At 37.6% G+C, this 60948-nt stretch overlaps 3 protein-coding genes, 2 long non-coding RNA genes and 1 pseudogene across 6 annotated transcripts; 4 read left to right on the forward strand and 2 right to left on the reverse strand.

Annotated features, from left to right (window-relative positions):
- Positions 1-9655: 9655 nt before the first annotated feature.
- Positions 9656-10796, reverse strand: LOC121050331. Of its 2 annotated transcripts, XR_005802688.1 has the most exons (3): positions 10620-10796; positions 9947-10108; positions 9656-9779 (listed from the first exon to the last, which is right to left on the reverse strand). It is a non-coding gene; the product is annotated as an uncharacterized LOC121050331 (long non-coding RNA). The 2 variants fall into 2 exon arrangements; XR_005802687.1 differs by lacking the exon at positions 9656-9779 and having other exon boundaries at positions 9880-10108.
- A 10547-nt stretch (positions 10797-21343) lies between these two features.
- LOC112180863 (transcription factor MYB41) lies at positions 21344-23276 on the forward strand. The gene is made up of 3 exons (XM_024319427.2): positions 21344-21548; positions 21641-21770; positions 22595-23276. The coding sequence occupies exons 1-3, from the start codon at positions 21401-21403 to the stop codon at positions 23274-23276; spliced, it is 960 nt and encodes a 319-aa protein (XP_024175195.2). The 5' UTR covers positions 21344-21400.
- A 7821-nt stretch (positions 23277-31097) lies between these two features.
- LOC112177254 lies at positions 31098-32579 on the forward strand. The gene is made up of 5 exons (XR_002927326.2): positions 31098-31140; positions 31279-31361; positions 31724-31781; positions 32005-32115; positions 32519-32579. It is a non-coding gene; the product is annotated as an uncharacterized LOC112177254 (long non-coding RNA).
- A 384-nt stretch (positions 32580-32963) lies between these two features.
- LOC112176389 lies at positions 32964-34203 on the forward strand (annotated as a pseudogene).
- An 8394-nt stretch (positions 34204-42597) lies between these two features.
- LOC112177250 (transcription factor MYB106) lies at positions 42598-44580 on the forward strand. The gene is made up of 3 exons (XM_024315543.2): positions 42598-42806; positions 42907-43036; positions 43749-44580. Exons 1-3 carry the CDS (start codon positions 42659-42661, stop codon positions 44416-44418), a joined length of 948 nt encoding a protein of 315 aa, XP_024171311.1. The 5' UTR covers positions 42598-42658; the 3' UTR covers positions 44419-44580.
- Positions 44581-58953: 14373 nt separating this feature from the next.
- On the reverse strand, positions 58954-60601 carry LOC112176392. Its single transcript, XM_024314299.2, has 4 exons — positions 60205-60601; positions 59859-59983; positions 59386-59760; positions 58954-59244 (listed from the first exon to the last, which is right to left on the reverse strand). Exons 1-4 carry the CDS (start codon positions 60599-60601, stop codon positions 58954-58956), a joined length of 1188 nt encoding a protein of 395 aa, XP_024170067.2.
- Positions 60602-60948: the final 347 nt, after the last annotated feature.

A 60948-nucleotide genomic window follows, 5' to 3' on the forward strand; every position in this document is an offset into this window, starting at 1 on the left:
AATTGGATTTTGCTGCAGATTAATTGACCCTTAAGGGTGGGATGGGGAAGGGTGACGGTGGTAGGCACGACGCTGGTTTCAATCTGCAAACTAGAGTTAGGCTCTTGAGTTTTGGGGTTATGGTGGTGGGAGTTGATATCTGCTGGTAGTCTGTCGATGGTGGTGGGGGTTTGAGGGCGAAGGAGGAGCGACAATCTGAGTGAGCCGATAATGGTGGCTGTGCTCAAATATTGTACCTTCTTGCCTTTGTTAAGTTGTGGCCTATGCTAGGGTATTGGCCCTTGTCCAGGCTGATTCTCTTTTTGTTTTCAGTTTTATTGCTTTCTTCGTTTTAGTTTGGTGATTGCTTTGAATAAGTCCTTACCAGTCTATGGTAGGAGTATTACCAGTCTATGGTAGGAGTATGTGGGTTTTGTCCAGATCTGTGCACTCAGTGTGCCTCGTCTACTCTAGGTAGGCGGTGGCTTTCGTGCATTAAATGGTCGCAACCTCCTAGTGACAGTAATGTGTCTACTTTAAGTAGGCGGCGAGTTCCTTACTATGTTAAATAGTTGCAGATTTCTAGTGGCATGGTGAAACTAAGTGTCACAGGATTTGTATTTCGCTGGCAACATCTATAGTCGGAAAACTGATCATATTAGATTATTATGGCATTGAGTAGGCGTTTACTTTATGGTATGTCACTATAATTATGAAGGTAATGGAGTAGCCCCTGGCCCACCATTGTACAGATACTAACTCTTAATCAAATTTTAATTACTATAAGTTTCTCACGTATATGTTCTAACCCATATTAGAAAAGTGACAAAAGATAACATAACTTATAAGTGGGTGGCTCACACCCAATTATATCGAGGCCTTTTGAGTTAAAACCCAACAACTACTGGGGGATTAAGTTGGGACAGTATCGGTACAATTGTGGAAAATGGGTCGCGCTTGTCATTGTTTAACAAAAATAACGCGCATACTTTTTATGACCAAAACAAAACAAAAAAGACGTAATAGAATTAATCATTTCAAATTTATTCATCACGTACTAATTTAAATAGTACTTTTTCAATGTGCTAAAATCCAGTCGATCATGTTGACCGATAGTTATAAGACACGTTGAATAATTTTATTAGCAAGTTGTATTATATATGGAGAAAATTCTATTGTATGAAGCACATAAGTGCATTAATGCATACCGAGTTCATGTTTTAGTAGACCAATTACATGTAATGGTAGTCATTGTATTATCGCCTTTCTTTGATTTACCATTATGGTGTTAGGAAGTATTGCTCACTATTTTCAAATTGAAATGAACTCTGAGGTACTAATATATATATATATATATATATATATATAGACACACACACACATATATATAGACTAAATACTTGTTACTCCTCAAACTTTGCCCTGAAAAACAGTTTAGTTCCTCGCATTTTAAATTAAACTGGATAGTCCTTATTCTTTGCAAATCTCACACAATAGGTCTAAAATAACATTATACCCCTCACTTCCTTTTTCTATATTATTTTTCTCTCTTTTTTTTTTCTCTTTTTTTTTTACTCTTTTTCTCGCTCACCAACGGTGACCCGCCTCTTCTTCCTCTGCTCTTTCACAGCGAAGGCCCCGCCCCATTCTCCGATGGGCCACTCTACCCAAAACGACGCCGCACTCCTCTCTAACCTCGGCATCGGACCCAACTCCACCCAAAATGAGATCGAGACTCTGCGCCGGCGACATAAACGTTCTTCTGCAACCCAACTCTCTCCAAACGCCATCTCTCTCTCTCTCTCTCTCTCTCTCTATCATCATTCTCAACCTGACACCTCCAATTCTGATCGACAAGGCCCAGCCTCGATTCCGGACCCGAAGACGATTTTGGTGACTGGCAACAGTGGAAGAGGATCCACATCGTCGGAAGATGATTTTGGTGACCGAATGCCGATGCTCGAGAACTCTGTCCCCAATTCGTCGTCAAGGTCAACGTCGTCGTTTGGGATTGGAGAGCCCGGACGTCATTTGGGACGGTTGGTCTATTCCCTCTGGTGCTCGACCTAAGACCTCCGGTGCTCGACTCAGGCCAATGGCAGAGGAGAATGATAAACCGAGCGCTCAGAGCTTTTCTCTGGGTACCCAAAGCAATTATTTTCTTTCTTCTTCTTTTTTCTTTTTTGGTAAAATGGGATCGGAGCTGGGTGGAGATGATGGAATTGGTCTCTGAGCTGGGCAGAGTGTTGTGACGAGGATGTGTTGCTTGCACGCATGCCTGCTGTGCGCGGGGTTGCTATGCTTGAATGGCTGGTACGTTAGGCTCACATGGGTGTCGTGCTCCTACGCTGGGCAAACGACGTCGTTCAAGACGCCGGCGTGGAGAAACTCAACCAGACGGCCGAAGTGGGTGGAGGAGATGTTGAGGTCGAGGGAGAGATCTCCTCTGGTCCAACGACGCCAGGAAGTTGGTCTTGGCCTTGTTGCCATGGGAGACCTAGCAGCGCCGTCGTAGACGAGAGCTGCCTCCTCCGGTGGGAGATGGAGAGAGGGAGAGAGAGAGAGAGTTAAGCAGAAAAAGTAATATAAAATAAAAAAAAGGAAGTGAGGGGTATAAATGTCATTTTGGACATGTTGTGTGAGATTTGCAAAGAATAAGGACTATCCAGTTTAATTTAAAAAGAGAGGGATTAAACAGTTTTTCAGGGCAAAGTTTGAGGAGTAACAAGTATGTAGTCATATATATATATATATATATATATATATATATATATATATATGCGTGTGTAATTATAGACAATGATGTTTGCTGAATTGGTGTACATGTATCGTCATTTGACTCGTAGGCCTAAGCGCCCGCGAGAGCCTGCCATGTCTATTGAAGAAAACCCCTGCCCGGCCAAAAGAATAGACCGTTTCGACCTGACTTGCTTGAACGTAAGGCCGGATTAGGGTGGATGGTTCAAAGGCTGACCCGCATAAGCCCGAGTTATTCCCGACTAGGCCAACCCTAAAAGTCTTGCTCGAAAACCCATTTAATTTTTATATTTTATTTCTATTAATGTGATCCAACCCTGTATTTATCTTCTTTTCTCTTTCCATATGATTAAATTTCTTTTCCATGAACTTCCGTTTGAAATTAGATTATTTATTTATTTTCTTTATTATATTAAAAATAAATAGGCTCAGCTCTTTTGATAGAATAGCCCGGCCTAGGCCAAAAACGCCTTCAATGCCATCTGCTTGTGGGCAGGCTTGGGCTTTGATTTTTTTCAAAAGCCCTGCCCAGCCTTGTCCCGTAATCAGTAAAAACATGTTGTGGCCCAATCCAACCCAACCCGAGCCCACTACTTTTGGATAGAGATGGGCCGGCCCTGCCTATTGACGATCCATTGGTGAACTGATCGGCAGATTATTGATCAAACGATTTCATATCATTTGCTGAGTATGTGGGCCCCTACCCGATCTCATTCACTGCATGTCTGTAAATGTCTTTGTGGAGATAGCTTTGCTCTCTCCTCTCTAGGCCCTTGTTTTGGGTTACAATTGAATCCTTCGAAGCCTACAACAGACGAGGCCTATTACTAATTCTTTTTCATTTTCCTTATGAAACCATCACCAGCTTGACTCAATCCAATATGTTTTGATTCGTGACAAAAAAGTACTAGGCAAAATATAAAAAAATTAAAGTTTTGCCCTATAACTTTTTACTGGCCGACAGTATAATTGTGAGCCTTAATATTGGTTGGTATACAGGCCTGTACTTAACTACCTATATGAATTTGAAACAATTAAGATGGTGTAGCTAGCAGCCTAGCATGCATAATAACAGTAGGTTTATTCTCAACCTCTCCTTTCTTCTCGATCTGCTTCCATATGTAGCTTTGACAGTACAGTACAACTGTACAGTATGAGAGACTGTCTAAAAAATTAATCTCAGAGTCCTTTCATTCACGTTTCAAAAGTTAGCTACAAAAATCAGCACCGGATTGAATTTGGTTAGCTATACGCCTGCACTGCTATAGCAACTTACAAGTTCAACAACTTCAAAACAATAAAGTATATAGATATAATTATACATTTATATAAAATAACCATATAAGAGAATTTTGATCAATTTAATGCGAACGACGTCTCTGCAAGTCTGCATGTATCTCATGCCTAGTTTCACAAGTTAACCAGTGAGATAGATACCGTATGTGATCAGATGATGATCAGATTCAGAGTGATGAAATGCGTCCTCATATTTATATAAATCAGAGCTCTGTTTGGCTGTTCAGCTACCGACATATCAACCCTTTTTTGTTTTGGTCTTAACTGTTGCTCACTGAGGAGTGAGGACAGCTGAGAGCCCGAGACTGTAGAGAGAAAGGGATAGATCAGAGCAAAGTCACCGGAAACGCTGTGACTGCCGGCGAACCGCGTTCCGGATCGGACGAACCCAATCGTGGGGAGTTCGCGATCCGGATCGCCAAACAGAGCGAACTCGCGCCTTGGCGTCTTCGGCGGCTTTGAGGCTCCGAGCAGGGAGGACTAGTTTGGCGCAGCGCTTGGCTAACACTTGCGCCATCTCGGCTCCGATCCTCCACACCTGTGATGATGGCCGTGATGGAGCGGAGATCGGGGCAGCTATTGGTGACTTGCTCAACGGTGCTCTTGAAGCCGTAACTGCTGAGGCCGACGGAGAGAAGGATGGACTGCTCGCCTCTGGCTTTTTTGGTGGGTGGATGAAAGACATGATCAAATTGAGATCCAAGATTCAGATTGAGATCCAATAAAAAATAAATCAGCTTTCTTTATTATTATTATTTATTTTCTGTTATTTGTTAATTTACTTAATTATCCTTCTTAAGTTGAGTGTTTCTCATAGTATATTAATAAGGGTTATTTAGGTAAAATAAAAGTCATTCATTTATGGTATGGTTATCTATTTATTATTTTCTATAATTTTATTTAATATATGTAATTTATTTTAATTAAAATTAATTAATATATCTTAGCGTACCGCGTACCCTAAAGACTAGCGTACCGCGTATCCGTACCGCGTTCCCGTACCGCAACGTTCCGCGTTTCGTGTGACTTTGGATCAGAGCTTTGTGTGGCCTTCAGCTACCTACAGAGTACGTACACTAAATTCATTTAAAGCCATTATCAACAAATCTGCGTAATAACTGAGAATCCGAATATCTAATTGGCTAGCTTTTCTGGGTGGTAAACATTTACATTCTACAAAGTTATTGGCAAACCAGGGTTTTGGATGGGAATGCCTGTAACTTAAGTAACTTGTACGGACTATTGCTAGTCATTGATTGTTACTGTACGTGGTATACAGTAGTTGAGTAGTGAGAGGTAGTTATAGTAAGATTTGGACAATTTACATACCGCTCTTACAGTACGTTTATCGTCATTGACTGTTACTGTACGTGGTATACAGTAGCTGAGTAGCGAGAGGTAGTTATAGTAAAATTTGGACAATTTACATACCGCTCTTACAGTTTCCGACAGTGGCGGATCTAGGATGATAGACTTGTCTAGGCTAATTAGAAGTGCACAATTTTTTTTTTGTTTTTTTTTTTGAGATTTGGAACCCAGTGGGAGGCTCATCCTCAAGCCTTTATAATTTTCAATCAAAACATACAACGGATGTGACATAAAACCAAACCCACAATCTATATCTAGAGCAAGCATATCATATCATGTAAAATCTTGTGGATAAAACCTCAAAGCAAGATTGCAAACATATTCACATTTAAATGACTGAAAATTATCACGTGGATCAAATGTAGCACTAAGAATAATGAGCTCCAATGAATTATCTGTAAATCTACTATCCAAATCTACCAACTGAAAGTCTATCACAGCATTAAGTACATTGACCCGATAATAATGGTCATTTGTAATATTTGTAAACCATGACAGAAGATTTTTGTACCTCTTGAGTTTCCAGCGATCCATCATTATATTTCCTTGAATGTCTATGCATTATTCAATAGATCAGGTCCTGAAAAGCAACTAAGATTCTAACTTCTAAGAAGGAATTCAAAACACATATTATTAATTGTCAAGTCGGCAAGTCAGCTAGTCTTGGTTCAATACCCATAAGTTCCCATGTCATACCCAATTACTCATAAATCCACAATCAATCAATTAAACAATGAAACCAAATAAGCAATAATAGAGTGACAAGGAATTCAAAGCACAAGTTACGAAGTCAAGTAGTCAACTAAGCAATTAATCAAGTCGGCAACTCAAGTCTTAGGAAAAAAAAAAGGCTAAGACAAAAGGACAAGAGTGAGACACTCAATACCCAGAAATCCAGAATCAGTTGCAGGCAGCACCAACTCGCCAAGACGCCAACTCCAATTCTCTGAAGTCAAAATCAAACAATCCCACGCTGAAACGCACAAGCAGCGTTGCAGCAGGTCTGCCTACAAAACCAGAAACCAAGAAATTTAGAGTAGATTCATGGGTTGATATTTCCCTAAATTGAAATTTAAATCTCCATAAAGAGTTGAAGATGAAGGATAGAGTAACTGTACCTGTGAAGCAGGCCCCAAATTAGGGTATTCAATCGTTGAAGTGTTCATCTCACTTGAGTCACTTCAACTAATCAAGCTGTCACTGACCTAGTGACCAGCTGCGGCTACCATGGCCTCTGTGGGAGATTGAGAGCATGCGATTTCCGATTTCCTACAGTCTACAGATTTTTTTTTTTTTTTTTACTGGTATGGGCTGAAGGTACATATACTTGAAGGTTTTTGAGCCAAAATGTTGTCTAGGCTATAGCCCATATAGCCTCCATGTAGTTCCGCGCCTGGTTCCCGATGATATTTGTGCAATTTGAAAATGCAATCATTCCTCTCAAATTTTGCATTAAGCGTTCTTGGTTAGTAATTGGTAATTGATCCTAAATTTAAGACCTGTAAAGATGTTTTCATGGACAATAGACAAGGTTCTTACATAGGAAAATGCATCACGTAGCAGTGGAGTTGCCTAATAAAAATCCAGAAATTTTTTAATTTGTTCCAAAAAACTATCCTTACTTATTAAAATAAAATACCCATATGCATGTTTACTGAGTGGTCAGCCCCACTAGACACGTGGTACATGTTAGCATTAAAGTCACCCTCAAGTGCAAGAGGTACAAGTTATAAAATAAAGGATTAAGTAAGGATGTCGAACCCACGAGGATTGGTAAATCCTTTCCTAGATAGGGAAAACCTAAGGAAAAACTAGAAGAATATGCAAATGTACAATCACAAACAAAGGCTCACAAGTGAACCAAAGTTCATGGTGAGTATGTGTAAGATGGTGTGTAGAGATTTGATTTTGATTTTAAGATTGGTTTCTATTCAAATTGAAACAATGAAAGCAAGTAATATAAACTAAGCTAAACAAAACAAGTTGTTATCAAATGGATGAGAGTTAGGGCATCGGGTTTCACCTTTTGCCTCCCTTGCAAGCATTAAAGCAATTGAATATGAATGATGCAAAGCTAATTGTCCAACTACCCTCTTAGCATCTGGATAGGACTACTAAGGCTTAAACCTCATTCATTTTATTAACTCTAACCGGATAAGTCTAGAGCTAACTACCTAGAGACAAATTCAATTACCGGATATGTCTCAATCCTTTGCCCCTAAATGCATAAAGCTTAGAGTTTAGGTAACCAAGCAAGCAAACCAATCCTATCTCTAGGTGATTTTAGCTCACTATCCTCACATGCACACATGGTGTGCTTTCATGCTCCTTTTTTGCCTAAAGGTAATCAATCTCTAGGAAAAACTTCATGTCATGGCAAACACATAAGTCAAATTGATTAGGTCTAAGTAATGCATTGAACTATTGACTTAGCATGTGATAATGACAACATGAATTTGCATCAATTTATAAACAAAAGCATCAATACAAGCAAGTTTGGCTAGGGCTTTCAACCCTAGCCCCAACTAGTTCACTACTCACACATAGCTAGATACACAAGCTTCAACATTCTATTAAACATCAAATACATAAAGAGAAAGAGAGTAAAATGTGACTATTGATGATGCCGGAAGAGGTGGTGGAGATAAGTCTCCAAAAACATGATGTGGTCGTAGTCACCTCCTTCTCCTTGCTCCAAGCTCTTGATATTGGTAAGAATAGTGAAATGGAGGAAATGGAGTCAAGAATGGTGGTGTTGAGTGGTGGAGGAAATGGAGGTTGTAGTGGAGGAAAATGGAGGTTTTAGAGGTGGAGATGGTGGTGGAAATGGTGGTCTCTTCTCTAGCAAGAAAATTGATCTTGGATAGGATAAAGATGATTGAATGAAGTCAAGAATGCTGAATAATTCATATTTGGCCTCTCTTTGATCAGCTATGTGTGTCCTCTTTGGTCCCAAAGTGTGCAAGATATGCTCTTACACTATTGTCTCCCTAATGGTCCCAAATTGGCAAGGTGACAAAAGGACAAGGTGTGGGGAGATATTTGAATTTCAAGTGATGGGATATTCTCACAATCATGGTCCTCCTTTGTTGGAGAAATGACCCTCCATGAGTGGCGGCTCGCTGGAAAAGTCGCCGGAAAAGTTTGCCTGAAAAATCGCGGAAAATTCGATTTGCAATTTTCTTCCAATCTCCTTGTCTTCTTCCCCTTGCTTCAAATCTCCACATTTCAAGCCTCAAATAGTCATTTGATTCTCAATGTAAGGTTTCCTACAAATAAAAGGAAATGGATTAAAAAGGGTAAAATAGCATGGAAGACAAATCAATTTTCATAATTATGGGGCACAATTGCATAAGTAATTTGTGACGCAACAGTACGTTTTCCCTACGTAAGAATCTCTCTTACAAATTACTGAAACTAACCTTACGATGCAGCAAGGCCACGCATTTATATATAAAGAATATTAATGACAATGAGATCTTTTGAATAGGTGATATTTCAATCTGAATATGAATCGGTCCCATGATTTATTAGAATAATTTGATGGATATAAATCTATGTGGAGTGTTGTTCGATATTGAAGAAATATAACTTTGTGTATGAGCATAAAAGAGTTTGGTTTTCTCCCCCCTAATGGCAGCGATTTTAGGTTGGATACCTCTATTTCTTCATCATAGTATCATATTTATGTTACTCCGATGGCCACATGTATGTATTCTATGTCACGTAAATAACCCATGTATTTAACTTCAATTTTTGTCTTAGGTGAGGAGGCCTGCATGTGAAACACTAAAGTGTACGTGAAAACATTTCACATATCGAATACTTGGAAACGTCTCCACTGGCTGGTTTCAGGGTGTTGAGAATATATAGGTCCCACATGAGAAAAATGGGACATTGCCTATGAGTTTATAAGGGTTTGAGCTACTTCATTCAATGCCAATTAGTTTTAGATGTGAACCCTAGATTACTTTATCATGGTATCAATGTGGGTTATCCCACGTGTGTATGCAACACGAGCTCCACGTCACCCAAAGTTGTCAATGTGTATGACTTGAAAATTCACCACACATGCGAGGGCGTGTTGAGAATATATAGATCCCACATGGAAAAAAATGGGACATTGCCTATGGGTGTATATGGGTTTAAACCACTTCATCCATTATCAATTGGTTTTGTACGTGAATGTCATATTAATTTATCACAGGGTAAGCAATGAACTTCTTTTTTGGTAAAACTGCTGATCACATGGATGCATATATATATATGGTTGTTGATTGTTGAAGTACAGAAATGAAGCAATCACTGATCACTCATTTAAAGCCTAGTTGTTCCTTGTTCTGTTCCAGCTTCATGTTGTATCCATGCCTGGTATATATCTAGAAAGATTTCAGTGTCATGATCAACTTTGACAAAAGTATTACTATGTGTGCGTGTATAACACTGTGATATTCATATACTCTGCTTTGAAATGAAATATGATACTTAACTTATGAAAAATTGTGTGCATATAAAATTCCACAAATAGTTACATTCAGATACATACTTGTCACGCCCCGAACTTGGTGTTGGTGGATTTTAAGCACCTAACGCCGAATTTGAGGTGTGAGTGTTACAAAGTAGAATATAAATATACTCTTCCTTCTAGGCTCTTCATTAATTCTAGGCTCATCCAACCCATTTTGGCTCGTCAAATCTAAGTACCTCTCTGCAATATGTATTAGAAATGGGTGGGTGAGCAAAATGACGCGCTCAGTGAGTAGATCATGTAATATGCCGGTAAAACCATGTTATTTTAGACACGTTAGAAAGTAGTATATCATATACACATCAATTAATAGCAATTCATCACATCGTATCATCCCTTCTTATTGATTATCCTTCAATTTAGTGTACCCAATGAGAACCCTAATGACTTTCTCTAGCCCGATACCATTGTATGACACATCCTTACCTCAACATAATCAATCAAGAAGTTCACATGTTCCATGACTAGTTAAATAATGGATCTAGCACATAATATATAAACTCCACATATTTTGCAAATAGACATTCTTCACTTGAAGATAGAGAGATATTCATAAACAGATAAAATCATGCTTTTCCACTATTTTTGTAGCAAATAAAAATATTTAAAACATATTACACAACCCACTCACCTTGATAATACGAATTGCCTCACAACATACCGATCATAAATCGAATCTTCTAAAACGTACCTCATAGAAAACATTGTTGGATCTAACGCAGACCTCTATGGATAAATAGAGTGAATCAAGACGAATCCGTAGCTTTTCGTGGATCCTGATTCAGAGTTAATGTTCAAAAGTTATGATTCGCCGTAGTTTTAGAGAGAAAAAATTAGGAGAGAGAATAGAGAGAAAATCTATCGGAGAAAAATCAGTATGAAAGGAATGAGAAGAAAGCAGCTGGTCCCATCTATATATGGCCCAAAAATTAACACCCAACACCAAGGATTGATCCACCTGGTGCCACATGTCAACACACACTTAATTTGGCATGGACAAGCATCCAATGACAACTCCCACTTGTTGATGTCATCGTCATCCACATGGATGACGACATGGTCAGCTGCCATGCTGCCAACATGCCATGTGGCCACCCAATACCAATCCGAACTCAGCATTTCTATTATCTTCTTGGGAGAATAGTCACTTTGGTCACTCAACTATGACTCATTCGACTCTTTGGTCACTCAAGTATAACACTGTCATTCACAAAAGTCACTTTGTTGTGAGGAAAAATGCCCCTTGGGTGACTTTTGTGAATGACAGTGTAATACACTAATACTTGAGTAACCAAAGTGATATATTTAAAACTTAAGTGACCAAAGTGTCAAATGAGTCATAGTTGAGTGAGCATTTGTGGAATTCTTCATTTCTTCTTTAAAAATTCCTTAAAAATAAATAGAGAATCTAAAAAATTTACCGAAAAATATAGCGAACCCGTGGCGACCTCTACTTTCCATTTCCCACTCGAAAAATAAAATTCGACTAACTTCAAAATTCAGAATCTCACAGTACTCTACCCTGAGATCTCTCATTCATTATACTGTTAAATCATAATTTCGTTTTGCACTGGAAACATGGATATTTTTCTCATATGCTGCTGACTTCTACTACACTAATGATGGGGTTGAACAAATGACGAGTAATATTTTTGTTTCAGGTCAAAATATTCCCCACTTTTTACCATCATTTGCAAACCTAATGTCATTAAATCGAAAACTAATCACGTCTATTTCTCTTTATCTATCAAAAGGGTTTCATCATAACAAACAGAGATATCCATGTCGTGACAAAGCACCAGATATATCAGATCTCCTCCACCAACTTTTGAATCCTAAGCTCCGAGCTAGTGAATTAAAAACTTATTAATTGTGTGTATGGATTTGAAAACGTTAAATCTCTGACCCAGAGAGAAGACATTATTCACATTAACAAATAACAATATAAAGAAGAAGATATGGCATTTTGCGAAAGAATAATGTTAGGTGAATCAATTTTTTTGGCAGCATTTGTATCCCACCTGATGTGACAGTTAATGTGACATAGCCATGTCAATTAATGAAATTATGTGATATGTTAGATTTTTTACTACATCAGTTACCACATAAGACTGGATGCAGTTGGTACAAAAAAAAAGAAGTTCATCTAGCATTATTGTTTGCGAAACCAATAGTAATGAGAAATTATTTATCATCGCCATTGTGACGACGCGTCTTGACGTATAACTGTATAAGTGCATATTACACGCACATATATAATGTCTTATGCAGCTAGTGCAGCATTGCTTTACGGTCCTAAACTGAAACCAATTGAAATGATCAGATCAGCATGCATACGTATTTCAATTCAATCCCCATTAACACCCAGCTAATTGTTTTAGTTTTCTGTTGTATATGATTAGCAAGGGGTATCGATTATGGAATCTCAATTCCCGAGCCAAGTTTGTCATCTGCAAACCATTAGTAAATGGAGAATTGGAGATAATTAATATTGGACCTGAAGCAGTGGCATGGTACCTAACGGAAGATCCTATTCTTTCGGTGCGTGTGTTTGGTGGGGTGATAAGACAGTGTTTTCTTATGTGGGAGGTCATATGTTCAAGCCCATTAAGGGTGGGGGTAGGGTTTTGAGGAAAAAAAAGAAACAAACAAACAAACAAAAACAGTATCTCTCATGCAGGCTAGCTAGCTTTTGTTAGAATTAAGTGGACTTTACATTATCTATATTCATTAAGTAAATAACAATTGATTTAGTTTAAGATAAATAACAAGAAATACATGAGTTATCTCTATCTAGTTACCTATTGAGATTGTATGTCTCTCTTTAGGAGTTGGAAATTCAAGTTAACCTTACCTGATTAACATTAAGCTTATGTGATAAACTTTAGTCTCCTAAGTGATAAGCTTTAGGCTTTATCTGGACTCTTTGATGGAATGAGTTCATCTTGAGGTTTGCCTATATATAGCAGGAGATAGTCCCTGCCTCTACCACGTCAAAACATTCAGTTCATTTCCATTAGTGAGGTTAAACAGTGGTAGAAGGCAGAAGATTATTTCCTTGGTGATTTGCTGCAGAAGGCTTCATTTACTTTTGCTGTTGAAGATCATTCCTTTCTCTTGCTGTGTTGCTGAGTTGGTGATCTAATGTCGAACATGTATTCACTTGGACAAACTATTCTAGATGGGATAAAGAGTGTGGATGCAGAGCACGTTTTCATAAAACACAAATCATGTGATTTTTTATTTTTGATTTAGAAAAACAAAGACAAAGAAAAATCATTTTCAGGAAATAAAATGTTTTTCTCTGCGTCTAATAAAAGCAGGCCTTAAGTCTTAGTCTGTTTTACAACCCGAGCCCAATAACTAAAGATTCGGGTCAAACCCGAGTTAAGAACACGCGTTCAGAAATCCCTAGTTTGCAATTACGTTCAAAATAGCTTTTCTCTTCTTTTTGGCTGTGTTCACTACTTTAGCATCTGAGATTGGTTTGGGGGATGAGAGCGCACCATGAGATTGAGGATCTCAAAGGGATTCAAGACCCATTCAGGCGCTCGATTCATGAAGGGCTGGGTTTTGCTACTTGCTTGCTTTCGATTTTTGCTTCCGCTAATTTTCTGATGCAGCGCTGTAGCAGAGGCTAAGGTATGTCCATGGAATCTTCACAATTCGAATTTCAATTTCTGCATATGGAAAGGGTTGTCATATGGATTATTGTTTAGCATATGGAAAGGGTTGTCATAATCATATTCAGATTGCTTGTTCATATTGGTTGTTGGAATTATGCATATGTGATTTGAATGATTCTTGTGGGTATGAGATTGAAACGTGAAATTGGGAATTCTGTGTTCATAAAGCTTATACTGATTCAATTATTGTTTTTATGATTGATTATTGCTTGGTTATGCTGCTGTGATTTTTGACAAGAATCAAGAATAACAATATTGTGTAAAATGATAGTCTTGTTGATGTTCTCACAGTAAGATAAAAGTTAGTAAGTTCAAAACAGTAACTCGGAACATGTAGTATTAACTTTTGATTTTGTGATTCATAAAGCTCTTAATGACTATATTGTTAATTGTGATTGAACATTGATTGCTTAAGTTTGCCGTGTTCTGACAATGACTATGTCTATGAATAGAATCTGCAGAAATGTGGTTGTTGCCTTCACAGTTAATAAGTAAACTAATAGGTTCTTAAGTTGATCAGAACATATAGCTATTAGTTTTTGGTTTTGTAATTTTCTGGAAAAGTGTATTGATCATGTTGCACAAAGCAAACCTTCACTATTGTTTTTCGGAAAATTTTTGAGGTTTAACAAAACTGAAACTTGTGTTACTGCCTTTAAATGTATACTTATATTTTGTCTTCCAAAGAAGTGTTTACTGTGTATATTTAGATGCAGAACAGCATTACATGTAAACTCTAGATTCCTATTTCGATGCATTGAAACTTTTCTCTATCCAAAGATGTTGATTGTTTCCTTGAATAACTGGAATCTACTGAATATAGTGTAATGATTTAGAACTTAAGCATGTTATGTCTTCTGCCACAAAGGTGCTGCTTAACATTGATTTCAGTTATGGAAATTTTGTTTTATGTTATGACTGCGTTTTGTGATTGCAGCTATTTTGTATGTTTTGTTTTTCTTGAAACAGTACATGGTTACATAAAACTTTTAAGTAACTTTAAACACACAAACAAGGAACTTACACAAAATTATTTTCTTTTTGTTTAGGACTCTCTGTGGTGACCTTAGGTCAGATCCAATTGCTTAATGGGTGGAATTATAAGACCTGGAGAAATCAAGTAGAGTTTTACCTTTCCATGCACCAAAATATGGACCTCTGTCTGATTGAAGAACAGCCACTTGAGCTGGACACAGATAGCACTGAAGAGGATAGGAAGTACTACAAGGAGTGGTACCAATGCAACAGGAAGGCTAAGAATGTAATTAGGAGCACGATGTCCAACACTGTTAGAGGGTCAATAGTAGAACCAGACCTAGCTATGGACTTTTTGGAAGCTATTGCTGACAAATACAGGGAAAGTCATAAGGCTGAAGCAGCTAGGCTCTCTAAGAGGTTCAATGAGCTGAAGTTTTCTGGAAGTGGGAGTGTGAGAGAACATATTATGGAGCTGATAGAGATCAATGCTAGGTTGAGGGACATGGGGATGGGAGTTAATGATGAACAGGTTGTTCATGTAGCACTGTTTTCCTTGCCAAGTGACTATAGTAACCTCAGAACCTCCTATAATGCAACCGAGTCTAAATGGGACCTCAACAAACTTATTTCAATTTGTGTGGATGAAGAGGATAGAGTTAAGAAGGAGAAAGAAACCACTAAAGCAGTGAACTTGGTTGAAAAACCCAAGTGGAAGAAACATAACAAGCTTAAGCTGAAGAAGACAACCAATACTAAAGTTTCTGGAAAACCTGCAGACTCAAAGGCTGCAAAGCCATTCAAGTTTAAGTGTTACTTCTGCAAGAAAGTTGGACACATGAAGAAAGAGTGCAGTGGGTTCAAAGCTTGGATGATTAAGAAGGGTAAGTTAGTTCAAAATTCAGTTTTCTCCTTAGAAGTTAATTTTATAAATGTAGAACCACATTCTTATTGGATAGACTCAGGCTCACCTATACACATTACGAATTCCTTGCAGGGTTTAACAAACAAGAGGGTGCCAAGGAGTGATGAGGTCCATGTCTGTGTAGGCAATGGGATGAGGGTAGCTGTGAAAGCAATTGGAACCTTGAAGCTAGATTTAGGATTAGGAAATTTTTTGATTCTAGATAGTGTTTATTATATTCCTTCTATGAAAAGGAATTTGCTTTCTGTTTCTCTTTTGGTTAAGGTTTCTGGATGTAGACTTTTTATTGATTATGATGGAATAAAGATTTATCAAGGTTCTTCATATCTTGGTTCAGGTGTTATTTTGAACAATTATTTGCAATTAAACTGTTCTGTTCCTAAGCAGAATATTATGTTGATTGAAAATAATCAAAACACATTAAGAAATAACACTGTTGCAGGTGTTAAGAGATCTTTATTCAATGAAAAATCTGCATATTTATGGCACAGAAGATTAGGTCATATATCAAAAGAGAGACTTAAAGTACTTGAGAAAAACAAAATCTTACCAGAATTGAACTTTTCTGATCTTGAAGAATGTATTGAGTGCTATAAAGGTAAATTGACAAATTTCAGAAAACTTAATGCAACAAGAAGTCAAAACCTTTTAGAACTCATACACACTGATGTTTGTGGTCCTTTCAAGCATAAGACTATTTGTGGTAATATGTATTTCATTACATTTATAGATGATTATTCTAGGTATTGCCATGTTCAGTTACTATCAGAAAAGGCACATTCACTTCAAGCTTTTAAAAATTTTAAAACTGAAGTAGAACTACAGTTAGAAAGAAAAATAAAAGTTGTAAGGTCTGATAGAGGAGGAGAGTTCTATGGTAAGTATACTGAGGCAGGTCAACAAAAGGGACCATTTGCTTTGTTCTTGCAAGAACAAGGCATTAAGGCCCAGTATACAACTCCATACAGTCCCCAACAGAATGGGGTTGCAGAAAGGAAAAATAGAACCCTTCTTAACATGGTGAGGAGCATGATGTGCACCTCAGGATTGCCTAAATTTCTTTGGGGTGAAGCCTTAAGAACAGCAAATTACATTTGCAATAGGGCCCCAAGTAAATCTGTAGATAAAACACCTTTCGAGTTATGGTGTGGTAGGCAGCCAAGCTTGCATCACTGCCATGTGTGGGGGTGCAAAGCTGAGGCAAAAATTCCAAATGCACAAGTGCAGAAACTAGAATCAAAAACAGTGAGTTGTAGTTTTGTTGGTTATTGTGAGAAATCAAAAGGCTATAAATTTTATGCATCACACCATTCACCTAGAATTTTTGAAACAAATCAAGCAAAATTTCTGGATGAAAATTTCTGTAACACAAATTTTGAAGATCTTTCTTCAGATTTTGAGGAAATTACAGAAAATGTGAATTTAAGTATGATATTGCCTTTGATACAAGATCATGACTTAACTGCAACTGCCACAGAATATATAGTTTCGAACCAAAACATCATAAGTCCAGTAGCTTCACCACACCATTTAGCTGAACCAGCCAACCAAGAACCTCAAATTCAACCTGCAGTGCAAAATAATGTTGAAAATGCAGAAATTCCTCCACCCAGAAGATCCCAAAGAGTTAGGAAACCTACCTTTGGAGGGCAAGACAGTGAGTATATTGTGTACTTGCAAGAACTTGATGAAAATCTTGCAGAAGACAGTGATCCGTTAAGCTTTAAACAAGCTGTTGAAAGTAGTGAGTTTAAGGAATGGAAAAAGGCCATGGAAGCTGAATTAGAATCCATGAGTCAAAACTCAGTTTGGGAACTTGTCAAACCTGATCCAAACCACAAACCTATAGGGTGTAAATGGGTGTTTAAGACCAAAAGGGATGCAAAGGGTAATATAGAAAGACATAAAGCTAGGTTAGTAGCTAAGGGTTTTACACAAAAAGAGGGTATTGACTATACAGAAACCTTTTCCCCAGTTTCCACTAAAGACTCATTTAGAATTATAATGGCTCTTGTAGCACATTATAACATGGAACTACATCAGATGGATGTGAAAACAGCCTTTCTGAATGGGGAATTAGATGAAGTCATCTACATGAAACAACCTGAAGGTTTTGTAAAATCTGGAAAAGAAAATCTAGTGTGCAAACTCAAGAAATCGATTTACGGACTTAAACAAGCTTCTAGGCAATGGTATAAGAAGTTTGATTCAGTAATCTCTAAATTTGGTTTCACAGAAAATATTGTAGATGAGTGTGTATACATTAAGACAGTTGGAAATAATTTTATTTTCCTCATACTGTATGTAGATGACATCTTATTGGCTTGCACTAACATGAAGTTACTCAAAGACACAAAAGCATTCTTATCAAATAATTTTGATATGAAAGACTTGGGTGAAGCATCCTATGTCTTAGGAATTGAGATTCAAAGGGATAGAACACAAGGTGTGCTAGGCTTGTCTCAACACAATTACATTTCCAAAGTGTTGAAAAGATTTGGAATGGAAACTTGTGCTTCTGGTGAAGTTCCCATGTCCAAAGGAGATAAACTTACCAAAGGTTCGAAAATAGGGGGGAAGAGTGATTCTGAAATGGAGAGCAAGCCTTATGCTAGGCTAGTAGGCAGTCTTATGTATGCACAAGTCTGTACTAGACCTGATTTATCATTTGCAGTAGGTATTTTATCCAGGTTTCAGTCTAATCCTAGCCATGAACACTGGATTGCTGGTAAGAAGGTACTTAGATATCTTCAAAGAACTAAAAATCACATGTTGGTCTACAGAAAAGTAAAACATTTAGAGTTAACTGGTTTTACAGATTCAGACTTTGCAGGTAATTATCCTGACACAAAGAAATCAACTAGCGGTTATGTGTTTATGCTTGCTGGTGGGGCTGTGGCATGGAAAACCATGAAACAGTCATTGATATCCACTTCCACTATGCAGGCAGAATTTATAGCAATTTATGAAGGTGTTTGTGAAGGTATCTGGATTAAAAATTTTCTGTTGCATACCAAAGTCTTGACCTTTATTGTTTCAGATGCACTTAAAATTTTTTGTGATAATGAGGCTGCAGTTTTCTTTAGCAAGAATAGTAAAAGGTCAAACAATTCCAAACATATTGATCTTAAGTACTATAGTGTGAGAGAGAGAGTGAAGCATGGAGAAGTGAGCATTTTGAACATTGATACAGATTCTCAGCTTGCAGACCCCTTTACAAAAGCATTGACAGTTGCAGCATTTCAGAGACATGCTACAAATATGGGAATTTTATCTGACTTAAGAGCTTGAGCTCAGTGGGAGTCAATTTTTATTTTGAATTTATTTTTGTGTAATCAGTTCCTTGATTCAGCTATTTTTCAATTTCAGTTCACTTGTAATCTTACAAGTCATTAATAAAATGAGGCATTCCAGTTATGAATTTCTTTTGTTGGTACCATTTTAGTTTTCTGGAATAAGCTGTTGGATTTTAAATTGTGTGTTTTATCAAGTGGACTATTGTGCTATGCATGAGTTTACAGGTTAAGAATCAGACTACCAAGTCCACTGGTGTAAAGAGTTAGTTGGTGTGATCTTGAGCTTACAAGATCAATGCAGCTGGACTGAGAACAAGATGACCTTGCAGGTAGATATACAATTCTCTTGTTCTCATTATTATCACATTTTGAGTTTATGTGAATTGCAGCAATTGATGTTAGTAGTCTTTAATCAGTATGGTTGTGGTAATCATAATTGATTCTTGGTTCTGCATCAGTTTCTGCATTTTGACCAAACTGAATGAATTCTGAGTATCCTTGTATTTCAGTGCACACTTTGGTTGTTGTTTGTTTTAATCTATGGTTCAATTGTTTTGGCATATAGACAATGTGAGTCCAAGTGGGAGAATGTTAGAATTAAGTGGACTTTACATTATCTATATTCATTAAGTAAATAACAATTGATTTAGTTTAAGATAAATAACAAGAAATACATGAGTTATCTCTATCTAGTTACCTATTGAGATTGTATGTCTCTCTTTAGGAGTTGGAAATTCAAGTTAACCTTACCTGATTAACATTAAGCTTATGTGATAAACTTTAGTCTCCAAAGTGATAAGCTTTAGGCTTTATCTGGACTCTTTGATGGAATGAGTTCATCTTGAGGTTTGCCTATATATAGCAGGAGATAGTCCCTGCCTCTACCACGTCAAAACATTCAGTTCATTTCCATTAGTGAGGTTAAACAGTGGTAGAAGGCAGAAGATTATTTCCTTGGTGATTTGCTGCAGAAGGCTTCATTTACTTTTGCTGTTGAAGATCATTCCTTTCTCTTGCTGTGTTGCTGAGTTGGTGATCTAATATCGAACATGTATTCACTTGGACAAACTATTCTAGATGGGATAAAGAGTGTGGATGCAGGTGAACTTCTAATTCTATTAGCAATGTTCTTGAATGCATATTTATATATAGCTGCAGTACATGTGGTTGTGTAATTATGAATTGATCTTGGTTAGTATATGATGATATGGTTGCTGCATCATGTTGCTTTACAGCTTTATCTAATTATATTAAAAGTTTTTCAAAACTTTTGAGGTCCCGAAACTATGCCATTTACCAAGCCATCTCCAGGCACTGATGATCGATCATCGATTCAAGTGCAATATATATTCATCCAGTCTAAATGCTATACCTATGGGTATGTGTGTTGCTGTTAGGTAGGTATATTGTCAGAAAGAGGAGAGAGCTGCATAAGCTGCAAAACTAGCTCATTCTGTAATCTTCAAGTCAGAAAGCAATAATTCAGTCTCATGGCCGTCATTATCTTCTTCTTGTTTCCTTTAATTAAGTTTTTCATAGCATTTGTCCAGGGGTTCATAGTGTGAGATTGTGGAGTATTATTTCAGATAACTTTTAATAGAGTTTATAAGAGTTTAGTGTTATAAACTTATAATAGAAGAATAAGATTTTGGGCCTCTTCAACCATTCTCAACTGGTTTTGGGTGTAATACCTATATTATTTTGTCATATGTGTTGTAGTTTAAAGAATTAATACAATCTTGCTTGCACATATCTACTATGTATTATCTGGTTCTTTCCCTTTTATCTGCTTTTGAGGAGCTGAAAATAGTTATCAACGCTCACTCCCCCAGGCCCCAACAGGGAGGCGTACCCATCGGTTTGAAGTTTATGTTAATCAAGAACCGGTCTCAGTTAAAGTCATTATACGAAAGTGGTTGCAAAACACATGATTGATTCTAGGGACTTAAAAAATCTTTCAAAATAAGGTATAAGCTGCTACTTTGTTGTACTCACGAAATGGAACAATTCGTATTATCAAATTAAACCAATTTTGAACGAAAAACCCTAGGTTACTTCGTTACAATCAGAGAACAATTACAGCCGAGCTAAACGAACATCGCCCATATGATATATATTCCCATGTTATATGTGTACATATATATAACATTATTCATAACATATTATTCACATGCACAGTAGCACAAGCGTTGCATTCAGATAGATCATAGATGAGACCCTGAGATAGTGAGATATCCCATCAATGTATATTTAACTGAGTTGGTGCAGTGGCAGTTACGTCGGTATACCGTGCATACCAAGTTGTGGAATCTTTATTTAGAGTAATTAGTTTATGTTCCCAGAATGGGTGTCTGGTGTGTCTAATATCAAGCTGGAGGTGGGACACACGGCTCCAACCAATTTAAGCAAAACCAATAGTCCTGAAAACAAAAGGGTAGTCTGGTCATAACGAAATTCCAATAGTTACTTCAACCAATATAAATATGTAGGTAATGGCGGTGATTCTGGTCATACCTTGATTGGGAATTCTCAATCCGAAAAAAGGAAAGGAAATCAAGAGCAGCAGAGACAGCTATAGCGAATCTTCATCATGGGGAAGTCCAGAACGTTAACTAACAGCACTGCTACGACTTCAGAGATAAAAAGAGGGCCATGGACTCCTCAAGAGGACAAGAAGCTCTTTGCTTTCATTCAACAACATGGCCATGGAAGCTGGCGGTCCTTGCCCAAGAAAGCTGGTACTCTCTCTCTCTCTCTCTCTCTCTCTCCTGTCATTTGTTGATGTGTTTCTTTATTTTTGGTCTGCTGTTTTGGTACGTATGTATGATAGGTTTACAAAGATGTGGGAAGAGCTGCAGGCTAAGATGGAGAAACTACCTAAACCCTGCTATTAAGAGAGGAAATTTCAGTTTGCAGGAAGACCAGACCATCATTCAGCTTCATGCACTTCTCGGCAACAGGTTACTAATTATTTTTAGTTCTTGGTTTTATCAGTAGGTTATATTAAAGTCATCAAGTTCATTATATTGTAGGTTTTGAGAACTCGCAAGTTGGTTCATGTATCCCATCTTTACAATCCCAACAAGTTTTTGATATACATGTATATAACACCTGAACATAATATATATTATATCAAAGCAAATCCAAATATAAAGTATATAAAAAAAAATTATCTGTGACAGTGAACATAAAATCTGGATAACTTGCTTCAATACTGTGCAAAATTTAGAGTATTCGATCAACTCAAAAATTAATTGAGAAATTCTAGTGGATCAGTTCATGGAGATACAAAATCGTAAACATATATACTTGATACATCTAATGAAAGATATAATTTTAACGTACGTGAGGCCCTAATTTGACTTATAGTTAGCTGTACTGTTTAATTTGTTCAACTGAACATTAAATTTAGACCAGAGAGAATGTGAGTTTGAATAGCATGAACTAGCTGTCTTATCTGAGATCTCAGTGGGCTGGATTTGCAACACCGTATGGTCCAGATTAGACAGCTTTCGAAACGTCTTTGTACTTTCGTTGTAACTAACTAGGGTCTCCGACAAAGTATATACATAATTTTTTTTTGTGAAAAACCCCACTTAAATGATAAAATTATTTATCATTTTTATCATTTAAATGGGGTTTTTCACACAAAATTTATGTCTACTTAACCCCATCCAAATACTCATTGCCACAAAAAAAAATGATAATACTATTTAAAAAGTGCATATTTTTCGATATTATACAAGCATGGTGATGCTTTGTTTTTGGGGTAAATGTGTATTAGGTGGTCAGCCATAGCTGCGAACTTACCAAGGAGAACAGACAATGAGATAAAGAACTACTGGAACACACATCTAAAGAAGAGGTTAGCCAAGACAGGGTTTGATCCTGTAACCCACAAACCCAAAACCGCCATCCTTGCCTCTGCTAATGGCGACCCAAAGAACCTGTCAAACCTCAGCCACATAGCACAGTGGGAAAGTGCTAGGCTTCAAGCAGAAGCTAGATTTGTGAGACAGTCAAAACTAATCAAACCAGCACCACCAGCACCACAGTGCCTTGACTTCAATTTAAGAACATGGGAAACCCTAATGATGTCAAAGTCATTAGCTGCAGGCGGTGGTGGTGGCGATGAAGCAGGTGGTGATGGTCGTGCCACTAATGTTGTTCAAGAGGTTGGTTCATTCTGTAATTTTGACGGTGTACTTGGTAATAATGGTAGACAGTTTGAAGTTCCAAAATTAACCATACCAGCAGCTCCGGATTTCAATGAAGTTTCAGAGGAGAGTGGTACTGATGAATACGGTGACCTGTTTGAGGCACTACTACTCCAGCAGAGCTACACTAATACTGGGTTTGATGTCGTGGATGCTTGGACTTTGGAACAATGTAATGATATCAGTGCAGATCACTATCAAAATGTTATCATGAGCGGGGGGTTGAAAAACCTATTTATGTTCCGGTAAGCTGACTAAGCTCTTGAGGAAAATTATGATCTTCAATCAACACCTGTCTCAAGTAATAAAGCTAATAGACGACAAGAAGAGGTGATCATGACCGGGCTTGATTATGAATTAGTATTAGTGAACTATCCATCTATTTAACTATATAGTACGTATTGTACATTAATTCCACAGTTTCCAATTCTTGCTTCTCGGCCTTTACATGATTATGCTGAGATTTGAGAAATTAACGTTTTTTTTTTAAAATAATGAAAAGAGACCTGCTGTTAGGGGTGTAAATGGGTCATGTCGGGTTGGGTTCGTGTCGGGTCAAGGTATTTGTCGTGTCGCAATATACAAACCCAAACTCAACTCATTTAATAATCGTGTCAAAAATTTAAACCCAAACCCAACCTATTTATTAAACGGGTTACTCGTTTCCAACCCGCTTAACCCATTTAACAAATAGGTCTTGTCGTGTTAGACAAAATGACCTATTTAAGGGTTAACAATGCGACCCATTTAACTAAAAAAATGCATAAATTGATTAAATTCACTAAAAACTCCACAAGACTAAGAATATAAATAATTATATATATTCATAAATAATTAAATCCAATAATTATAAAGAAAAATATTTCAAATTGTCTAATCATATGATGGAAACGTCCAAAATTTCAAGAAGAAGTATAGCATAATCGGGTTATACGGGTTCACTTCGTGTCGGCGGGTTGACCCGTGGCCGACCCATTTATTAAATGGGTCATGGCGGGTTGACCCATTGCTGACCCGCTTTTTAATCGTGCGGGTTTCGAGTCGTGTTATCGGGTCGTGTCAGAATTGACAGCCCTACCTGCTGTATTAAATGAAACTAGCATTTTTTTCACACATGTTCTGCATGTGTAACTTATTATTATTATTTTTGTTATTGCAGAGAAAAGATAATGGGGAGAGAAAAGTGGGTTGTGGATACTTTATTTATTTATTTTTTTAATAAAAATATATTTTGTAAATATTATCCTTCTGATTTAATTAATTCTCAAAGTTTATTAATCTTCTAGGGTCTTTTCTATCAAAATTTTAGATTTTGGCTAACAAACCCTCTTCTCTTAATAATAGTATAGATTAAGGAGTGCAAGCTATAGCGTAAAAATAAAAAATAAAAAGCAATAATGCATAACAAGGTGCACAAGCGCGTCTAGAATGAAAAATTAACCAGGATATATATAACTAAATGCTAAAAGGCATCGCTGCACTGCATATGTCACTCGAGTAGTGTAAATGTAATAGTAACCGCAATTGGTGATATGATCAATAAGGAAAGGTGATTCGCTCACCAAGAATTCAAAAGTAACTAAAGGTGTCAAAAACTCGGACATTAATTAGCAGACAAACTCCCTACAACCAGAACCAATACTGGCACAAATTGAGCCCCTGTCTCTAATCTAAGATTCGAAATTGGATGCGACTCGGATCCCAAATTCGAATTCAAATCCGGCCCAAATCCTGAGTTAATAAAAAACCTAGGCCCAAGTGGAAATACTTTGGGCAACCAAACACCGGCCCATCTGGAAAAGCTGCGGACACCCAAGCAGGTGGGCACTCGAGCACCGACCCTCCCTGCGTCGTCGAACCGGACCGTTGCATCGCCGACATAGTCTTGGTACCGCCACCATCCACACCGAGCAGCCTCGCGCGTAAACCAATCGTCCATCTTGCCATGGGGATTGCCGAAAACCGCAGTAAGTGCCACGGATGGATAGGGATCCCCGTACCGCACTAGGAAGAAAGAAGATCCACTGAACCGGACGCACGCCTAGCCACCACAGACTTAACAATCTCCATTCCCTGCAAAGCCATGGCGCACCGCCGTGAGCATAACCCCGATCCAAAGTTACCAGAATAGAACCTGGATCCCAGAGGCGAATCCGATGTTGCCATTGCACTAAAGGACGAAAATTCTGATCAGCATCATCACTTGCGGCACCGCACGCTATCGTACGCGATGTTGGTGAATCAGTTGCCACAACCAGTTGGTTGAACAAGCCACGATCTCAGAGAGATCAACCAACAGGCACCACGAGGAGAGGAGACCTCAACAAGAGCCAAAAAGCTCGACGGACGAAACCCTAAAGCTAGGGTTCGTCGCCGCCAGAAAGGGAGAAAAGATAGAGCTTTCGCTCTCATCGTTTTGACTAGATAAAAATAAAAGTTAAAAAACATATGTTGAGAAACTTAGATACGAATCTCAAAAAATAAATTAAATCATTGAGATGCTTCTAAAACCGAAATTTTTGATAAACGTCTTCCATCACTTTTACGTAAGGTCATTTGGTTTAATTTGGTGTGAGAAATCTAGATTTATTTTGAAAATTAATAAGGTAATTTTAACTTTCGTTTTTGCTAGATTGTTCATAAGGGTGTAAATGAGTCGAGTCGAGACGAATACCAAAGTGTTTAAGCTTAGCACATATATCATTTTACGAGCTTGAGCTGCTCGTGAGGTTACAAGCTGAATATATTACAGTTTAATTAGCTCGGCTCGATTTTCTTATCGAACTTAATATTGAGTCAAATTTGGCTTGTTTCTTTCCCAAACGAGACGAATATGAGTCGAACTCGAACTATATCTAGCCAATTTGTAGCCCTAATCGTTCATTGTTATTAAAGAAGGTTACCTCCTTTCCACAAAATTAATTTCCTACATTCTCTTTAAGAAGGTATTAGAAGTCAATATAAAAATATATATATAAAAAAGGTTGGTAGATTAGATTAGGTCCTTGTATCTTTCAAATGCATTAGATGAGTTTCAGTAACATAATTGCGGCAATTTTTTGGGCAAACATCTGGAACTTGACTCCTTGTGTTCTTTCAAAGTGCTTGATATTTTGGCAATCTATATCCCTTGACATTATCCACTAACGACCTGGTCTAGCTAGGTCAAGATTGAGCCCTACGTAGGGCTTTATTTTGCAATAAATTTCTAGCTACCTAACTTATATGACTCTTCAACCAGTTTCTCGGGATAATTTGCATGAAATTTCATGCGAGATTCATTAATCCCCCTTGCTTGATGACGAGGCATGACTTGAGTATCAGATATTAACTTCAGAAAAAAAGGGTAGAAAAGGCAAAGGGGCAACGAATCAGTAGTAAATCCCGAAAATTGAGCTGCTTGTTGTACATTGAGTATTTATAATTTTTCCTTCATTTTTTTTTTTTGTTCGATTCTATTCTGCTGTGCGTGGGAATATACATAATCAGACGGGCGAGAAGATAGAACAAGACATTCAGTTAGAAACCCAAAACAGACTAAACACATTTTAGATAAGATCCAAACTATACATAATTTCTTATTGCAGTTTCTGCATTTCCTCCATTATAAATCATTGAATAAAAGTTATTTTTTTATATTGGTTACAGCCTTAGAGGTTAGGGGAGAGCTTCTAATAAGCACTTCTTGAGGAATTTCTTGTGAGACCACTTTTTTATCACATTTATGCAAATCAACCATTAAATATTTCAGAAGTGATATACTCATGCGTGCATAAACATCTGATGGTTGATCTGCAGTAATGTGATTGAAAAGTGGGTCTCCCAAACCGTTGATCAGATAATCCTCATGAATCCCTCATTTTAGTAATGCTCATTAAAAGTTCTCGATCCCTAGAGGTCAGTATTTTTAAGCATTCAGGTTTGCAGTTATGTATAGTTGAGAAAGTAATTTTGAAATAAATGCCGGAATCATTGAAGTTGTGCATCCACTGTAGTGTTCGTGTGTAGGTGTAGTAATCATCTGCGCGCTTAACTGAATGAAACAGGGTTATAATTAGGTAGAATGAATGAAACATCAGGTGCTATTATGGAAACATCTACCATGCATATTCATTTTTTTCTCCTTTTTTCAATTTTTCCTGTTCCATGCAGCAGCTGATCAGGAAACTGTAGCTGGCCGACGGGCGTCTATTTACCTCATGCTAGACCTGGTGATCGCGATAATGTTGATCACCATGTCCACAATTTGAAAATGCAAGCCAATTTCCAACACCGTACCAGTGTCAATCAATTGGTATCGATCTGCAACTAATTAGTACGTGGATCGGAACTGTAAACTGTAAATGGACCACTGCTGGTAAATGAAGGATCTTATCTCTACGTAGAATCTTTTCAGCATGAACGCTGTGCGAGTTCATTTTGAGGGGCTGAAGTATATATATATATATATATATATATATATATATATATAATGATCTCCATATTTGTAGATATTCGGAGTAGTTGATCTGAATTGATCCCAGGCATATATGGCAATATATTATCAATATAAGCTAGACCAGTAGACCTAACTGGACGCGTACCTATACGCAGTACTATTTAACCCCAGTAGTTACGCGTACTTACAGATCCAAACAAGGTAACTAGCATGCAGTACTATTTAACAAGAATAGCTTTGTCTGGGGAAAACACCTGTGTAACGTACAATGCCAAGTTTGGTTTTCATTCCCAAATTAAATACCACGAAATCATGTCATTTTCTGGTCCCCGATTTAAAGAAAGTTGTCAAAATGAAAAGGGAAGGTGTAAATAAAGGACGTAGCTAGTATATTGTGTAGCATGTTCTGTTCTATTTATCGGAGACTGCTTGGCTTCAAGCAGAAGCTAGATTTTCCAGACAGTCAAAACTACTCATCAGTCATGATCGACCAACCTCCTAGATCTGGACCGGTGCCTGTACCACAATGCCCTGAGATGAACGAAAGAGCACGGGAAATCCTGTTACTGTTGAAGTAAATATTAGCTGCCGATAGTGCACTATGTGGCCAAGGTGGTGTTATTGGTAGTACTGCCACCCACGTTGGGCAGGAGGCTGGTTCATTTGGTTAAGTTGATGTTGACTATTGAGGACGTGCTTACTAATTGTGATCAGTTTGAGGCTCCAAGAACCAGTACATCAGTTCTAGACTTCTGGGTACTAATAATGAATATGGTGAACTATTGGAGGCATTACTACCCCAGCACAGTCATAACAGTAATGGATTTGAAGTTGGGGATGCTTGGAGCTTGGAACAATGTGCAACGGTCATGATGAGCGGGCAGGGAACAACGTACCTTTGAAATAATAATGATGATATTTCCTCACCAACCGCGTAAAATATAGTACCTAAATTTTAATAGAGGACTAAATGTAGTACGTATATGAAGTATTATAAACCGTGTATACGTGGATTTTTTCGTTTCTAATTAACTTTGTGTCTCTTATTTAAATTTGATAACATATCAGGAGATAATTTAGAAAACCTACTATTTTTTTAATTTTTTTTCTGAAAAATAATTTATTATAGACAAACTTTAGTTCTTAATGAAACTACTATATATGTGCTAAATTGTTTTTTTAATTCGCTACTAATGTTATGCAACTATTAGACAGTAGGCTAATTAAGCATTACTGCTCCACATATATATCCTTGAGCACTATTTATACACACATATCAATTAACGCATTATCATGCAATGTCCTGCCACTTGTGACTGTACGTGATTCAATTACAATTCTGGTTATAGGATATACTTGTGTGCAATAGTGATGTTATGCATATTTTGAGAGATGTTATGAGATTAATCTCTTTAGTTATTTCCTTTTATGAAAAAATTACTAATTAGATGCCCTATCTATGAGCTCGCCATGTGAATGTTTTCAGTATTCAGGTATGGTCTTAACCTTTAACTTGTTATCTATTTTAATTTTCATAGCCTAAAAAATATGGATTGGATCGCGATCTTGAATGAAAATTAACAAGGGTGGTGGATAATATCAATTAGGGTTTGAGTTATAAAGGGTGTCAATTCTCAATTTTTAACATCAATTAGTAAGTTAAGAAGTGTGAATGATACGAGACCTCTTTATTCTTGGCAATAAATTATTTTAACTAAAATAGACACACTGGACCATAAATAATCAAATTTTGGTAAGTTACCCTATTTCAAATATCAAACGATCATTGAAGTGGCATACATGAGTCCAAGGGACAAGTTGTTTATGAAAATGCATGAAATAACGTAGGTAGATTAGACAAAGTAAACTGAACAGTTAGTTAATTTATAATGTTGATGTTCTTTTTCTCCACAAATAAAGCTACTCAACACATCACACTCTAAGGATACATCGAGACTTTTTGAGCCAAAATACAAACGGACAAAAGTACGTCTAATAAGAGCTGTATCTCACCTATATATCATACGAGAGTCCTAAGAGTTTCATAAATCGAAAATTTGTCTTACAATCTATTAGCCCATGTTAAATGGGCTGGACTCTCCCCCTCAACACAAGGCTAGCTGGCGCAAAAACAGCAAACTTGCCGTGTATTACAAACATCCAAGAAGAAGAGCTCCACCTGATTCAACATCGGACTAAATTCTGTTTAGTCCCTCGAATTTTATGGCTAAAATCAGTTTGGTTCCTAACTTTCACTACACCAATAACAGCCTTTAGAGACAGATGGAAATTGCCACTATAAGATCTTTAGAGACTAAAAACTACCCAAAGTTGTCTCTAATAGTTTGAGTGACAAATTAGATGTCTGTCTCTAAAGGTAGCGTCTCTAAAAGGTATTAGAGACAGCTTGAACTTAAAATCCGTCTCTATAAATTTTTCTGACACGTGGCCAGGAGAACTAAAAAGAATCTTCAGAGACTTTTCTTTTCGTCTCTAATACTAATAAAATATTATTTAAAAAGTAGATTTTTTTTTCTTCTGAAAAATAAAATAAAAAGTAGATTGTAGAAACCAGGAAATTTACAAGCCATAATACATAAAAACACAAATAACATCCAATACATTAGAAAAATATAATCAATCTTGAGAACAATGTTCACACTGAAAAATAGTTAAAGAGAGTAGCGAGAACTGAGAGCACACTATCTAACATCGCCAATCATCTCCATCAACTGTTTTTGGCTTTGTTCTCAAAAAGGTAGCCCCAGCCTTCCTGGGTAGTTGCATTTCTATCAAGTATAACTGGTTTTGTTCTCAAGGAAGTTCCAACAGCCTTCCTGCGTAGATTCATTTCCATCACGTGTCATTGGATGAAATTGTAGCAATCTTCCTGGGTAGTATTCTGCCACAATTCAAATTTGTGTCAATGTCTGCATCCTACATATGATTCAAAGCATTCAAACCTAGTAAATCCCCCATCATAACCTCCAAACATATCACAGTGAAGAGAATGATATTAAATGGCAGACATCTCATACTCAATAACACCACACCATATTTAATACTTTAGATAACATTAACGAGTTAACTTAATTTTCATAACATTATACTCTCATTTTTTCTACTTAGCTACAACAATGTTAGCACATTCCATTTAAAAGTTCCTATTAATTCCAATGCAAAACAGAAGCAAAAGCTAAAGCAAGCACTCATTTGACATGATTTGAACCAAAGGATAAGAATTAAGAACCATAGGTGGGTGGGTGTAGCCAAAATCAGTAAGCACATTCTAAGTGGATAAGACGTAAAACAAAAATGATGAACACACATGTGAATAGTAATATTAGGCTTTGATAAATATATTACCTTTTCCAGCTACAATGAAAGTAAGTTCCTGCCCGGGTGAGAAACCACCCAACATTGAAATATGTCCAATAGTTAATCTTGAGAGAAAAAAGTAAATAAAAATCACAATGCCACTGCAACAATGATAGATTGGGCAAAAGCTAATTGAAAAGAAAAAATACTCCCCTTTTCGATGAGTACTGAGTCTTCCTTAGCTGCAATCTTCAACTCTTCATCTTCTATCTACAAATGACTCAACAAACAAGAAACAATATTGTGAAATGTAGTTTTCACATATACACCTTCCTTTACTTGAGTCTGCTGCTTCTGGTTAGTCAAGAATTTAAGCTGTTACTCATGTTGATACTGTTTTTAGTATTTAGTTTTACTTTTTTTGATTTCCTGTTTGTTAAACATTTCTCACCGTTTCTAGGCTAATGAATAAATACAATTTTTTCTTTGTATTAGATTCTGAAGATCATAACCTTCCAGTCATTACCTCTAATGATTTCCAGACCATATTTCAGGACAACAAGCCCTGGCTAATTCAGGTAAGGTCACTTTAGTTGGCATATAATGAGAGTATAACCAGCTTATGCTTTTGTCTTTTCATTTCCCACACCTTTTATCAGAGGTTTTACTTGATAGAGCTTTTTTCTCTTGTTTTCTCTTTCCATACCTGAAAGAGTAATACGTATTACATAATTGACTGACATATTTTGAAAGGAAATTAAAGTCCATGGGTATAACCAGAATGTGCATACCATGTCCTGTCAGTTCCAGTATTGAATTCTAAGATTTTTAAATTAAGCATTATGTTTCTGTTGTCCTATTTTGCAATGAATTTAACTGCTTATTAGCCCAATTATATGTATATTGGCTCCTAATTGAGTCTTCTTGTAATTTGAATCAGTTGTGCTCATTTGAGAGCAAAAGCTGTGATCAATTTTCTCATGCCTGGAAAAGAATTGGTATGTTCCATTTTGAAGCACCAGATTTAAGATTACCTATCTTTATCTGAAATGGTCTCTCAAAAACACCTACTCTCTCTCTCTCTCTCTCTATATATATATATATATATATATATATACATATATATATATATATATGTATATATAAACACACACTATAATGTACACACACATCGATAGATGTATATTGATTGTCTCTTCTTTCCTGATACCTCAATCTCAGCTGGTTTCTTGGATGGTGTGGCAAATGCTGCTTAGGTAGATCTTGAAGTGATTCAGCTGGCAACATATCTTGCTGACAGAAAACCAACCGGCCAACCTTTCTTCAGGAATGGTAAGTGACTTGCTACTCCAATGATCAATTTTGCATGCTGTTATTGAACAAAGCTTTGTGTTTTCATTTTTAAGTGCAGCTCCTGGACTTTTTGAATGTGAACTGAAAACATTCAAAAGTTCAGCTCCTTATGTATGCATCAAGTATCTGTTGTATCGTGTGCGGGTATCTGACAGGTTTTAAGAATACGGTGAATACCTGATCATATACTTTTACGTTTGAGTGTAAACATAATGTGCATCTTAAAGTTCATAGCATGTTAACAGGTGCCAGTATTATGGGCTGCAATACTAGTCTGCATTGTAAACTTGATTATAGAATTTTCTTGGGTGGAGAAACTCTTCCTTTTGAAATCTTTAGATTTTCTTTTGTTTCTCATTTCTACCTACATTTTTTTTTTCAGGCCTTCCTTCTTTTGTCCCTTTTCCCCAGGGATGTAAAAGTGCCAAGTGCCTTATTAGGTGAGACTGTAGTTAGATATAAGGTCATTTCTCTGCATGTACAACATTGTAAAAACTCAATTTATTTACACAAAGTCTCAGACTTTACAGTTATATAAGGGCAAGTTCCTTTTTCTGGCTTTCCTGCTTGTTTGATGCACTCCGACAAGTTTCATTTGTTAGTTACGTGATGCATCTGAATCTTTTACATTTGGTATGAAGCAGACCCCTCTATTGATTCAGTTACAGACTGGTTTGCTTGCAACAACCATACTCGGTTCACCTATTCTTTACTACTCAAAGGAGTCGCTGGTAATCCTAATGAGAATTTTCTTTCCTAGATTCTGAAAAAAGGGTTTTGGACAAGAAAGCTAGAAGTGAGGTTTTAAGGTATCAATGATGCAATAAATAGAAAAGTTTGCTGTTCAAGCTGAAACTTTCAAGGAAGATGATCAGATTGATTTGCCAGCCGGGTTTCGATTCCATCCAACTGATGAAGAGCTTATTTCTCACTACCTGCACAAGAAGGTTATCGATTCCAACTTCAGCTGCAAAGCAATTGGTGATGTGGACTTGAACAAGTCTGAGCCTTGGGATTTGCCACGTAAGTTTCTCAAGAAAAAGAATAGTTTCCCATTTGTTTTGAACATCTATTTCAGTGTTTGCAACTTTCAATTCGATTTGATTATGGGGTTTTGGGTTTGCTGTAGCTTGATTTTGATTTTTGGTTTGTGGATGAAGATAAAGTGAAAATGGGAGAGAAGGAATGGTACTTTTTCTGTGTGAGGGATAGAAAGTATCCAACTGGTCTGAGGACAAACAGAGCAACTGAAGCTGGATATTGGAAAGCTACTGGGAAAGACAAGGAGATTTACAAAGGGAAATCCTTGGTTGGCATGAAGAAGACCCTTGTTTTCTACAGGGGCAGAGCCCCAATAGGTGAAAAGGTATAAACATTTCCCTCTGTTTCAACTTGTTTACTCTGTTTTACCTCTGTTTCTGACCTAATTTAATCTCAAAATTTGCAGAACAAATGGGTGATTTGTAGGGTCTTTGAAAAATCTGCTGGTGGTAAAAAAATCCATATCACTGGACTTGTGAATTTGGGTTCTCATGGAACTGAAATGCGTTCTTCTGGTTTACCACCATTGTTGGACACAGCGCCTTACAATGGTGCCAAGACCAGACCGGCTTCAGAGTCGAATTACGTGCCCTGCTTCTCCAACCATGAATCCATTGATTCTCAAAGAAACCAAGGGATTGTTGATTACATCAAAGGCAATCCTCTTTTCTCCGTTTCTTCGAATCCTTCAAACAACAACGCTTTCCCACGAGTCACGTTTCAGAATTCACTCTATTCTGCTCCTGTTTCATCAGGAAATTTCTAGTTTCCGAGTTTGGTTTTAATGCAAGACAATCTGAGGGCCTTGCTTGAAAACAATGTCTCATTCACGTGGCAGAACTTCAAAACAGGGAGGGACATGATCAGTGTGTCTCAAGAAACAGGTCTTACTACTGATGTGAACCCTGAGATGGGTAGGAGGCCATATGACGATCATCATAACTTTTGGATGTGAATCTGTTATATGTAGTGAAAGAAAGAACAAAATTAGGATGAGAAAAGTAACAAAATGAACTCTGGAGATCAATATAGACAAACAGTTGATTTTTAATCTCTACATTGTAAAAATCAAACTAAAAAGCCCAAAGATTGAAATTTTTATTTTTTTAGGGCAACGGAAGATTGATCCATTGATAGTAAATCATACAACCTCACTCGGTCAAGCATGAAGGGTACAAACACCCCTCATATTACAATGCATGCTCTCGAAGAGTACTAAATCTGAATAAATCCAAAAAAAATAAAGACCAAACTAACTGCACAAGCAGTCAGACTAAAGCCCAAAGGGAATGCAAAAACTAAAAACCGAAAGAAACTAACAATTAAATTTATTCTGACATAACCCTAAATCTCCACATCTGCCTGGATTAGCTTAGGGCCTAAGACCATCTTGGTGTACCCCTCCACCCGTCAAAACAGTGAACAGCGTGGATCTAGGATCATGTTGAGTCCAGCCCACAACAATCATATCAAAAGGCCCGACCCAACTTCAGCTCAAAACAGAAAGATGAGGGAAAGTGGGCTTAGGCCCAAACGCCCAACCCAACTCCGACTGCCCTAACTCTAAGATTGGAGCGGAGAGCACTGGAAACCTAGAAGGCTCGCTGGAGCCACTGTTACCCCTACACACCCGACCTTTGCCCTTCCAACATCTCCTGCGGTCTGCCTTGCCCTTCAGCCATTGGAAGAATTCGACGGAGCCTGGTGTGGTTGCTCACCAAACCTCGCCGGCAATCAAGTCCACCTCCAAGCCTCGATTCGACTTCACTCCCAAATCCGATGCACAGATCCGACCACCACCACCAGTCGACGTTTGCAGCGACTGCACGCGAACAAATTCAGAACCCGACGTCGATACCAATCCGACCTCCGTGTGACAAAGCACTACTGCTGAGCTGCGACCTTGGACTCTCCACCGCAAATCGACAGGAAAAGTCTTCCCCGCCTGCTCTACCAAACCAAGAAAGCGACGCCGAGCGTCAAAAGCAAGCGGACTAAGCCACCGCCCTGTTTCACGAAACTAGGGTTTCAGAATGCAGCTCCGTGAAAAGTGGAGCGCTGATTGGCTGATCTCCTACGCTTACTTTATTCAGTTGTTTGTTTATGGGGAGTTTCTTTTCATTCTTTTCCTTGTGGGTCAGTTATATGCCCAAAGATTGAAATTGAGTATTTGTTTCAAGGAAAAACTCCAAAATCCTGTTAACACAACTTAATAGTTGGAATAAAGACTCAAAACTTTAGGTGAAAGAAGCTAACAAAATTCAAAGCATAGTAATCAAGCATAAAACCAACACAAAATCAAAATAATTAACAACTAGTGGTTTTCAAGGAGAGTAAAATCTAAGAATTTCAACAGTACACTTTAGAATAGTTTGCAAGCAAATGGCAAGTAGCAAGTATGATTAATTCAGCAAGAGGAATAATCTCAACATGACTAAATAACAATTTAGAAATAGGAATTGAAAAGATACAAGTTTGCATCACAAATTGGGGTTCAAAGAGGCGTGGTTATGTGCATATATACATGACCCCAAAACAAGTTGTCGGGAGTGATTCAACAAGAATGATTGATCTTGATATTTACACAGACCAAAATGAACCTTTCAAACATATCTATAACAAGTTAAGTTTGGCTTTGCATGACAAAGTTTAAGGAGGATAAAGGCTCAAAACAACAAACGAAACATCAAGGTCACAAACAACAAGTATAAACCTTAGAGGACAGAAGTTGACAAGCTCCAAAACGTCAAAAGTCACCACTTTAGTCTTGCTCCCTTTCAACTTCGTGCGCAGTACCTGAAATGAGTAGGGTTGAGCATCACTTGCGTTCATACGCTTAGTAGGAAGTGATGCTAGCTAGGTTTGAAAACAAACTGAAATTTGGTAGCAATGATGCTATCAAAACAATAGCAGAAAACTAAAAATTGGTATATGAATTTATGGTAAAAAGATGCATGAAAGGGTACACACTTTTCTAGGAAAAAAAATGATGACCAGTCTTAATGCCAACTACTTACTTGCTAAAGTAAATGCACAAACAACTGGCAAGAAGCAGCGAGAGTGGCCGTTTACGCCATACCACATAGGAGTGATGCCACACCTCAAAGGATGTTAGACATCCTCCAGTCCGTATAGCCCCTCCGGAGGTTTAGGGGAACGAAACCCAAGGTAGTCACTTTGCTCCCTTCACTCTCACGTCACCACTCAAAAACAATGCAATTTGTATGCATAAAGACATAGAAATATTTTCAGGAAAAACTCTAAGCAGTGAAGACCCCTCTACCTGAAATCTTTGATGTATAACTCCCATAAAGTACTGCATGACCAAATTTCAGTCCACTTGAGTCCTTGATCCTATTATGAAAATGCAAACCATCTTCAGTCCTAAAATCATTTCTTCTTTAAGATTCTGTTATAGACTGAGTGGTAGCTAGAGCTTCCTTGTGTGGGCTTATTCTAAAAAGAAAACACTAATCAGAATACATAGAAAACAGTCCTTTGTTGTTACTTATGGATAAGAATGAAACCTTTTCTAAGCCTTTCGGACTTGAAAGTTAAAGTTTCAAGGCATGCTTTGCATGTCTAATTTAACTTACTAAAGATCGAGGACTGAAAAAAAGTTCTCAAATCAATTGTTTTGTAACAATGAGCTGCAAGTTTGAGAAATTTTCAGAAAACTGGTAACAAGAAAGAAAATTTTCACCAACAATCATCATTTCAATGAATTCAATCACAACTCTCCAGATTTGAAGTAGACATGCAAAGATACTATTTTGCAATGTTTCACGTTATTCCTGATTCAAATGAATTGTCAAACAAGAATCCAAAATGATAAAAATGTTGAATTCTGCAGAAATCCTGAAACACTTGTCATTGTTTAACAAAAATAACGCGCATACTTTTTATGACCAAAGCAAAACAAAATAGAATTAATTATTTCAAATTTATTCATCATGTACTAATTTAAATAGTACTTTTTCAATGTGCTAAAATCCAGTTGAGCATGTTGACCAATAGTTACATGACACATTGAATAATTTTATTAACAAGCTGAATTATATATGGGGAAAATTCTACTGTATGAAGCACATAAGTGCATTAATGCATATGAAGTTCATGTTTTAGTAGACCAGTTTCATGTAATGGTAGTCATTATATTATCGCCTTTCTTTGATTTACCATTATGGTGTTAGGAAGTGTTGCTCAATATTTTTAAATTGAAATGAACTGTGAGGTACTAAACTGATATATATATATATATATATATGTGCGTGTAATTGTACAACAGTGTTTGCAGAATTGGTGTACATATATTGTCATTTGACTCGAGGGCCTGAGCGCCCGCGAGAGCCTGCCAGGCCTATTAAAGAAAAATTCTACTTGGCCTGAAGAATAGGCCGTTTCAGCCCGATCCAATTAGACATAAGGCCGGATTAGGGAGGATGGTTCAAAGCCTGACTCACTTAAGCCAGAGTTTTGCCCGATCAGAGCGGCCCTGAAAGTCTAGCCCCAAAACCCATTTCATTTTTATATATTATTTCTATTAATGTGATCCAACCCGTATATTTCCTTTTTTTTAATCTTCTTTTCTCTGTTCATATGATTGACTCTCTTTTCCATTAACTTCCTTTTGATTTTAGATTATTTTTTTATTTGCTTTATTATATTTTACATAAATAGGCCTAAGCTCTTTTTTCAGAATGGCCCGGTTCGGCCCAAAAATGCCGGCAAGGCCGTATGCTTGTGGCAGGGGTGGGCTTTGATTTTTGTGAAAAACCCCTGCCCAGCCTTGTCCCGAAATCTGTAAAAACATGTTGTGGCCCAGCCTGACCCAACCCGAGCCCACTACTTTTGAATAGAGATGGGCCGGCCCTGCCCATTGGTGAACTGATCGGTAGATAATTGATCCGACGATTTCATATCATCTGCTGAGTATGTGGGCCCCTACCCAATCTCATTCACTGTATATGTCTTTGGAGATAGCTTTGCTCTCTAGGCCTCTGTTTTGGGTTACAAACTTACAATTGAATCCTTCGAAGCCTACAACAGACGAGGCCAATTACTGATTCTTTTTCATTTTCCTTAAGAAACCATCACCAGCTTCACCCAATTTAATCTGTTTTGATTCGTGACAAAAAATATTTTCTTTGGGGGGGGGGGGGGGGGGGAGGTGGTGGGAAAACAAAAAACAAAATTCAAAAATAAAGGTATGCCCTATAACTTTTTACTGGCCGACAGTATAATTATAGGCCTTAATATTGGTTGGAATGCAGGACTCAGTATCTATGAATTTGAAACAATCACCTTTAGGGTACAATTAAATGAACGACGTCTCTGCAAGTCTGCATGTATCTCATGCCTAGTTTCACAAGTTAATCAGATGATCAGATTCAGAGTGATGAACGCGTCCTCATATTTAAATAAATCAGAGCTTTGTTTGGATTTCATGCAGCTACCGATGTACTCACCCTTTTTTGTTTTGGTCTTAACTGGAGCGCACTGAGGACAGCTGAGAGCCCGAGACTGTATAGAGAAATATGAAAGCTTTGTGTGGCCTTCAGCTACCTGCAGGGTACGTACAGTAAATTCATTTAAAGCCATTATATATTAAATCTGAGTAATAACTAAGAATCCGAATAGCTAGTTGGCTTGCTTTTCTGGGGTCGTAAATATTTACATTCTACAAAGTTATTGGCAAACCAGGGTTTTGGATGGGAATGCCAGTAACTTAACTAGCTAGTACGGACGGTAGCCAGTCATTGACTGTTACAGTACGTGGCATAGTTAGTAAAAAATGGGACGTGTATAGTACGTGAAAAATACGTACGTGTATTATTCAGACATTTTATCAAATAGTTCGTTGAAAAATTAGGCAAAATATTTTTAATTAATTAAATAATTAAAATTTTTAATTAAAAATATTAATTTATATTAATTTTTGTTCAATAATATGTGTAAAATACGAAGAAGAAAAAACGTAAAAATCGTGTCTAGTACGTGTATAATACTTTTGACTTCAAAAGTATGGAAATTTAACGAGTCTCTTTAAAAAATACGAAGTATAGAAATATTTTTGAATAAAACGTAAGTATGCATTTTATTCGCGTATAATATGAAAAATTACTAAATAGGGTACGTGGTATACAGTAGCTAAGTAGCGAGGTAGTTATAGTAAGATTTGGACAATTTACATACCGCTCTTACAGTTCCCGATGATCATCATCATCATTTGCGCAATTTGAAAATGCAATCATTCCTCTCAAATTTTGCATGAAGCGTTTTTGGTTAGTAATTGATCCTTAATTTAAGATCTGTAAAGATGTTTTCATGGACAACATACAAGGTTCTTACGTAGGACAAGCGGAGGGGTTGCCCAATTAAAATTCAGAAAATTTTAAATGTGTTCCGAAAAACAATCTTTACTTATTAAAATGAAATACTCAAAATACTTCTCTACATGTTCATTGATTGGTCAGCCCCACCAGACACAGTGGTATACTTTCCCTACGTAAGAATCTCTCTTACAAATTACTGAAACTATCCTTACGATCCAGCAAGGCTACGCATTTCTATATAAAGAATATATATATATATATATATATATATATATATTGAATAAATAGCTGGTGCGGCTGCCCTCAAGCCTTGATTAATGAAACTGTAGAATACAAGGGGAGGACATTGAGCCTAAACCCCTGATTACAGTAAGCATCTAGAGAACATCTTGAAATACTATCATGCATCTCTACCAAATAACTGTATTTAACTAGGTACCAACTAGCAAAGAGTACTATACTGGTGACTCTATTTGCATTAACTTAGCGGTGACATAACAAAAAGATAATTCGATATATAACCCGATTACAACATAGCATATAATTATCATATGCACAACTTTCCTAATATATTGCTATTGGAGGATAAATCCGACGACACTTAGCTTCACCCTATCACCAGGCGGAAGCGACCATTTGATGAAACAAGGGACTCACTGACTACCTAGAGCAGACAAGGCACGTTGAGTGCACACACAAGCACATAGCCTGCCTAGCCATACACAACAAGTGTAGAGACTTATTGCTCGCAAAATGCGCAACCAAACTAATCAACAAAAGTAAAAAACAACTAAATAAAGAATATTAATGACAATGAGATATTTTGAATAGGTGATCTTTCAATCTGAATATGAATCAGTCCCATGATTTATCAGAATACTATGGTGGATATAAGTCCGTGTGGAGTGTTGTTCGATATTGAAGAAATATAACTTTGTCTATGAGCATAAAAGAGCCCCTAGTGTCATAGTTTTTAGGTTGGATACCTCTATTTCTTCATCATAGTATCATGTTTATGTTACTGCAATGGCCACATGTATGTATTCTATGTCACGTAAATAATCCACGTATTTAAATTTCCGCCGTAGGTGAGGAGGCCTGCATGTGAAACACTGAAGTGTACGTGAAATAATTCCACAGGTCGAATACTTGGAAACCTCTCTACCGGCCGGTTTCAGGGTACGTTTTGCAATGAACTTCTTTTTTGGTGAAACTGCTGATCACATGCATGCATACATATGGCTGTTTATTGTTGAAGTACCTAAATGAAGGAATCACTGATCACTCTTTTAAAGCCTGTTCCCGGTTCTGTTCCAGCTTCATGCTGCATCCATGCTTAGTATATATCCAGAAAGATTTCAGCGTCATGATCAACTTTGACAAAAGTTGCGTGTATAACACGGTGATATTCATATACTCTGCTCTGAAATGAAATCTGATACTTAACGTATGAAAAACTGTGTGCCTATAAAATTCCACAAATAGTTACATTCAGATACGTACTCTACCCTGGGATATCTCATTCAGTCTGCTGTTGAATCATAATTTCGTTTTGCACTGAAAACATGGATATTCATGAGAACTCATATGCTGCTGACTTCTACTACACTAATGATGGGGTTGGACGAATGACGAGTAATATTTGTGTTTTAGGTCAAAATTAATTTCCAGTATATGCATGGCCCACTTTACCATCATTTGCAAACCTAATCTCATTAAATCGAAAACTAATCATGTCTATTTCTCTTTATCTATTAGAAGGGTTTCATCATAACAGAGATATTCATGTCGTGCCAAAGCGCGCACCAGATATATCAGTTCTCCTCCACCAGTCTAAATGCTAAATGCTATGGCTATATGTGTTGCTGTTAGGTTTATATCAGCATTGTTGACTATTGATGGTCGACAATCATTGTCAGAAAGAGGAGAGAGCTGTATAATTAAGCTGCATTACTAGCTCATTCTGTAATCTTCAAGTCAGAAAGCAATAATTCAGTCTCATGGCATGGCCTTAATTATCTTCTTCTTGCATGTTTCCTTTAAATTAAGTTTTTCATAGCATTTGTCCAGGGGTCCATAGTGTGAAATCATGGAGTATTATTTCAGATAACTTACACTAGATCTAGTAATTCTTCTATTAATTATAACGCTAAACTCTTATAAACTCTAGAGCTAGAGTTTATAAGAGTTTAGCGTTATAATAGAAGAATTATGAGATTTTGGGCATCTTCAACCATTGTCAACTGGTTTTGGGTGTAATGCAGTTTACAGAATATATAAAATCTTGCTTGCACATATCTACTATACATTCTGGTTCTTTCCCTTTTATCTGCTGATGAGGAGCTGAAACTAGTTATCAACGTCCCTCACTCCCCCAACCAGGGAGGCGTACCCATCGGTTTGAAGTTTATGTTAATCAAGAACCGGTTTCAGTTTAAGTCATTAAACCAACGGAAGTGGTTGCAAAACACATGATTGATTCTAGGGACTCAAAAAATCTTTCAAAATAAGGTATAAGCTGCTACTTTGTTTCACCACGAAATGGAACAATTCATACTATCAAATTAAACCAATTTTGAACCAAACTTTGTTACAATCAGAGAACAATTACAGCCGAGCTGAACATCGCACATATGATATATGTTCCCATGTTATATGTGTACATATATATAAAATATTATTCATAACATATTATTCACATGCACAGTAGCACAAGCGTTGCGTTCAGATAGATCATAGATATGAGACCTTAGATATCCCATCAATGTATATTTAACTGAGTTGATGAAGTGGCAGTTACGTCGGTATACCGTGCATACCAAGTTCTGGAATCTTTATTTAGAGTAATTAGTTTTTGTTCACAGAATGGGTGTCTGGCACTCTGGTGTGTCTAATATCAGGCTGCAGGTGGCACAATATCATTAACTATAACACGGCTCCAACCAATTAATTTAAGCAAAACCAATAGTCCTGAAAACAAAAGGTTAGTCTGGTCATAAAGAAATTCCCGTAGTTACTTCAACCAATATAAATATGTATGTACTAGGTAATGGCGCCCATTCTGGTCATACCTTGATTGGGAAATCTCAATCCGAAAAAGGGAAGGAAATCAAGAGTAGCGGAGGCAGCTATAGCGAATCTTTATCATGGGGAAGTCCCGAACGTTAACTAACAGCACTGCTACGACTTCGGAGATAAAAAGAGGGCCATGGACTCCTCAAGAGGACAAGAAGCTCTTTGCTTTCATTCAACAACATGGCCATGGAAGCTGGCGGTCCTTGCCCGAGAAAGCTGGTACTCTCTCTCTCTCTCTCTCTCCTTTCATTTGTTGATGTGTTTCTTTATTTTTGGTCTGCTGTTTATTTTTGGTCTGCTGTTTTGGTATGTATGATAGGTTTACAAAGATGTGGGAAGAGCTGCAGGCTAAGATGGAGAAACTACCTAAACCCTGCTATTAAGAGAGGAAATTTCAGTTTGCAGGAAGACCAGACCATCATTCAGCTTCATGCACTTCTCGGCAACAGGTTACTAATTATTTTTAGTTCTTAGTTTTATCAGTAGATTATATTAAAGTCATCAAGTTCATTATATTGTAGGTTTAATTATGTGAACTTGCAAGTTGGTCCATGTATCCCGTCTTTACAATCCCAACAAGTTTTTGATATACATATATAACACCTGAACATAATATATATCAAAGCAAATCCAAATATACTGTACGTCCAAGATACTTGACACAAAATCATGATCATGATCATGATCATCGAGATACAAAATCGTAAACATATATAATTGATACGTCTAATGAAAGATATAGTTTTAACGTACGTGAGGCCCTAGTTGGACTTATAGTTAGCTGTCACTGTTTAATTTGTTCAACTGAACATTCAATTTAGACAAGAGAATGTGAGTTTGAGATCTCAGTGGGCTAGATTTGCAACACCATATGGTCCAGATTACACACCTTTCGAAACGTCTTTGTACTTTCCTAGTTCCTAGCTAGGGTCTCCGAAAGTAGAGAGAAATTTTTTTTTTTGTGAAAAACCCCACTTAAATGATAAAATTATTTGTCAACATAATTATATCATTTAAGGTTGTCAACACAAAAATTCTGTCTATTTACCCCAATCCAAATACTCATTGCCAAAAAAAAATGATAATACCATTTAAAAGTGCATATTTTTCGATATTATTCAAACATGGTGATGCTTAGTTTTTGGGGTAAATGTGTATTAGGTGGTCAGCCATAGCTGCGAACTTACCAAGGAGAACAGACAATGAGATAAAGAACTACTGGAACACACATCTAAAGAAGAGGTTAGCCAAGATAGGGTTTGATCCTGTAACCCACAGGCCCAAGACCGCCATCCTTGCCTCTGCTAATGGCGACCAGAAGAACCTCTCAAACCTCAGCCACATAGCTCAGTGGGAAAGTGCTAGGCTTCAAGCAGAAGCTAGATTTGTGAGACAGTCAAAACTACTCAAACCAGCACCACAGTGCCTTGACTTCAATCTAAGAACATGGGAAACCCTAATGATGTCAAAGTCATTAGCTGCAGGCGGTGGAGGTGGCGACGAAGCCGGTGGTGTTGGTCGTGCAACTAATGTTGTTCAAGAGGTTGGTTCATTCGGTAATTTTTATGGTGTACTTCGTAATAATGGTAGACAGTTTGAGGCTCCAAAATTAACCAAATCAGCAGCTCCGGATTTCAATGGAGTTTCAGAGGAGAGTGGTACTGATGAATACGGTGACCTATTTGAGACACTACTACCCCAGGAGAGCTACAATAATACTGGGTTTGATGTCGTGGATGCTTGGACTTTGGAACAATGTAATGATATCAGTGCAGACTATCAAAATGTGATCATGAGCGGGGGGTTGAAAAACCCATTTATGTTCCAGTAAGCTGACTAAGCTCTTGAGGAAAATTATGATCTTCGATCAACACCTGTCTCAAGTAATAAAGCTAATAGAGAGCAAGAGGAGGTGATCATGACTGGGCTTGATTATGAATTAATTAGTATTAGTGAACTATCCATCTATTTAACTATATAGTATTGTACATTATTTCCACCGTTTCCAATTCCTGCTTCTCGGCGTTATGTTGAGATTTAAGAAACGTTTTTTTTTAATGAAAAGACGACAAGCTGTATTAAATGAAGTTAAGATGTGCATGTGGCAATATAATAGTATAAAAAATAAATAATAAAAAAATATGTTTTAATAACAAGATATACAAGCGCATCTAGAATGAAAAATTAACCACGATATATACAACTAGATGCTGAAGTAGTGTAAATGTTACAGTAACTGGTGATTTGATCACCAAAGAGAAGTGATTCGCTCACCGAGAGTTCGAAAGTAACTGAAGGTGTCAAAAACTCAGACATTAGCAGATAAACTACCATGAACCAGAATCAATACTGGCACAATCTCTAATCCAATATCTAAATTTAGATGAGACTCGAGTCCCGAATCCAAATCCAAATCCTGAGTTAAATAAAAAATGTAGGCCCAAGTGGAGATACTTTCGGCACCCAAACACCGGCCCATTTGAAAAAGCTGTGGACACCCAAGCAGGTGGGCAGTCAAGCACCGACCCTCCCTGCGCCGTCGAACCGCACCATCGCATCGCTGACATTTGAAAAAGCTGTGGACACCCAAGCAGGTGGGCAGTCAAGCACCGACCCTCCCTGCGCCGTCGAACCGCACCATCGCATCGCTGACGTAGTCTGGGTACCGCCACCATTTACACAGCGCAGCCTCGCGCCCAAACCAATCGTCCATCTCGCCGAAAACAGCAATGCCAAGGTGGACAGGGATCCCCGTTCCGCGCCAGAAAGAAAGAAGATCCACCGAACCGGACGGACCGCCTAGCCAACACAGACTTAACAATCTCCATTCCCTGCAAAGCCATGGCGCTCGATTACCGTCCTTTAACTCTTTTCCAATAAAGATGCAGTATGTACTGTACTATTTATCGGAGACTGCTTGGCTTCAAGTAGAAAGTAGAAGCTAGATTTTCCAGACAGTCAAAACTACTCATCAGTCATGACCAACCTCCTAGATCTGGACCGGTGCCTGTACCGCAATTCCTTGAGATGAACGAAAGAGCACGGGAAATCCTGTTACTGTTAAAGTCAATATTAGCTGCCGACAGTGCACTTGGTGGCCAAGGTGGTGGTATTGGCAGTAGTGTGGTACTACCACTCACGTGGGCAGGAGGTTGGTTCATTTGGTTAAGTTGATGTTGAGGATGTGCTTACTAATTGTGATCAGTTTGAGGCTCCAAGAACCAGTACATCAGATCTAGACTTCTGGTACTAATAATGAATATGGTGAACGATTGGAGGCATTACTACCCCAGCACGTACAGTCATAACAGTATTGGTTTGAAGTTGGGGATGCTTGGAGCTTGGAACAATGTGCAGCGGTGATGATGAACGGGCAGGGAACAACGAACCTTTGAAATAATAATGATGATATGTCCTCACCAACTGCCTAAAATTAAATTTAGGCGGACGCAGCCAGGATCTAAATTTGGGGCGAGCTAATTTAAGGTTTACTTATAAGAAATTTTTTTCTTTTATTGATAATAATTTGATAGATTTTGACACTACATTTTTTTTTTAAAAATGAAGAATGTTGTAAATAAAGAAAAAAGGTGAACAAAATGTGGAAAGAGCAAAGAAAAACAGACAAGATTTGCCTTTTAAGAGAAGTTTTTTTTTTTTTTTTTTTTTAAATTCTAATAGTAAAAATTAAAAGAGAAGTTGTAACAAAAGCAAACCCTAAGGTTTGAGCGGAGAGGAGAGCGGCGGTGATTCTTCGGAAGATCCTCCAATCGACTAGCAGTGGCGAGGCTATTCATCGTGGGAATGTGGTGATGAAGGCACTCGTAGTCCCTCTGCTCGTGTTTCTCTTCATCGTTGGCTGGTGTGGAGAAGATCTGAGTCGATGGTCGTCTTCGACCTCAGATCGGTGCTGCATCTAAGCTAACAAACGGGAACTGATGTTTTGTTTGGCTGACCGCCTATTATGGCGATGGGGTAGACCACCGGATGTCGGCACGGTGACGGGGATGGTCAGATTATGTGGCCGAGGATGTCATCACTTGGATTGTTTGTCAGGGACGGCACGATCTGGGATGGAGGCAATGGAGGGCGTGCTGATTCCACGCGTGCAACCATAGGAGGTGCAACAAGGAGCAGCAACGGTACTGGTTCTCTGCTTCGGCGCTTGGTCCTGCCTTGATTAGGTGCCCATATCAGATTTATGGGTGCCCATTATAAGGTTATTGGCTTAGGTGCTATGCTGCCTTTGGGCCCGCGACAGAGCCCAGTGGTTGGGCTTGATTTCTCCACATATTTGGATTTGGGACCCAGGCGGTGGTTTAGGTATTTGCTTGCTCAAATGTGTTCTTATAATTTCGGGTGTGTTGTGCTTACGTGCAGGCAGATTCCTCATTGCTATATTCTATAAAATATCTCGATATAATCACACTGTGAGTACCACAATTGCGTGTCTGGCGAGCAGTGTTAATTGTGATAGGACGAACATAGTCTTGAGTCATCCACCGTTCTCTTGCATGCCCGAGTTACAGATTATGATGATTTGGTCTCCAAACCTCAAGGTCATGGCAATTGTGTCATTGTTGGTAATTATTTTTGAGGAGGCTGGGAATTTATCTTCAGTTTTCTGTTAATTTCTCTATAAGTGATTCAGAGCAATATTTTATTGTACATGAACTATCTGTTGGCGTCGTACACCTTCTGGCTTGTTCTAGCTTTGCTCTTGCTTCAAACCATTTATGGCTTGTGTCTGCTCCCAATCAGGATGTCATTCTAAACAATTGTAATCGTTAAAAGTTTCAATGAATTTAATTTTCAAAAAAAAAAAGGGGGGGGGGATGGAGGAGAAAATGAGGAAAGAGACCAAAATAAAAAAAAGAACATGAACTAAATAGAAGAAAATGATGTAAAAAATAAAGAGAAGAAATGATGTTAAAAAGGGAGAAATATATTGGTTAATAACAAAAAGACTCAAATCCAGGTCTGCATTTAGAAGGAGTTAAAATTCTTTATACTTTGCCAACTGGACTAAGGTCTGACTACTGGTATAGAATCCCACTTATACTATGTAAATTATTTGAAGAATTTTGCCCGTAACGTGGCTACCTCCCTGCTATTAATAGAGGACTAAATGCAGTACGTACTGTATATGAAGTATTATGAACCGTGTTTCAATTTATGTGGATTTTCTCGTTTAACTTTGTGTCTCTTATTTAAATGTGGTAATATTTTAGGAGTTGATTTAGAAAATTTACTCTCTCTCTTTCCTTTTTTTAGAAAAATAATTTATTATAGACAAACTATAGTTAGAAAAAACTTTTTCTCTTTGGAAGGAACGCATCCCACGCACGCGGTAGAGAAGGAAAACCCGGCGTAGTTCGTTTCTCTTCCGGCCGAGCGCCACCGGCGTTCCTGCCCGGGAGGGGATGGCGTTGCTGGTTAGTGGTGGGTCTTCAGGGCGGAGACGCAGCCCAGGGGAGGAGGGTGGGTTCTTGATCTCGGGATGGGTAGATCTCTCGATCGGTCCCTCTCGGATCAGGGGCGGCAGCGGTTGTGGGGATGCAGCAACTTGTCTCTGGTCAGTGGTGGGAGTTGGCGTCATCAAAGAAGCAATCTGTGTTATGGTGGATGTGGGCAATTTACGGCAGCAAGGATCCTGGTTGGACTCTGTTTCTTTTGGGTTTCTGGATCTGGTTGCGGTGTCAATTGGGTGTAGAACTTGTCTGCATATTGGCACGGTGGAGCGGCGGTATCAGAAGGCGGTGAGGCTGTGGGGTGGCGTTGATGGAGCTTGCCGACGGCGAGATTGGGTTTCTGCATTGGTGGATTACTGCTCGGGGAAGTGGGTGTTGGGCCGGGCCCCTGTTTTTGGGCCTTGGTGGTGTGGCTTGGTTTCAGTTTGCTTTGGTTTTAGTTGTGTTTTAATTGGGGTTTTTTGGTTGGTTTGGCTAGGTTTAATTAGTCCATACTCTTCTGAGCTAGGTTGGGTCTCCTACTCTGTTGAGTTAGGAGTTGGTCTAGGTGTTTGGCCATGTAAATGGTGTCATTTCCGAGGACGAGGACGATTTTGTTCAAATCTGGTTTATTTTTGTTGTCAATTTGCTAGTATGCAATCCTTTACACGTGGTCTAGCACTATCGGACACGGTGTTGAAGAGGACGCTGCCTTCTTGGTGGTTGATTATAAGATTTTACTGGAATTTTAGGGGTCAAATATTTAAAGTAGCCTTGGAAATGGGCGCTTGGTGGTTAGAGTTCGGGCCCTTGGCCTGATGGTCTCTGTAACCGTGGTTTCTTGGGGTTTAGGTTTATCTACCCCCATTGTAAGCGTGATTGATTAATGGATATGTTTTGTTCTAAAAAAAAAAAAAAACTATAGTTCTTAATGAAGCTATTGTATAATATGCGCTAAATTGTTCTTTATATTCGCTACTAATGTTATACCAACTATTGGACAGTAGGCTAAGGATTACTGCTCCACATATCCTTGAGCGCTATTTATACACACATATCAATTAACGCATTATCATGCAATGTTCCGTCACTTTACAATTCTGGTTATAGGATAGACTTGTGTCATTGTGTGCAATAGTGATGTTATGCATATTTTGAGAGATTTTATGAGATTAACCTCTTTAGTTCTTTCCTTTTATGAAAAAATTACTAATTAGATGGCCTATCTATCTGAGGTTGCCGGGTGAATGTTTTCAGTTATTCGGGTATTGTCTTTACCATTAACTTGTTATCCATCTTAATTTTCATAGCCTAGAAAATATGGATTGGATCGTGATCTTGATGAAAATTAACAAGGGTGGTCGATAATATCAAGCGAAAATTACATATAAGTGCATATTTCAATGTTTCTTTAGCTTTTAAGGCTACCAAAGATTTCTTGTTCTCATAAGGCCATTAGGTTAGAAATTGTGTTAAATATTAAACATTAAAACTAATAGAAATTACAGCTCTGCCACTAGTATGATGGTATCTAAACAGACCCAATTTCACGTTCTAAGTCTTTTGAAATCAGAAACCCCCTCTCTCTCTCTCTCTCTTGATCCCGATCTCGAATGAGCGATGCCTCTCTCAGTAGCTTTTCCTCTCTGTCGGTGCTTCTCTCTCAGTAGCCTCTCAGTAGCTATATTTTAGTAGCTTTTCCGTCGGCGCTTTCTCACTGTCGCAGTTGCTTTCTCTCTGGTAGTAACATTTCATAGCTTTTTTCTCTCTGTAGCCTTAGTAGCTTTGTTGGTTGCTAGTAGGTTTCATAGTTTATGATAGTAGATTTTGTGTTTGTTGCTAGTTGGTTTCATAGTTTATGATAATAGATTTTGTGTTGGTTGCTAGTAGGTTTCATAGTCTTTTGCAGTAACATTTCATAGCTTTTTTGTTGTTTTTGTATCTTTTGTAGCCTTTAGTAGCTTTGTTTGTTGCTAGTAGGTTTCATAGTTTATGGTAGTAGATTTTGTATTGGGTGCTAGTAGATTTGACAGTTTATGGTAATAGATTTTGTGTTGGGTGCTAGTAGGTTTCATAGTTTTTTGCAGTAACATTTCATAGCTTTTTTTGTTGTTTTTGTGAAAATCTTTTGTAGCCTCAGTAGCTTTGTTTGTATCTACTTGCAGAAGGGAAAATGGCTAAACATAGAGACCGAATACCATAGTATAGAGCAAGTCTACAGTCATTCAAGGAGAAGATGAAAACCTACAAAGGGATAATCAGTCCAGATGTATTGTTGAGGTTGAATAGGACACCATTATGAGAGATCATTTATGTCTTCCATCGCGGACTTTTAAAAGACAATGAATGCAGAAAAGTAGATGAGGACATTCATAGAATGGTCAAGACATATGACGTCAATCAGAAAGGGTTTCTACTTGGGGAAAGGATACACAAAATAACTTGTGAAGATGTAGCTATCTGCCTTGGAATGCGATTAGAAGGAGTCACATTCGAGCTAAACAAGCACCACCAGAAGCCAACAAAGAATCGGATGATTGACAAGTATTTTGGAGATGCAAAGAAAGTGACAAAAGCGATGATCGATAGTGCACTTGCCGAATCTTTGAAAGACCCAAAGAATCAAGTCCCAAGTGAGTTGGCATCGCTAATCATCATAAATCTGTTTGTATCCTTCTTGTTATGCACCTCAAGTTCTACATTGTCTTGGAAGTTGGTAGAAATTGGCACCGAATGGAATTCTTGGCGATGATATTCATGGGCGACCTTGGTATTAGCCCATCTGTACAATGGTCTAAGTAAGAAGCAGGAAGACAAAGATGTCAATTTGTCAGGTTGTTTGCCGCTAATCATGGTAAGTAACCATTATTGTTAGTTTCATTAACATATCAGTAGATTTAGCCCTCAAAATTAATGTTTTTCTCATTATTGTGTAACAATATTGGTTAGCTGAGAAGACAAAGATGGGAGGAGCAATCAAGAGAAATGAATTAGGGTCGCCAAATTTCATAAGATGGTCTCTCGTTGAGCTGCACAAAGAAATGGAGAAACTAACCAATGAGCAGATAGAGGTAAAGAAAGAAAAACAAAGAATAAATTTGCAATAAGAAATCAGTTTAGAGATATATTGTTCTAGTCTTTAACATTGTGTGTACTTTGTTTGATGAAAAAAGGAAATGTTTGACCAAAAGCTGACAGAGGAAGACAAATGCATGACATCAGAGGAAGAAGCAGAGGAGTAGGATCAGAAGAATCAAACGAAGAGCTGAGGGAGGAAGACTTTGTAACTTCAACTTTTGGAGATTAGGTAAGTATCTTTCTTTGTTGATTTTCAGTAGCTTTCTCTGCCTAGGCTACTAGCTTTCTCTGCCTATGTGATCTATAACCAAGTAATTTTCTTTGAAAATTTTAGTAATTTTCTGTAACTGTTTGGGTAGCTTCTTTTAAGCTCATTAGTAGTTTTTTAAAAATTTCAGAAGCTTTTAGTTTCATGGACGAGTTAGTAGATTCGTATGATTATGTTAGTAGCTTTCTTTAATAATTTGAGTAGCTTTTTGTATTCAAATCAGTAGCTAAAAACTTCCAGTTTCATGTAATTAATTCTTAGCAAGTTTGTATCTTTGTATAGCTATGTTAATATGTTTTAATAACCACCTCAATAGCTTTTTAATGTGATTTTTTTTGTTTTGTTTTTGATCCAACACAAGAAAACCATCCAAGAGCGATGAAAAGAAGAACTAGAAAGTCAGAAGAGAATGAAGGACATAATAAACTCGTTGGAAGAAGAAACAACTCAGACAAGTCTCTCACAAGAAGAAAACCAAAAAACTCAAGACTTGTTAAAGAAGTTGACCAAAGAGAATGAAAAGCTAGCAAGGCAGAATGATAGATATTGGGAGATGTTGGACAAAGCCTTTGAGGAAGACAATATAGCAACAAGGAAGATACAGATCTTGCAAAACAAATTGTTGAAGAAGTGGAAAGTTTTTACAACCATTGAGAATGAAAAAAAGAACTTGGAGGTCGTCATTGAGCAGCAGAGAGAAACGATACACAATCTGGAAAATGAATTGCTAGAAATGGAAAGAATGTTACTGGAGAAGGATATGTTGGATTCTCAAGAGGATTTACGGAAAGATGATATAGAAAATAGTAAAAGTGATGGTGAGGATGGTGAAGATGGTGAGGAAGAGGGAGGAGAAGGAGATGATGGTGAAGATGGTTATGAAGAGGGTGGAGAAGGAGCTAATGGTGAAGATGGTGGAGACGATGATGAAGACAAAGAAGAAGAACCTGAAGTGAGAACAACCAGAAAGAAGTACACAGCAGTAAGAAAAGATAAAAGAGGCAGGTCTTCTCAGAAACAGGAAGCAAAGAAACAATCAAAGAGAAGGGAAATGGTGAAAAAAGCTGCTGCTGAAGAAGAACCTGAAGAAGAAGCTGCTGATGAAGAAGAAGAACCTGAAGAAGAACCCATTAAAAAGATGAAGAAAGGGAAGAAGCAAGCTGTAAAGAGAAATTCAATGGTGGATCGAATCAAGAACAAAAAAAAGGAAGGATACTGAAGACAAGTAGTTCACGTATACCACTAAAAGAACAAGGAGCGGCAATGCATTAGATGATAATCGAAAATAGTAGCTTTATGTAGTGTTGACAGTAGGTTTTTGAGGCTATGGAAGTAGATTTTTCATGTGTGGATAGTACCTTGATGTTGTTTAATTTCCAGCTTTGATATTTGATAGAAAATTGTTAGAACAAAGCACAATAAGCAATGGATCGTGTACTACAATGAATTGAATATAGATTTGATATAACTATGAAATCAATTGACCAAAGTAATCAATCCTAATATACGAACAGTTCTAAAATATATATCTATATATATATATATATATTATAATAGAGAGAATAGAATCACTGACTTGATAATAGATAGAGGCTTGCTTGCAGCAATCTCCTAAGACAGAAATTCGTCCCTACTCTTGTGCTTGTAGTTCCTTGGACGTCTATCTTGCAGGATACAACTATCTGAATCAAGTCGAAGCACTTCGACTTGAATCCTATCAAACTTTACTATGTGTTTCTCTTTTCAGAAGAAGGAGGGGAGAGGAGAGGAGAGGAGAAGCATCCGTTCTGTTTCATCTTGCGTTCCATATATAGACCTCAGACGAACAGTACGTTGTAACTGTTTGTTCCAATCTTAAACTTAATGAACAGTTGTAACTGTTGACAACTGTTGTTTGATATTTATCCGAAATTCAAACAAGAACCAGAAACAAAACGCAAAAAATTTTCTTTGTTTGGCCCAAGTCCCCCAAGGCCCAAGGCCCATCTATGATATTTAAATATATATATATATATATATATATATATATTTACAACAGGGCATAGGTTTATTTCCTCCCAATTTTGGGCATTGCCTCTCTTTGTCCATTTAATAAGTGTTTTAAGAACCCTTATTTAAAGACATAGTCCTTAAACCATTTCTTAGATGTGGGAGTCCCTCCCACATTCTCCAACAATACCCCACATTTTCTATTCAAACGCGACAATACCCCACATTTGAATAGAAAATAAGCTACGAAAATAGTTTTGTAACTTATTGCCATCGTAGAGAACTTAGAATCTATATGCATCGGAAAAGGTGTCTTTTGGACTTGAACCTTTCCTAGTGATAACTTATCGGAATTACTTAGTGAGGCAGTGAATGAATATCTTGAACTGTTCACTATTGTGTAGTAATACTAGACAATAAGTATCACACATATATTATCGTGACACATTTCAAGTTTATACGGTTGTGTTCATTTTGGTCCTGAACAAATCCCGGTTTCATGAGAGCTCTAGAGAATTTGCCATATCAATTCTCATGAATGCGACCCCACATTACTCTCATATAGGTAACACTAATTAAGAGTATCTTGTAGTACTCCTCTTAGTTATAAGATATTAGCGTCATTAAGAAAATTAATTCATCCTATTCATCTTACAAGAACACACATTTCTTTGTCATAGGAATGAGTGTAATTGTGTGTATTTTACATTGAGTCTTCCTTAACTAGTTTGCCTATTGAACCTAGACCATGGGATCTCCAATTAGCTAGGTTAGGTTGCCGCCAAGTTTGACTCATTGATTGGCGTTAGACCCATTCCCCTCGACGTAAATACAACTTGCTCTCTTGGTAGGCCTTTGGTCAAAGGATCGGCTATATTTTCCTTTGATTTGATATAATCCAATGATATAATTCCATTGGAGAGCAATTGTCGTATTGTACGATGACGTCGCCTTATATGCCTTGATTTGCCGTTGTATATCTTGTTGTTGGCTCTATTTATTGCAGCCACACTATCACAATGAATACAGAGGGCAGATAAAGGCTTAGGCCACAATGGAATATCTTCCACGAAATTTCTAAGCCATTCGGCTTCTTCGGCAGCTTTGTCCAAAGCTATAAATTCAGATTCCATTGTAGAACGTGCTATACATGTTTGTTTAGATGACTTCCATGACACGGATGCGCCACCAAGTGTAAACACATAACCACTAGTGGACTTACTTTCGGTGCTCCCTGAAATCCAATTTGCATCACTATATCCTTCCAAAACAGGAGGATATTTTGTGTAGTGCAGTCCATAATTAATTGTATGCTTTAGGTACCTTAGTACTCTAATTAGAGCATGCCAATGGTCTCTACTAGGATTGCTTGAATACCTACTTAATCGACTTAGTGAGTAAGCCAAATCTGGTCTTGTACAATTCATAATGTACATCAAGCTTCCTATGACTTGTGTGTATTGTAATTGAGATACACTTTCCCCATTGTTCTTTGAAAGTTTACATGTTGGATCAAATGGAGTCACAACTGATTTATCATCATAATGTCCAAATTTCTTGAGGACCTTCTCCACATAATGAGATTGAGTAAGGATATATCCATCAGGATTTCGTAGAACCCTTACTCCAAGAATTATATCGGCTAATCCCATATCTTTCATATCAAAGCTAGAATTTAGCATTTTCTTAGTAGAGTTAATGATGTCTTTGTTTGTTCCTATTATTAGCATGTCATCCACATATAGACACACAATCACATAAGCATTTTTGGTTTGCTTAAGGTAAACACATTTGTCACATTCATTTATGGAAAAACCATAAGACATCATTGTACTATCGAATTTCTCATGCCATTGTTTCGGGGCTTGCTTGAGTCCATATAAGGACTTAATAAGTTTGCAGACTTTCTTTTCTTGACCTTTGACTATGAACCCTTCGGGTTGCTCCATATAAATTTCTTCCTCTAATTCACCATTTAAGAATGCCGTTTTGACATCCATTTGGTGTATTTCCAGATTGTATATAGCAGCAATTGCTACTAACATTCGGATGGAAGTAATTCTAGTGACAGGAGAGTAAGTGTCAAAGAAATCTAGACCTTCTTTTTGACGATACCCTTTTGCTACTAACCGAGCCTTGTATTTGTCAATGGTACCATCCGGTCTCAGTTTCTTTTTGAATATCCATTTGTAGCCAATTGGTTTATTTCCAGGTGGTAAGTCAACCAATTCCCATGTATTGTTATTTACAATGGCTTCCACTTCACTTTGAATTGCTTCCTTCCAATAAGGTGCTTCCGATGATTCAATTGCAGCCTTATAAGATTGAGGTTCTTCTTCTATTATAAAGGTCATAAAGTCTGGTCCAAAGTCCTTTGCAACCTTTGCTCTTTTACTTCTTCTTGGTTCCAAATCTTGATCATGAACCTTAGAAGTAGAAGCTTCATTTTCATTATTTTCAGTAAGAATTTTTGCATCTCTATGCACTCGTTTTCTACTAGTACATAATTCATCTTTGAATGGAAATATATCCTCAAAGAATTCAGCCTCAGCAGACTCAATGATAGTATTTGTTTGTATTTCTGCATTTTCAGATTTGTGAACCAAAAACCGATATGCAGCACTATTATTTGCATGACCAATAAACACGCAATCTATTGTTTTTGGTCCAAGCTTTTGCCTCTTTGGAAGAGGAATCTGAACCTTTGCAAGACAACCCCACACTTTTAAGGTTTTATATGTAGGTAATCTTCCTCTCCAGATTTCATAAGGAGATTGATCAATTTTTTTATGAGGAATTCTATTAAGAATTGTGTTTGCAGCAAGGAGTGCTTCACCCCACAAATTGTGTGGTGCACCTGAACTGTTCAACATGGAATTAATCATATCCTTCAAAGTTCTATTTTTACGTTCAGCAACCCCATTTTGCATTGGGGTATAGGGTGCTGTCGTTTGATGTATAATTCCATTTGTAGAACAAAATTCAGAAAATTCATTCGACTCATATTCACCACCACGGTCCGATCTTAGAATTTTTATTCTCTTATCTAATTGATTTTCAACTTCTGCTTTATATATCTTGAACATATTCAAAGCTTCATCCTTGCTATTTATCAAATAGACATAACAAAACTTGCTGCAGTCATCAATAAATGATATATAATAGTGCTTTCCTCCACGAGTTGGAGTTGATTTAAAATCACAAAGATCACTATGAATCAATCCAAGTATTTCATTGGATTTTTCAACAGATTTGTAAGAGTGCCTTGCATACTTTGATTCTATGCAGATTTCACATTTATGTTTATCACTATCATTAACATTGCATTTGGGCAGTAGTCCCAAGTTCACCATTCTTTTTAATGAACGATGATTAACATGGCCTAGTCTTGCATGCCATAAATCAAAGGAATCAAGTAAGTAGATAGAAGCAGCGCTATTGCCTGCATTATTATTATTAATAATAGGTAGTACATTAAGCTTGAAGAGCCCTTCCATAAGGTAGCCCTTCCCTACATACATCCCACCCTTGGTGAGTACAAACTTATCAGATTCAAATACTAACTTGAAGCCTTTGTTGCTAAGAAGGGAACCAGAAATCAGATTCTTTCGGATCTCAGGAACATGCAGCACATTAGTGAGCGTGAGTTCTTTTCCGGAAGTGAGTTTGAGAACCACTTTTCCCTTTCCTTCAACAGCAGCAGTACTAGCATTCCCCATGTACAGATTTTCTCCACCAGATACTTGTTCATATGCAGCAAACATGTCCTTCTCAGCACACACATGTCTAGTCGCACCTGTGTCAACCCACCACTCATTGGCATTAGTCATTAGGTTGACCTCAGATACAACAGCAACAAACTTATCTTCTGCCATATTTGCTTGGTTAGAAGTTCCAGAATTCCCTTCCTTCTTGTGGCGACAGTCCTTGGCTCTATGACCAGGCTTCCCACACACCCAGCAGCCACCTTGAATTTTCTTCTTGAAGGTATTAGCCTTTGGGGCAGTGAATGCTTTCTTGACAGCAACTTTTCCTTTCTTCTTTTGATTGAGGGAAAACTTAGGCTTCAATGTGCTGCCTTCAATTATGTTGGCTTTTGCCTCCATAGAAGTCACATCAGATTTCTCATTCTTTCGGTGATCCTCTTCCACACGAAGTTTGAGAATTAGTTCATCAAGGGTCATATCTTCAGTTAGGTGTTTGAGATAGATTTTGAAATCTTTCCAAGAAGGGGGTAACTTTTCAATGATTGAACCAACAAGAAAAGTCTCGTTTAGTCCCATACCTTCGTCATCTAACTCGTGAACAATAATCTGGAGTTCCTCCACTTGTTTCACAACAGAGTTGATGTCGTTCATCTTGAAGTTTAGGAACCTTCCAATGACGAACTTTTTGGCACTTGCAACCTCGGATTTGTACTTCTTCTCGAGGGATTCCCACAACTCCTTAGCAGTTTTGAATGACGAATAGACATCATATAATGAATCGTCTAAGGCATTCAGAATGTAGTTTTTACACAGGAACTCGCTTTGATTCCATGCTTCAACAGCCTTACGAGTTGCAGCAGGGATGTCTCCCTCGTTTGGTACTTGAGGAGCCTCAGAAGTTATGACTTGCGCCAGGTTCAACGTTGTTAAGTAGAACAACATCTTTTGCTGCCATCGTTTGAAATCCACACCTTTGAATTTCTCAGGCTTCTCAATGTGGGACTTAACACCAGCAGGATCCATTGCGTGATAAACGATAATTTCTGTCTTAGATTGTTAGATATTTAAATATATATATATATATATATATATAGATATATATTTTAGAACTGTTCGTATATTAGGATTGATTACTTTGGTCAATTGATTTCATAGTTATATCAAATCTATATTCAATTCATTGTAGTACACGATCCATTGCTTATTGTGCTTTGTTCTAACAATCTAAGACAGAAGGCCCATCTATGATATTTAAATATATATATATATATATATATATATTTACAACAGGGCATAGGTTTATTTCCTCCCAATTTTGGGCATTGCCTCTCTTTGTCCATTTAATAAGTGTTTTAAGAACCCTTATTTAAAGACATAGTCCTTAAACCATTTCTTAGATGTGGGAGTCCCTCCCACATTCTCCAACAAAAATGACGTCAGGCTGGTAGTATTTTGAAGTACTGACAGTGGCTTTACGAACTATTAACAATAGCTTTATGTTTAAGTTTCAGCTTTAATATTGGATGGAAATTGCTGTCTATTTTGTTACTTTCAGCTTTAGTTTTCTTCTTTAATGTCCATTTCGAGGTTTGTTTTGAAATTTATGTCGAAATCATTAGACAAAGTTGATCAAAAGATACTCTCAATCATATCAACAGATACTGCAAAGGTGATCAAAAGATACTGTTAATGTTGTATAAAGATACTCTGTTCATTTACAGCTGCCAACACAAGTAAAAGCTATGCTCTGTAAAAGAATGACAGTATAGTAATAGCTACTCCAAATGGTATAAAAAGATGCTCAAATTGTTATAGAAAACTACTGTCAATGTTGTAAAAAGATACTTCATTTGTTCATATACTACTGCCAGCTTTCAAATTGGCGCAGTACACGCTATCTTGTTGTGGCTCCCCAACTCACCACACCGGCCACACTTGATACGCCTCCTTGTGCCTCCTTCTGTTGCAGACTTCATTCGAACAGATTTTGGCTGGCCGAATGGCCTCCTAACCAATGGAGGCTTAACAACAGAAGTTGAACTAGCTGCATCTTCATAAAACTTCTCCATATTTGGTATAGGATGAATACCATATGTGTAGGAATCCATGTAGCTTTGACAGGTGTACAATGGCTCAATGTAACTATACACAGGTTTCACTCCAACCTTTTGGATTGCAGCAAGAGCATGTCAACATGGGAATGAATTAATTTGCCATTGACGGCAAGAGCAAGTGTTGTTCCCAAGATCAACCGCCACTGATTTATCTTAATGAACTTCAAAAACAGTCTCACTAGACATACTAACAGCCCAATACCGCCCAATATCCATTGATTTCTTCAACAAAGCCTCCATTGGAGGACACAAAATAGTGGTCCACCTCTTGCATGCAACCTTCCTCTCTGACATATTCTCCATAACCTTAACCCTTAAGCCTTCAAACATCTCAAATATAGGAAGCTCACGCAAATCTCTAGTCCAATTGTTAAATGACTCGGCAACACTATTTACCATTTCACCATACCTGTATCCTTTGAAAAATACATTGCACCACTTTTCCAACAACAAAGATCGCAGAAACTCTTCAATAGGCGGACCACCTTCTTTCTTCAAGTTGTGCAAGTTGAAGTTATAGCTTGCTAATGTAGGTGAATAAGCAACTTTCATAAATTCCTCCATAATCTTGTCAACAAAATAATTTCCAGATTGCTTTCGTACACACCTCTAACATTCTCCTTAAGGTGATAGTAGCAGTATGAATGAGGAGAATTTGGAAATACCCTGACAACAGCATTCAACAGTTCGCTGTGTCGATCAGTAACAAAAGTCACATTTCTTCCTTGCAGAGACAAGATGTTATATAGATGATCAAAAAACCAATCCCAATTCGCATGATTTTCAGAATCTACAATTGCAAATGCAAAGGGGAAGAACTTGCAAAAAAAGATAAAACAAATAATTAGTATTTGAAAATGGAAACTGAAACAGAAGCTACTGACCCTTTAAAAGCTACTGATATAGGTACACAAAGATACTATGACAGGCATAGATATATACTATCACAGGTATATAAAGCTACCATCCAAGATACTGAGCACAGAGCAGAGAGCACAAAATAAAACATACCTTGGTTTCCATTCTTTCTAGTAGCACAGAGCATGTATCCCTTATACTTACTCTTCAAATGAGCAGCAGCGAAGAACAGAAGCGGAATGCATGACTTAAAGCCCTCAATGCAACCAAAAAAACAAATGAAGAAATTTTTGAAACGATTACTTAAAGGATCAGTTTCCAATATGCAATAAGAGCCTAAATTACTAGATAAAATAGCATCATGATACCAAAGTAGCTGAGAATATGAGTCACCATCATGACCATGGACAGCTTTTCTAGCCAACTCCTTCCCATACCAAGCACTCCTATAAGACACATCTAAACCAAAAGAATGCTTGAAACGAGACACAATCTCTTTAGGCTTGAGTTGAGGATTGGACTTCAACTTATTAGCAATCTCCGATTTCATAACATGAGACCCCAAAAGCTTACTTTTTTACTGCCTTAGAACTCTTTTGCATGTGTGAACATTATTCAACTTCTTTATGTAGAAAAAGCCATTCACCTTGTTCTTCAAAGGGCGAATAGACCATTGACAACCATCATAATATCTCTTAGCACACTCTGCAATAACACGACTTGAGGTATTCCGTGTGTACTTGAAAAGAAAACCAGTTTCAATATCATACTTGGTCAACTTTTCCCTAAATTCTAACACCCCCCCCCTTTCAAACTTTTGATCCTCATGCCTTATAAAGCCCTGCCACTCATGAGTGAGATAACTCTTTGGAGCCTCTGGCCTATAACACCCCAAGT

Source organism: Rosa chinensis, chromosome 7 (assembly GCF_002994745.2).
Source record: "Rosa chinensis cultivar Old Blush chromosome 7, RchiOBHm-V2, whole genome shotgun sequence".
Lineage (NCBI taxonomy): Eukaryota > Viridiplantae > Streptophyta > Magnoliopsida > Rosales > Rosaceae > Rosa > Rosa chinensis.

Coding starts and splice junctions, on each gene's coding strand:
- LOC112180863 (XM_024319427.2), top strand. CDS start 21,401: ATGGGGAAGTCCAGAACGTTAACTAACAGCACTGCTACGACTTCAGAG. Junction 21,549..21,640: donor GTCCTTGCCCAAGAAAGCTG/GTACTCTCTCTC, acceptor TATGTATGATAG/GTTTACAAAGATGTGGGAAG. Junction 21,771..22,594: donor CATGCACTTCTCGGCAACAG/GTTACTAATTAT, acceptor AATGTGTATTAG/GTGGTCAGCCATAGCTGCGA.
- LOC112177250 (XM_024315543.2), top strand. CDS start 42,659: ATGGGGAAGTCCCGAACGTTAACTAACAGCACTGCTACGACTTCGGAG. Junction 42,807..42,906: donor GTCCTTGCCCGAGAAAGCTG/GTACTCTCTCTC, acceptor TATGTATGATAG/GTTTACAAAGATGTGGGAAG. Junction 43,037..43,748: donor CATGCACTTCTCGGCAACAG/GTTACTAATTAT, acceptor AATGTGTATTAG/GTGGTCAGCCATAGCTGCGA.
- LOC112176392 (XM_024314299.2), bottom strand. CDS start 60,601: ATGAAATCGGAGATTGCTAATAAGTTGAAGTCCAATCCTCAACTCAAG. Junction 59,761..59,858: donor TGTTGAATGCTGTTGTCAGG/GTATTTCCAAAT, acceptor TTTGTTGACAAG/ATTATGGAGGAATTTATGAA. Junction 59,245..59,385: donor ATATTGGGCGGTATTGGGCT/GTTAGTATGTCT, acceptor GCAATCCAAAAG/GTTGGAGTGAAACCTGTGTA.